We start from the raw sequence: 72,089 nt of genomic DNA on the forward strand, positions 1-72,089 counted from the left end.
CTTTATCGTTGTGCGATAGCAATAGTTGCAAGAGCAATAGTTGGCGAGACGACCATGTGACGACACATTGATATAGATCAAGATGATGGAGATCATGGTGTCATGCCGGTGACGATAGAGATCATGACGGTACTTTGGAGATGGAGATCAAAGGCGCAAGATGATTATGGCCATATCATGTCACATATATTGATTGCATGTGATGTTTATCTTTTATGCATCTTATCTTGCTTTGATTGACGGTAGCTTTATAAGATGATCTCTCACTAAATTATCAAGGTATAAGTGTTCTCCCTGAGTATGCACCGTTGTGAAAGTTCTTCGTGCTGAGACACCACGTGATGATCGGGTGTGATAGGCTCTACGTTCAAATACAACGGGTGCAAAACAGTTGCACACGCGGAATACTCAGGTTAAACTTGACGAGCCTAGCATATAACAGATATGGCCTCGGAACACAGAGACCGAAAGGTCGAGCGTGAATCATATAGTAGATATGATCAACATAGTGATGTTCACCATTGAAACTACTCCATCTCAGGTGATGATCGGACATGGTTTATTTGATTTGGATCACGTGATCACTTAGAGGATTAGAGGGATGTCTATCTAAGTGGGAGTTCTTAAGTAATATGATTAATTGAACTTTAATTTATCATGAACTTAGTCCTGGTAGTATTAGCATATCTATGTTGTAGATCAATAGCTCGCGTTGTTGCATTCATATGTTTATTTTGATATGTTCCTAGAGAAAATTGTGTTGAAAGATGTTAGTAGCAATGATGCGGATTGGATCCGTGATCTGAGGTTTATCCTCATTGCTGCACAGAAGAATTATGTTCTTGATGCACCGCTAGGTGACAGACCTATTGCAGGAGCAGATGCAGACGTTATGAACGTTTGGCTAGCTCAATATGATGACTACTTGATAGTTTAGTGCACCATGCTTAACGGCTTAGAATCGGGACTTCAAAGACGTTTTGAACGTCATGGACCATATGAGATGTTCCAGGAGTTGAAGTTAATATTTCAAGCAAATACCCGAGTTGAGAGATATGAAGTCTCCAACAAGTTCTATAGCTAAAAGATGGAGGAGAATCGCTCAACTAGGGAGCATGTGCTCAGATTGTCTGGGTACTACAATCGCTTGAATCAAGTGGGAGTTAATCTTCCAGATAAGATAGTGATTGACAGAATTCTCTAGTCACCATCACCAAGTTAGTAGAACTTCGTGATGAACTATAATATGCAAGGGATAATGGAAACAACTCCCAAGCTCTTCGTGATGCTGAAATCAAGAAAGGTAGAAATCAAGAAAAACATCAAGTGTTGATGGTTGACAAGACCACTAGTTTCAAGAAAAGGGCAAAGGGAAGAAGGGGAACTTCAAGAAGAACGGCAAGCAAGTTGCTACTCAAGTGAAGAAGCCCAAGTCTGATCCTAAGCCTGAGACTAAGTGCTTCTACTGCAAAGGGACTGGTCACTGGAAGTGGAACTGCCCCAAGTATTTGGCGGATAAGAAGGATGGCAAAGTAAACAAAGGTATATTGGATATACGTGTTATTGATGTGTACTTTACTAGTGTTTATAGCAACCCCTCGGCATTTGATACTGGTTCAGTTGCTAAGAGTAGTAACTCAAAACGGGAGTTGCAGAATAAACAGAAACTAGTAAAGGGTGAGGTGACGATGTGTGTTGGAAGTAGTTCCAAGATTGATATGATCATCATCGCACACTCCCTATACTTTCGGGATTAGTGTTGAAACTAAATAAGTGTTATTTGGTGTTTGCGTTGAGCATGAATATGATTTGATCATGTTTATTGCAATACGGTTATTCATTAAAGTCAGAGAATAATTGTTGTTCTGTTTACATGAGTAAAACCTTCGATGGTCATACACCCAGTGAAAATAGTTCGTTGGATCTCGATCGTAGTGTTACACATATTCATAGTATTGAAGCCAAAAGATGCAAAGTTAATAATGATAGTGAAACTTATTTGTGGCACTGCCGTTTAGGTCATATCGGTGTAAAGCGCATGAAGAAACTCCATACTGATGGACTTTTGGAACCACTTGATTATGAATCACTTGTTACTTGCGAGCCGTGCCTCATGGGCAAGATGACTAAAACGCCGTTCTCCGGTACTATGGAGAGAGCAACAGATTTGTTGGAGATCATACATATAGATGTATGTGGTCCAATGAATGTTCAAGCTCGCGGCGGGTATCGTTATTTTCTGACCTTCACAGATGATTTGAGAAGATATGGGTATATCTACTTGATGAAACATAAGTCTGAAACATTTGAAAAGTTCAAATAATTTCAGGGTGAAGTGGAAAATCATCGTGACAAGAAAATAAGGTTTCTACGATCTGATCGTGGAGACAAATATTTGAGTTATGAGTTTGGTCATCAATTAAAAAATGTGGAATAGTTTCACAAACTCATGCCACCTGGAACACCACAGCATAATGGTGTGTCCGATCGTCATAACCGTACTTTATTGGATATAGTGCAATCTATGATGTCTCTTACCGATCTACCACTATCGTTTTGGGGTTATGCATTAGAGACAGTTGCATTCACGTTAAAAAAGGCACCATCTAAATCCGTTGAGACGACACAATCTGAACTATGGTTTGGCAAGAAACCAAAGTTGTCGTTTCTTAAAGTTTTGGGTTGTGATGCTTATGTGAAAAAGTTTCATCCTGATAAGCTCAAACCCAAATCGGAGAAATATGTCTTCATAGGATACCCAAAGAAGACTGTTGGGTACACCTTCTATCACAGATCCGAAGGCAAGACATTCGTTGCTAAGAATGGATCCTTTCTAGAGAAGGAGTTTCTCTTGAAAGAAGTGAGTGGGAGGAAAGTAGAACTTGATGAGGTAACTGTACCTACTCCCTTATTGGAAAGTAGTTCATCACAGAAATCTGTTCCTGTGACTACTACACCAATTAGTGAGGAAGCTAATGATGATGATCATGTAACTTCAGATCAAGTTACTACCAAACCTCGTAGGTAAACCAGAGTGAGATCTACACCAGAGTGGTACAGTAATCCTGTTCTGGAGGTCATGTTACTTGACCATGACGAACCTACGAACTATGAGGAAGCGATGATGAGCCCAGATTCCGTGAAATGGTTTGAGGCCATGAAATCTGAGATGGGATCCATGTATGAGAACAAAGTGTGGACTTTGGTTGACTTGCCCGATGATCGGCAAGCAATTGAGAATAAATGGATCTTCAAGAGGAAGACAGACGCTGATAGTAGTGTTACTATCTATAAAGCTAGACTTGTCGAAAAAGGTTTTTGACAAAGTTCAAGGTGTTGACTACGATGAAATTTTCTCACTCGTAGCGATGTTTAAGTCTGTCCAAATCATGTTAGCAATTGCCGCATTTTTATGAAATCTGGCAAATGGATAAACAAAACTACATTCCTTAATGGATTTAAAGAAGAGTTGTATATGATGCAACCAGAAGGTTTTGTCAATCCTAAAGGTGCTAACAAAATATGTAAGCTCCAGCGATTCATCTATGGACTGGTGCAAGCATCTCGGAGTTGGAATATACGCTTTGATAAGTTGATCAAAGCATATAGTTTTATACAGACTTGCGGTGAAGCCTGTATTTACAAGAAAGTGAGTGGGAGCACTACAACATTTCTGATAAATATATGTGAATGACATATTGTTGATCAGAAATAATGTAGAATTATTCTGCAAAGCATAAAGGAGTGTTTGAAAGGAGTTTTTTAAAGAAAGACCTCAAAGAAGCTGCTTACATATTGAGCATCAAGATCTATAGAGATAGATCAAGACGCTTGATAAGTTTTTTTCAATGAGTACATACCTTGACAAGATTTTGAAGTAGTTCAAAATGGAACAGTCAAAGAAAGAGTTCTTGACTGTGTTAAAAGGTGTGAAATTGAGTAAGACTCAAAGCCCGAGCACGGCAGAAGATAGAAAAAGAATGAAAGTCATTCCCTATGCCTCAGCCATAGGTTCTATAAAGTATGCCATGCTATGTACCAGATCTATTGTATACCCTACACTGATTTTGGCAAGGGAGTACAATAGTGATCTAGGAGTAGATCACTGGACAGCGGTCAAAATTATCCTTAGTGGAATAAGGATATGTTTCTCGATTATGGAGGTGACAAAAAGGTTCATCGTAAAGGGTTATGTCGATGCAAGTTTTGACACTGATCGAGATGGCTCTAAGTCTCAATCTGGATATATATTGAAAGTCTGAGCAAATAGCTATAGTAGCTCCGTGCAGAGCATTGTTGACATAGAAATTCGCAAAATACTTACGGATCTGAATGTGACAGACCCATTGACTAAAATTATCTCACAAGCAAAACATGATCACACCTTAGTACTCTTTGGGTGTTAATCACATAGCAATGTGAACTAGATTACTGACTCTATTAAACCCTCTGGGTGTTGATCACATATCGATGTGAACTATGGGTGTTAATCACATGGTGATGTGAACTACTGCTGTTAAATCACATGGCGATGTGAACTAGATTATTGACTCTAGTGCAAGTGGGAGACTGAAGGAAATATGCCCTAGACGCAATAATAAAGTTATTATTTATTTCCTTATATCATGATAAATGTTTATTATTCATGCTAGAATTGTATTAACCGGAAACATAATACTTGTGTGAATACATAGACAAACAAAGTGTCACTAGTATGCCTCTACTTGACTAGCTCGTTAATCAAAGATGGTTATGTTTCCTAACCATAGACATGAGTTGTCATTTGATTAACGGGATCACATTATTAGGAGAATGATGTGATTGACATGACCCATTCCATTAGCTTAGCACCCGATCGTTTAGTATGTTGCTATTGCTTTCTTCATGACTTATACATGTTCCTATGACTATGAGATTATGCAACTCCCGTTTACCGGAGGAACACTTTGTGTGCTACCAAACGTCACAACGTAACTGGGTGATTATAAAGGAGCTCTACAGGTGTCTCCGAAGGTACATGTTGGGTTGGCATATTTCGAGATTAGGATTTGTCACTCGATTGTCGGAGAGGTATCTCTGGGCCCTCTCGGTAGTGCACATCACATAAGCCTTGCAAGCATTACAACTAATGAGTTAGTTGCAAGATGATGTATTACGGAACGAGTAAAGAGACTTGCCGGTAACGAGATTGAACTAGGTATTGAGATACCGACGATCGAATCTCGGGCAAGTAACATACCGATGACAAAGGGAACAACGTATGTTGTTATGCGGTCTGACCGATAAAGATCTTCGTAGAATATGTGGGAGCCAATATGAGCATCCAGGTTCCGCTATTGGTTATTGACCGGAGACATGTCTCGGTCATGTCTACATTGTTCTCGAACCCGTAGGGTCCGCACGCTTAAAGTTACGATGACAGTTATATTATGAGTTTATGTGATTTGATGTACCGAAGGAGTTCGGAGTCCCGGATGAGATCGGGGACATGACGAGGAGTCTCGAAATGGTTGAGACGTAAAGATCGATATATTGGACGACTATATTCGGACATCGGAAAGGTTCTGAGTGATTCGGGTATTTTTCGGAGTACCGGAGAGTTACAGGAATACGTATTGGGCCTTATTGGGCCATACGGGAAAGAAGGAAAAGGGCCTCAAGGCTGGCCGCACCCCTCCCCTTGGTCTGGTCTGAATTGGACTAGGGAAGGGGGACGCCCCCTTCCTTCCTTCTCCTTTTCCCTTCCTCTTTTCCTATTCCATATGGGAGGTGGAATCCTACTAGGACTCGGGAGTCCTAGTAGGACTCCACACTTGGCGCGCCCCCTCCTAGGGCCGGCCTCCTCCTCCCTTGATCCTTTATATACGGGGGCAGGGGGCACCCCAAAGACACAACAATTGATCCTTGAGATCTCTTAGCCGTGTGCGGTGCCCCTCCACCATAATCCTCAATAATATTGTAGCGGTGCTTAGGCGAAGCCCTGCGACGGTAGAACATCAAGATCGTCACCACGCCGCCGTGCTGATGGAACTCATCCCCGACACTTTGCTGGATCGGTGTCCGGGGATCGTCATCGAGCTTAACGTGTGCTAGAACTCGGAGGTGCCGTAGTTTCGGTGCTTGATCGGTCGGGCCGTGAAGATGTACGACTACATCAACCGCGTTGTTATAACGCTTCCGCTTTCGGTCTACGAGGGTACGTGGACAACACTCTCCCCTCTCGTTGCTATGCATCACCATGATCTTGCGTGTGCGTAGGAAATTTTTTGAAATTACTACGTTCCCCAACAGTGGCCCGGACCGACATTACGCGTACGCTTACGCGAGACTGGTTCTACCGACGTGCTTTGCACACAGGTGGCTGGCGGGTGTCAGTTTCTCCAACTTTAGTTGAACCGAGTGTGGCTACGCCCGGTCCTTGCGAAGGTTAAAACAGCACCAACTTGACAAACTATCGTTGTGGTTTTTGATGCGTAGGTAAGATTGGTTCTTGCTAAGCCTGTAGCAGCCATGTAAAACTTGCAACAAACAAAGTAGAGGACATCTAACTTGTTTTTGCAGGGCATGTTGTGATGTGATATGGTCAAGGCATGATGCTAAATTTTATTGTATGAGATGATCATGTTTTGTAACCAAGTTATCGGCAACTGGCAGGAGCCATATGGTTATCGCTTTATTGTATGAAATGCAATCGCCCTGTAATGCTTTACTTTATCACTAAGCGGTAGCGATAGTCGTAGAAGCATAAGATTGGCGAGACGACAATGATGCTACGATGGAGATCAAGGTGTCGCACCGGTGACGATGGTGATCATGACGATGCTTCGGAGATGGAGATCACAAGCACAAGATGATGATTGCCATATCATATCACTTATATTGATTGCATGTGATGTTTATCTTTTATGCATCTTATCTTGCTTTGATTGACGGTAGCATTATAAGATGATCTCTCACTAAATTTCAAGATAAAAGTGTTCTCCCTGAGTATGCACTGTTGCCAAAGTTCGTCGTGCCCAGACACCACGTGATGATCGGGTGTGATAAGCTCTACGTCCATCTACAACTGGTGCAAGCCAGTTTTGCACACGCAGAATACTCAGGTTAAACTTGACGAGCCTAGCATATGCATATCTGGCCTCGGAACACTGAGACCAAAAGGTCGAGCGTGAATCATATAGTAGATATGATCAACATAGTGATGTTCACCATTGAAAACTACTCCATTTCACGTGATGATCGGTTATGGTTTAGTTGATTTGGATCACGTGATCACTTAGAAGATTAGAGGGATGTCTTTCTAAGTGGGAGTTCTTAAGAAATATGATTAATTGAACTAATTTATCATGAACTTAGTACCTGATAGTATCTTGCTTGTTTATGTTTGATTGTAGATAGATGGCCCGTGCTGTTGTTCCGTTGAATTTTAATGCGTTCCTTGAGAAAGCAAAGTTGAAAGGTGATGGTAGCAATTATACGGACTGGGTCCGTAACTTGAGGATTATCCTCATTGCTGCACAGAAGAATTACATCCTGGAAGCACCGCTGGGTGCCAGGCCTGCTGCTGATGCAACTGACGACGTTAAGAACGTCTGGCAGAGCAAAGCTGATGACTACTCGATAGTTCAATGTGCCATGCTTTATGGCTTAGAACCGGGTCTTCAACGACGTTTTGAACGTCATGGAGCATATGAGATGTTCCAGGAGTTGAAGCTAATATTTCAAGCAAATGCCCGGATTGAGAGATATGAAGTCTCCAATAAGTTCTATAGCTGCAAGATGGAGGAGAACAGTTCTGTCAGTGAGCATATACTCAAGATGTCTGGGTATAATAATCACTTGATTCAACTGGGAGTTAATCTTCCGGATGATTGCGTCATTGACAGAATTCTCCAATCACTTCCACCTAGCTACAAGAGCTTCGTGATGAACTATAATATGCAAGGGATGGATAAGACAATTCCCGAGCTCTTCGCAATGCTAAAAGCTACGGAGGTAGAAATCAAGAAGGAGCATCAAGTGTTGATGGTCAACAAGACCACTAGTTTCAAGAAAAAGGGCAAGGGGAAGAAGAAGGGGAACTTCAAGGAGAACAGCAAGCAAGTTGCTGCTCAGGAGAAGAAACCCAAGTCTGGACCTAAGCCTGAAACTAAGTGCTTCTACTGCAAGCAGACTGGTCACTGGAAGCGGAACTGCCCCAAGTATTTGGCGGATAAGAAGGATGGCAAGGTGAACAAAGGTATATGTGATATACATGTTATTGATGTACCTTACTAGAGCTCGCAGTAGCACCTGGGTATTTGATACTGGTTCTGTTGCTAATATTTGCAACTCAAAACAGGGACTACAGATTAAGAGAACACTGGCGAAGGACGAGGTGACGATGCACGTGGGAAATGGTTCCAAAGTCGATGAGATCGCGGTCGGCACGCTACCTCTATATCTACCATCGGGATTAGTATTAGACCTAAATAATTGTTATTTGGTGCCAGCGTTGAGCATGAACATTATATCTGATCTTGTTTGATGCGAGACGGTTATTCATTTAAATCAGAGAATAATGGTTGTTCTATTTATATGAGTAATATCTTTTATGGTCATGCACCCTTGAAGAGTGGTCTATTTTTGTTGAATCTCGATAGTAGTGATACACATATTCATAATGTTGAAGCCAAAAGATGCAGAGTTGATAATGATAGTGCAACTTATTTGTGGCACTGCCGTTTAGGTCATATCGGTGTAAAGCGCATGAAGAAACTCCATACTGATGGACTTTTGGAACCACTTGATTATGAATCACTTGGTACTTGCGAACCGTGCCTCATGGGCAAGATGACTAAAACGCCATTCTCCGGTACTATGGAGAGAGCAACAGATTTGTTGGAAATCATACATACAGATATATGTGGTCCAATGAATGTTGAAGCTCGTGGCAGATATCGTTATTTTCTCACCTTCACAGATGATTTAAGCAGATATGGGTATATCTACTTAATGAAATATAAGTCTGAAACATTTGAAAAGTTCAAAGAATTTTAGAGTGAAGTTGAAAATCATCGTAACAAGAAAATAAAGTTTCTACGATCTGATCATGGAGGAGAATATTTGAGTTATGAGTTTGGTTTACATTTGAAACAATGCGGAATAGTTTCGCAACTCACGCCACCCGGAACACCACAGCGTAATGGTGTGTCCGAACGTCGTAATCGTACTTTACTTGATATGGTGTGATCTATGATGTCTCTTATAGATTTACCGCTATCGTTTTGGGGTTATGCTTTAGAGACGGCCGCATTCACGTTAAATAGGGCACCATCAAAATCCGTTGAGACGACGCCTTATGAACTATGGTTTGGCAAGAAACCAAAGTTTTCGTTTCTGAAAGTTTGGGGCTGCGATGCTTATGTGAAAAAGCTTCAACCTGATAAGCTCGAACCCAAATCGAAGAAATGTGTCTTCATAGGATACCCGAAGGAGACTGTTGGGTACACCTTCTATCACAGATCCGAAGGCAAGATATTTGTTGCTAAGAATGGATCCTTTCTAGAGAAGGAGTTTCTCTCGAAAGAAGTGAGTGGGAGGAAAGTAGAATTTGATGAGGTAACTGTACCTGCTCCCTTATTGGAAAGTAGTACATCACAGAAACCGGTTTCTGTGACACCTACACCAATTAGTGAGGAAGCTAATGATGATGATCATGAAACTTCAGAACAAGTTACTACTGAACCTCGTAGATCAACCAGAGTAAGATCCACACCAGAGTGGTACGGTAATCCTGTTCTGGAAGTCATGCTACTAGATCATGATGAACCTACGAACTATGAAGAAGCAATGGTAAGCCCAGATTCCGCAAAATGGCTTGAAGCCATGAAATCTGAGATGGGATCCATGTATGAGAACAAAGTGTGGACTTTGGTTGACTTGCCCAATGATCGGCAAGCAATTGAAAATAAATGGATCTTCAAGAAGAAGACTGACACTGACGGTAATGTTACTGTCTACAAAGCTCGACTTGTCGCAAAAAGGTTCTCGACAAGTTCAAGGAATTGACTACGATGAGACCTTCTCACCCGTAGCGATGCTTAAGTCTGTCCGAATCATGTTAGCAATTGCCGCATTTTATGATTATGAAATTTGGCAGATGGATGTCAAAACTGCATTCCTGAATGGATTTCTGGAAGAAGAGTTGTATATGATGCAGCCGGAAGGTGTTGTCGATCCAAAAGGAGCTAACAAAGTGTGCAAGCTCCAGCGATCCATTTATGGACTGGTGCAAGCATCTCGGAGTTGGAATAAACGCTTTGATAGTGTGATCAAAGCATTTGGTTTTGTACAGACTTTTGGAGAAGCCTGTATTTACAAGAAAGTGAGTGGGAGCTCTGTAGCATTTCCGATATTATATGTGGATGACATATTGCTAATCGGAAATGATATAGAATTTCTAGATAGCATAAAGGGATACTTGAATAAGAGTTTTTCAATAAAAGACCTCGGTGAAGCTGCTTACATATTGGGCATTAAGATCTATAGAGATAGATCAAGACGCTTAATTGGACTTTCACAAAGCACATACCTTGACAAAGTTTTGAAGAAGTTCAAAATGGATCAAGTAAAGAAAGGATTCTTGCCTGTGTTACAAGGTGTGAAGTTGAGTAAGACTCAATGCCCGACCACTGCAGAAGATAGAGAGAAAATGAAAGATGTTCCCTATGCTTCAGCCATAGGCTCTATCATGTATGCAATGATGTGTACCAGACCTGATGTGTGCCTTCCTATAAGTCTAGCAGGGAGGTACCAAAGTAATCCAGGAGTGGATCACTGGACAGCGGTCAAGAACATCCTGAAATACCTGAAAAGGACTAAGGATATGTTTCTCGTATATGGAGGTGACAAAGAGCTCATCGTAAATGGTTACGTTGATGCAAGCTTTGACACTGATCCGGACGATTCTAAATCGCAAACCGGATACGTATTTACATTAAACGGTGGAGCTGTCAGTTGGTGCAGTTCTAAACAAAGCGTCGTGGCGGGATCTACATGTGAAGCGGAGTACATAGCTGCTTCGGAAGCAGTAAACGAAGGATTCTGGATGAAGGAGTTCATATCCGATCTAGGTGTCATACCTAGTGCATCGGGTCCAATGAAAATCTTTTGTGACAATACTGGTGCAATTGCCTTGGCAAAGGAATCCAGATTTCACAAGAGAACCAAGCACATCAAGAGACGCTTCAATTCCATCCGGGATCTAGTCCAGGTGGGTGACATAGAGATTTGCAAGATACATACGGATCTGAATGTAGCAGACCCATTGACTAAGCCTCTTCCACAAGCAAAACATGATCAGCACCAAGGCTCCATGGGTGTTAGAATCATTACCGTGTAATCTAGATTATTGACTCTAGTGCAAGTGGGAGACTGAAGGAAATATGCCCTAGAGGCAATAATAAAGTTATTATTTATTTCCTTATATCATGATAAATGTTTATTATTCATGCTAGAATTGTATTAACCGGAAACGTAATACTTGTGTGAATACATAGACAAACAAAGTGTCACTAGTATGCCTCTACTTGACTAGCTCGTTAATCGAAGTTGGTTATGTTTCCTAACCATAGACATGAGTTGTCATTTGATTAACGGGATCACATCATTAGGAGAATGATGTGATTGACATGACCCATTCCATTAGCTTAGCACCCGGTCGTTTAGTATGTTGCTATTGCTTTCTTCATGACTTATACATGTTCCTATGACTATGAGATTATGCAACTCCTGTTTACCAGAGGAACACTTTGTGTGCTACCAAATGTCACAACGTAACTGGGTGATTATAAAGGTGCTCTACAGGTGTCTTCAAAGGTACATGTTGGGTTGGCATATTTCGAGATTAGGATTTGTCGCTCCGATTGTCGGAGAGGTATCTCTTGGCCCTCTCGGTAATACACATCACTTAAGCCTTGCAAGCAATGCAACTAATAAGTTAGTTGCAAGATGATGTATTACGGAACGAGTAAAGAGACTTGCCGGTAACGAGATTGAACTAGGTATTGAGATACCTACGATCGAATCTCGGGCAAGTAACATACCGATGACAAAGGGAACAACGTATGTTGTTATGCGGTCTGATCGATAAAGATCTTCGTAGAATATGTAGGAGCCAATATGAGCATCCAGGTTCCGCTATAGGTTATTGACCGGAGACGTGTCTCGGTCATGTCTACATTGTTCTCGAACCCGTAGGGTCCACACGCTTAACGTTACGATGACAGTTTCATTATGAGTTTCTATATTTTGATGTACCGAAGGTTGTTCGGAATCCCGGATGTGATCACGGACTTGACAAGGAGTCTCGAAATGGTCGAGACATAAAGATCAATATATTGGACGACTATATTTGGACACCGGAAAGATTCCGGGTAAGATTGGGACAATACCAGATCACCGGGAGGTTATCGGAACCCCCGGGAGGTATATGGGCCTTATTGGGCCTTAGTGGAAAGGAGGGGAAAGGAGCAAGGGAGGCGGCGCCCCCCCAAGCCCAATCCGAATTGGGAAGGGGGCCGGCCCCCCTTTCCTTCCTCCCTCCTTCCTCTTCCTTCCCTCTCCTACTCCTAATAGGAAAAAGGGGAGTCCTACTCCCGGTGGGAGTTGGACTCCCCCCCTTGGGCGCGCCACCCTCCTTGGCCGGCCCCCTCCTCCACTCCTTTATATACGGGGGCAGGGGGACCCCAGAGACACAACAATTGATCATTGATCTCTTAGCCGTGTGCGGTGCCCCCCTCCACCATAATCCTCGATAATATTGTAGCGGTGCTTAGGCGAAGCCCTGCAACGGTAGAACATCAAGATCGTCACCACGCCATCGTGCTGACGGAACTCATCCCCGACACTTTGCTGGATCGGGGTCCGGGGATCGTCATCGAGCTGAACGTGTGCAAAAACTCGGAGGTGTCGTAGTTTTGGTGCTTGATCAGTCGGGCCGTGAAGACGTACGACTACATCAACCGCGTTGTTATAACGCTTCCGCTTCCGGTCTATGAGGGTACGTAGACAACACTCTCCCCTCTCGTTGCTGTGCATCACCATGATCTTGCGTGTGCGTAGGAATTTTTTTGAAATTACTTCGTTCCCCAACAGCCAGCGCCCGGCGCACCACCCTCGAAGATGAGGTGTTGCATGTAGTCCTCGTCGACGGCCGACGGTATTTCCTCGAACAGGTTGCGGGCGTCCGAGAGACCGCCGGCCGGTGTCTGTCGCGTGCGTTTCCTCGCGCCGCCGGACGACGAGCCACCGACCACCGGGGTGGCGTTGAGGTCGATGGGCGCGGGTGAAAGATCGAGGATGTCGCCTAGAGGGGGGGTGAATAGGCGTTTTAAAATAATTACGGTTTAGGCTTGAACAAATGCAGAATAAACCTAGCGGTTAATTTGCCAAGCACAAAACCTAAAACAACTAGGCTCACCTATGTGCACCAACAACTTATGCTAAGAAAGATAAGCAACTATGTGATAGCAAGATATATGACAAGAAACAATATGGCTATCACAAAGTAAAGTGTATAAGTAAAGGGCTCGGGTAAGAGATAACCGAGGCACGAGGAGACGACGATGTATCCCGAAGTTCACACCCTTGCGGATGCTAATCTCCGTTTGGAGCGGTGTGGAGGCACAATGCTCCCCAAGAAGCCACTAGGGCCACCGTAATCTCCTCACGCCCTCGCACAATGCAAGATGTCGTGATTCCACTAAGGGACCCTTGAGGGCGGTCACCGAACCCGTACAAATGGCAACCCTTGGGGGCGGTCACCGAACCCATACACTTTGGCAACCCTTGGGGGCGGTCACCGGTACCCGTCAAATTGCTCGGGGCGATCTCCACAACCTAATTGGAGACCCCGACGCTTGCCCGGAGCTTTGCACCACAATGATTGAGCTCCGAACACCAACAACCGTCTAGGGAGCCCAGGCACCCAAGAGGACAAGCTCAAGGGTACCAAGCACCCAAGAGTAATAAGCGTCTCAACTTGTAACTTCCACGTATCACGTGGAGAACTCAAACCGATGCACCAAATGCAATGGCAAGGGCACACGGAGTGCCCAAGTCCTTCTCTCTCAAATCCCACCGAAGCAACTAATGCTAGGGAGGAAAATGAGAGGAAGAACAAGAAAGAGAACACCAAGAACTCCAAGATCTAGATCCAAGGGGTTCCCCTCACATAGAGGAGAAAGTGATTGGTGGAAATGTGGATCTAGATCTCCTCTCTCTTTTCCCTCAAAAACTAGCAAGAATCCATGGAGGGATTGAGAGTTTAGCAAGCTCGAAGAAGGTCAACAATGGGGGAAGAACACGAGCTCAAAGGATAAGGTTCAAAGGGGAAGAAGACCCCCTTTTATAGTAGGGGGAAAATCCAACCGTTATCCCCCACTCAGCCCCGCAGAGAGCGGTACTACCGCGGAGGCAGGGCGGTACTACCGCTCATAAGCGGTACTACCGCTCCCCTTCAACGGTACTGCCGCGCCAGAAGAAAAGGGGCTGGGGCTGGGACCCAAAGCGATACTACCGTGGAGGCAGGGCGGTACTACCGCCACTACTACCGCAGCAAGTGCCGCAAAACCCGACACGAGAAAAAGCGCACTCGAGTCGAGGCGGTAGGAGCACGGAGCCGCAACGGTACTACTGCTGAGACCATCAAGTGGTACTACCGCTGTGGCCCGTGGTACTATCGCTGCGGAGCGGTACTGCCGCTTGAGACTCCTCAGCGGTACTACCGCTGGGTACCATGGTACTACCGCTGGGACCCTGACAAAAGCCACACTCAAGAAAATCAGAACTGCCATAACTTCTGCATATGAGCTCCAAATTGAGCAAACTCAAGCTTGTTGAAAACAAGACGACGAGTAGCATCAAAACAGCGACTGGTTATAGTAAGAAGAGGCAGGGGAGGAATGCCAACAAATAGAGGAGTGAAACCTCCAACCGAGAAGAACCGGCAAAACCTCCAACATCGAAAACATCATAGAAGAAGCATGCGAACTCCGTTTTCGATGAACTCAAGCTTGTCATCAAGATGACCATAAGCTCTAAGACTCACAAAGAGAACCAAACAAGAACCAAGAAAGATGATGCAAGGATGCAATGGTTTGAGCTCTCTACGAACGATACGATCAAGCTACTCATCGAGAGCCCCCCTTGATAGTACGGCAATCGATCCTATAACCCGGTCTCCCAACTACCATCATGAGACCGGTAAAATAGAAAACCTATCAAGGGCAAACCTTTGCCTTGCGCATGGTCCACTTGAGCTAGATGATGACGATCTTGACTTCCTCAAGTTGGACCACCTTTCTTGATTGAGTTGGCACGATGAAGACTAGATGATTGCTCCCCCATAGACCACTATGGGTGAGCCACTCTTCGGCACATCTTCACAAGTCCATTGTCACCACAATGGCCGGCAAGCTTCAAGCACTTGATCTCTTCGCGATGATCCACTTGAACTTGCACACGGCAATCTTGATGACGATCACCACTTGATGTCATCCTCTCCATGGGTTGAGAGATATCTTCCTCTTGACACAAGCCCATGAACATGTACCTAACCCCACGTAGAACTCTCACATAGACCATGGGTTAGTACACAAAGCACAATGGACAATGCTTACCAAACCATGGGATCACTTGATCCCTCTCGGTACATCTTCTATGCTTTGTGAGTTGATCAACTTGATTCACTCTTGACTTAGTCTTGATCAACCTTGAATCTTTCCAACTCTCTTCGTTTGGATGATGTCTTGAAGGTAAACATGAATGATCACACAATCTTCTTCTTCAAGACATGCTTGCAATGAGCTCAACTCTCAAATGACCAATCTTTGGATAATTCCTTAAATAGCACCTTGGTCGACACAAACTTTTCTTGAAACCAACACATGTACTCCAAGAAAAGCCTATGGACAAAACCTTCAAACTCAAGGCAACCATTAGTCCATAGAGATTGCCATCAATTTCCAAAACCAAACATGGGGGCACCGCATGTTCTTTCAGCGGGCGCGGGTGTGGAAGGCGCGACCACGCTCACGTCGGGTGAGCACTCCCCGGAGAGGCGGGAGGCCTGCGGGTAGACGTGGAAGCCGGGGACCGGGTTGCAAGCCGATGCGCGGGGTGAGTCGGGCATCACCATCCGAGGAAATGCCGACGAGCCGGTGCTGGCCGGGGCGACGGCGGCTTGGATGAGGTAGTGCTGGCTAGGGTTTACCCCAAGCATGTAAAGCGCATCCCTCGTTACAGCGGCGACACGGGCGTTGGTGAACTCCTGCTGCGCGGCGGCGGCGGCGGCCTGCGCAGCGGCCTCATCCCTCGCGTCCGCGGCGTGCCTCCGGCCCTTCCTCTTGGCCGACTCCCTTACCCGCTGTTCGGGCGTTAGCGCCTTCTTCGGCTTGGTCGCCGCGGCGGTCTTGCGCGGGGCACGAGGCTTGCCTTTCTCGGAGGGGGCGACGGCGCCGGACGAGGCGAGGGAGGCGAGGCCAGCGGCGGCTTGACCTAGGCGAGGCCAGCGGCGACGTCGAGGTCGATGGTGTCCTCCATCGCTGGTTTTGGGGCGGGAGCGTTTTTGGAAAAATGGGGAGAAATGGTTGTGGCTGGCACCGACAGGCGGGCCCGGGGAGAGGAGTAGGCGCGCGTGCGTCCGTCTCTTGTCCGCGCCAACGCGGATCCGGTTTAAAAATGGGCCTGGAATGGGTTGCCCACGGACGACAAACGGACGCGGAGGACGAAATGGGTCGCTCCATTGGAGTTGCTCTTAAATTTGATAATTTGGGATGTGGCAGGCCGGTTGGGTGCACCGATGGCCGAACGACCGCATCTGAACACCTGTGTCCATTTGGTCGACTCAAACGAACAAAATCCGGACAAAATAAATGTCCGTTTGAGGTCGACGGTTGGAGTTGGCCTTACTGCCCGTTCGTGTAAAAGTTGATATATCAAATTTCCTTATTTGTAGTTGGTGTGCCAACGTGCAGGCGTGGACGTGGAACCAACCTGGTATTTCCATTTTTACGTTCTGAAATTTGGTATTTTCCCACTAAAAAATCCACTAAAAAAAGAAATTTGCTATTTCCTTTTCTTTGGGAGGCAACGACCCATGGTATTTCCAGTCGCGCATGTGTTGCGTCGCCCCTACGCCGTGATTCACATGTCCGTTAATCATGTGGGTCCCGTCCTATCTACAAAGCCCAATACACAACATATACACCCGACAGTACCTGGCACGGCCCACATATACACCCGACAGTACCTGGTACCGCTCCGATGGATTTTCGTGTCGATTCCCAGCTATTACTGAAATAGCCTGGCATCTTGGCCCGTCAACAACCCCCTACCCATTCCCTCAAAGAAAAAAAAACCCTACCCACACGAATTCAACGCTCGGATTTTGTTATACTGGTCGTCTCACCCCTAGCAGTATAGGATACCGTGAAAAAGCTCTGTCTTTTTTTCTTAAGCAAGAGGCTTTTATCATAGACTGTTATCTTTGACCCGCCATGGAAAAGGGACATCAACGTGTGACCTCTAATCTAATTTTGACGTACGTAGAGATAGAGCATCCCGGTACATACAAGATCGACCAGAGAAATTAATACAGCGAAATCACAAACCAGATTAATCCAACCATGAATCACTCTGCTCGATGCAGTATCAAGGCAGCGCTCAATCCTTCAAAATAACTGTGGCGTCGCGGGTCAATGCACGCGCGACGCAACAGGAAATCAATCAATTAGCTAGATCCTTGGAACGTCGTAGCAACGCGATCGGGGACGAGTCGGAAGAAAGAGTGGCGTCGCCGGTGTTGACCAAAGAAGAGCCGACGCGATCGGTGCCGTCGGGGGAGAACGCCCCGTGCCGGCCGGATGACGCAAGATCCGGCACGGTCCTGTACACATGCAGGGGGAGCGCCGGCAGCCTCGCCTCCTCGGACTGAAGGATACTCATGGCCTGCGCGACAGACGGCCGCTCGCTCCGCTCCGGGTGCGCGCACCAGAGCCCGACGACGAGCACCCGCTCCATCCACCACTCGTCGGCCTCGTCGCCCCTCAGCCGCTCATCCGCCGCGTCAAGGACCGCGTCCCTGCCGTACAGGCTCCAAACCCACCTGAGCAGCGTGAAGGATATCTCCGCGGTCTCAACCACGGGCCGCCGGCCGGAGACGATCTCCAGGAGGACGACGCCGAAGCTATACACGTCGGACTCGGTGCTGGGCCGGCGCGTGTTGACGAACTCCGGGTCGATGTACCCGGCGGTGCCGAGCACGGCCTTGGTGGTCTGCAGCAATCCCGCGCCGTGGTCCACGAGCCGGGCCAGGCCGAAGTCCCCAGCTTGGTGCAGTGCGAGGCGTCGAGCATGATGTTGCTCGGCTTGATGTCGCCGTGGACGACGCTCTGCTCCCACTCTCCGTGGAGGTAGCGCAGCGCCGATCCCAGGCCGAGGATGATCTTGTACCTCTGCGGCCATGTCAGGAACCTGTCTTTGCTGTAGAGATGCCTGTCAAGGCTGCCCTCGGCGACCAGCTCGTAGACGAGCAGCAGCCCCTTGCGGCTGTCGCACCAGCCCAGCAGCTGCACGAGGTTGCGATGCTTCAGCCTGCTGATGATCCTCACCTCTGCCTCGAACTCCTTCCTCCCCTGCGCCGACGACTCTGCCGACAGCACCTTTACCGCCACCGCGCGACGCTCTTGGTCACCGCCGGCGACGGCGAGCGTGAGGTTACCTCGGTACACGCTGCCGAAGCCGCCTCGCCCGAGCTTCTCCTCCTCCGCGAAGTTGCTCGTTGCAGCGACGAGCTCGTGGTACGTGTACCGTTTGGGGCCACCGGCGGCAACACCTCTCTCGAGGCCAGCTCTGTCCACACAATGTTCTTCGTCGTCGCTGTCACTGCTGCTGTCCCCGTTTGCTCTTTTTGATCTTCTTTTCTCGTGTCGCCGCCATAGCGTTACCATGGCCACGCATGCCAGCAGAAATAGCAGCGGAACTAGTACGGACAGCAGGGTTACTACTAACATTTTGTGCTTGTTGCTGGTCGGAGGAGGAAGTTGAGCCGGCGGAGGCGCTTCCGTGTTGGATTCCAATCGGGATTCCAGCTGCAGAGTGGAACTGAATGACCATGACAGTATCTGGTGCAGCTCGGCGGCCCAGCCAGTCGCCGCCGAGAAGCCGATGGCAACCTCCTCCGGCAGATACCTTCTCAGGTCAATGGTTGCATTGACCTGGTACATGGCGTCGTCGATCAGGAGATCAACTGCCAGCAACTTGGACCCATTGTGGTACTTGACAGTGGCGGTCATAACGTGCGAGGACGTGAGGTTCCTGCCCGGGATGGTCGTCGTGTCCGTGGACGCCGTGGAGTTGACGGAGTTGACGTCGATGCCGACGTGGTTCCCGTTCACGTCGGCGTTCTGCGGGTTGAGGAACGTGTCGAACTCGACGGCGACGATCCGGGTGTCGCCCGTCCCGTTGGTGAGGGCCGGGAGGAGGCCGAGGCTGCCGCCCTCGCTCTTGGCCGGGATCACCGAAGGGAAATGGCCGAGGAAGAAGGCCATCCCGTCGCCGGCGTCGGACGGGCTGTCCCTGTCCGGGGTGATCCGGAAGGAGAAGGTGGTGGTGAAGCTAGCCGTCTCGCCGGTGGCGCTGTTCCACAGCGGCACTTTGTGCACGTACGACGCCCGGCTGGTGCTGTACTGGATGTGTGCATCGCTTGTGTTGGTCGTCAGCTCGAGGGTGGAGGAGCTGAGGAACGCTTGGCCGGCGAAGTTGATGGACGCGCCGCGGTTGGGGACGCCGGGGTCCGAGAAGTTGAGGTTGAAGGAGAGCGACAGGGCCATGCGCGGCGCATGGTAGAGGCAGAGGAGCACCAGGACTAAGGTGGTGAGACTGCGACGACGGCGGGAGCCCATCGCTTGGTGTTTGCCAAGGAGAAAGCTTGAGCACTAGAAAACAAAGGGGAGATGTATATAGCCCATGGACATTTCACGCCTGCCGGGTATTCCATTTATTATTACTACTAGTTTACTACTACTACTCACCGAAAATACATAGGAGTTCTCGGGTGCTACGCCCCCCTATATTCAAAAATAATTTAGTAAGTCAAAAAATCCTCAAACTTTTTATGGAATCAAACATGACCAAGTATTGTACTCATATAAAAAGATTAAATAGGGAATGACTTTTATTGTATCCGGGATCAAAGATTTCCTAAAAAATGCTAGATGCAAGTACTATTCATGCTATATTATCGTTATAAATTTGTTTTTTTGCCTTGAAGTCAACAAGAATCATTCCTTGGCCAAACTTTTTATATGAGTACAATACCTAGTCATATTTGGTTCAAAAATATATCCAGAATTTTTTGACTTTTTTTTGAATTATTAAAAAAAATTTAATATAGGGGGTGGAGCACCTGAGTGCTCCTAATCCGCTTCCTACTACTCACTCGCAGAAAAAAGATAATACTACTATATTACCTCCGTCCTAAAAATGTTGAGACTTTTTATAGTATATCATACTACTGAAAATGATGGGTAGTATATAATTGATCCAATGGTCATTATTGATTCCTAATTTTTCTCTCTCTAGGATATGTTGGTAATTGGCTGTTAGGGTAGATTTGTCCTTTCTTGTGATGTTATAACTGTAATGATTCATAGCATCAATTTCAAGCCTCATATCAGAACTGTTCGTCATTGTTTGGACGCAGCCGCCCCAGCAGCCCGGCTGCCCTTCGCTAGGTCTCATTGTTCCTTGACGCAGCCGCACTAGCAGCCCCGCGGCCGTCAGCTCTATCTCATAGTTTCATGGACGCAGCCGCCCTAATTTATCTAGATATGGATATATTTAACATTAAAGCATGTTTAAATACATTTGTACCTAAACAAATTTAAAATAAGTTTTTGAGATGGAGAGAGTATTATTTTTGTCATACATGGGCTAGAGACTGCGTGTAGCTGAGCTCGTCTTTATATTGGGTCTCCAAAATCTTATTAGTGGATTAGTCAGTTGTCACGGTCAAATTTGAAGTGGTCACCACGGGAACGCACAAAGTTAAGTTAGTGCATGATATAGCACAAGAAAGAAATTACGAAATTACTTTATGAACAACATTTTCCAGCCGAACTTTGGACGATGGGAGGACTCGACGGTGATGTTCACTTTTGGACTAGGCATTGGATGTCCTGATGTGCTGCATCGTCTCAAAATCGTCCAAAATGCGTCGGCTGTGTAGCAGCGTTCAAGAAATTAGAGAGCTAAGTTGGTGCATGATGTGCACGGCTTTGACCGAGCCGTGCACCAAATGGTTGCACAAGACGAAGTCACCAGCGTATATACAGGTTTAATGGTCGTTCAACAAAGCGCTTGGACGCATTCAACCTTTTCTCATCACTCATCCATTATATTTCTTCTTCTTTTGACCTTGCCTCTCGGTGATTTTGTATGGTGTCCTTGATGCTTGACCTGATAGAACAACCTAACGGCACCTCCAAGGGGCTCCCTCATTCCATTCCTACTTGTTTAGACTGGACTATGTTAGAATTTGTGTGCTATTCGGTTTACCCTCTAATTCCTTTGCTCCGTGGTGCCGCTCATAATGCATATTGAGGCTAGAGGGTAGGTATCTATTTATAGACTCCACTTCCAGGTGTTTTATTATTCTACCTGTTTCCGAGATAGAGTCCAAATCAAATTACCAACCACGATCAAATTTGTCTATTAATGGATTCTACCCGTTGTGTCCCCGAAGCACACGTTTGTAAGCAACACGTCATAATAGAGTGTAAATTCCTCTAATTATGTAGATCAACATTAGTGCTGTTATCTAACTATATGATCTAGCTTCTTCCGATTATCACTGTATCCGGGTAGTCTTTCCAAAATAAATAGTATATTGTATTCCATTGATAATCGACCAGCTTCCTTAAGCATACAACTTAAGTACATTCCAACAAATGATAATTCCATAATAATCATGTAAAGTAATTCCATGCATTAACACATGTATAATTCCACAATGATGTGTTCCGAATATTAGTAATTTCTAGTAATTTGAATATAGTTGTAGGACACATAATTCCAACATCTCCCACTTGTCCCAAACAATCATTCAAATATTCGTAAACCCATAGCCTTAACATGCTTGCCAAATACCTCCTGACTAAGAGGCTTAGTCAAGGAAACAACAATCATATTAACACTACGTTGAAAACCCGCAAAAATATATATATATATATATGGTGATACTTTCCTTCAATATGTTTCCTTGTTGTGACACCTAAGATCACTGAAGACCTTTAGTTTCCGCCTAATTATTCCAGCATAGCTGTCCTCGGCGCCTCGAGTATTATTTTCTCGAGTGTAATTCCACCTTTGTAGGCACCTTGAGTATTTTGCTTCCTCAAGTGAATTTCCACATCAATTATTTTCCATCACATATATCAATAATATGATTAATTCCACATCGAGTCAAATAGATGATAACCTTGTTGAATAGAGTTTTCAAAACCACATAAATATTAAATCCTTTAAGTAAATGAAGTTCCATAAGTAACTTATGTTTTGAAATAAATTCCTGACTTGTGTCAGTGAACCTGCACCTTATTAGTATTACAAAATAAATTGCATATGTGTACCTGGACTTGTTTCTCATCTTGTAGATACAATAATGGCTTTCTCAATGTGTTTACCTTTAATATAAATTTCAGAACAAGCGACAGGTTGTGATGCAGTTTCCACAATCATATATGATGTGAGAGATTCCCTTAGCTGCTCGTCTTTCCTTCCACTGCTTGAATGCAGCATAAATTCCGGAAGCTAAGGTATGATTGTATAACGAAGATACAGTAAATTTCAACACCATTATTATCCCTTTGTCCTCAGGAGTTCAAACATATTTCCTCACTGAGTTTGGTCTAGGTACTTTAATGAGTTTGCAAATTTTCCATAGGAAACGTTTCAAAACATACCCTATGTAGTTCCACTCCTAAAACATCGGAAGCTTCAAACGTTCCTTTCATATGAAAGTTAAAACATGAACATGCACATATTCAATTAGCAAACAATGTCTTTAGTGCCTCTTTCCCAAAATTCCAGGAGAGAGAGTTCCACAAAGTATATTTCCCTTTGTGTGAAAAATCAAATAACAAGAGTGACATTATAATATTCCAATGAGCCAAATTTCCTTACAAAAAGAAAGTTCTCTTCCAGACAATAGGCTTGCGATTATTTGGTATGATATTATAAGTTCCCAAACTATGATCTTCCTCATTTGAGTTTATTCCTTCCCACAATTCTTCCACCCATAGTTGACACTGATGAAAAAAAACTTTCTTGAGAGAATCTAGTGATTCCTCTAAAATTTAGAGTGACATCCCCCAACAACACATAACAATTATCCAAACATAATATTCCAAGCTAATTCCTCCCACTTATCCTAAGCATGTTAGTATCGGAAGTTTCACTTGTAGTTTCCTTTGATGTCAAGATTATGTTCTAGTATAATTGCCAATAATTCCATCATTATTCATAATAATATAGGCTTCCACTTTCCACCAGTTTTCCTTTTCCATATCAAAAACATACCTTTGATCCACTAGAATAACAATTAATAAATTCCTGGTGTGTGCTAGATGAAAAATTATATAAACGCAATATGTAATATTTCTTCAAAAGAAATAACAAGGGAGTATCAAAGATATTCTATTCCTCCACTCAATTGTGAAATATATGGTATATCAGAATGGGGAATGTAGTTCCATGTTGTTTACATATTAAATTGATATATTCCTGAAGTGTACTTCCCCCTTCAATCAGTTGTTAAGACTTTGATATACTTTAATTAACTGATTTTCCACTTCAGTACAACATGTGAGCAACACAATAAAACCTTTTGTCTTGTATAATGAAAAGGTAAACATGTAACCATATGAAGTGCAATCATCGATGAGTGAAATGAAATAAACAATCTGACCTCTAGTGGGAGTGTCCAAATTTTTTTTTACCATAAGCATATAAAAAATCTGAAGTTTTTTTTATCTCTCTCCACCTTAAGAAAAGGCGTGCAAGTCAAATACCCATTATATAGGTACTTCAGAAAACCAAATTCCTCCCACTAAAGTTTTGAACTCCGGAATTAGTAAGTCACTCGATTCGATTCCATTATATGTGACCAAGTCGTCCATAACAAAAATAACAAATTCCAAGCATGTGTTCCCATTATCAACATTCCTCTCCATGGAGTTATCTTCCCCAAATAACAATTTGGGTTGCTAACTTCCAATGGACCATCAAGAAAGAATAGACCATCGTGTGAATTTCGGTAATGCACTAATTTTATCATTGACCAATATTTCCACTCTTGCTTTTCCAAATAGTATTTCCTTTTAAAGAATGGGTTCCAAGATAGAACCATAAATTAAATCTATTCACACTGAAGTTGCATATAGTTTTTCCTATAACAATAATACTCTTCCTCCACCATGGAGTTTCATGGTAAAATTTCCAATTCCAAAGTGTATAATATTTAGCGGCAATGACAAACCACACAATATATATAATTTCCTTTGGTATTGTTAGCGAGTCAATAAAATTGCTATTGTATTCCAGTAATATAATACATAGAAGCTTCAATCCACAATCCAACTATTTGAAAAGTAGTGATAGATTCATATTTAATGCAAATATTAACAATGTGCATACCGTTAAGTGAGAGTAAATTTCCTTAATTTCCCATGAAGTGGTACCCATCTTCCATCATAAATAAGTAATTGTCATAATAGACACGGTTTGAATTCCTTCTCATGCAAGATTAGTATACTAGTGTATCCATCAATAATAATTTTCCTCCACAGCGGAGTTTGAGGGCATACTTTCCAATTCCAAGTTTATTAACTTTATCATTTCCTTGGAATTGTTTGCATGGAAGTATATGATACATGAAAAATCCCGTGCATACAAATTATAGACATACCTTCCACTTTGCCTAATTGTATTTAAAAAAAATATCTTCCTCTTCGAGGTGTAACCAATAAAATTTGGCTAGATCCTTCCCTCAGAGAGTTTCTATCTTCCTCCATAGAGCAAATAATATCCAATATAGCATATATTGAATAACCAATCAAACTGACAAGTGTATATAAAATTATTCCAAACAATTTGGCGTAGAGTTTAGGACAGCAATGATTTGCACTTCCCAAAAATAGCCTGAGACATGTTCCACCAAGAATATATTCCAGATTGCACATAATTTTCCACAAAATCCGTACTCTTATATTCAGCAGTCACAGAACAATAAAATGATCATGGAAAGATTGTGCAAACCAGTTGGTATCCATATTCCAAGTGTCATATTGTCTAATTCCTTTTTTTCTTAACAGTGGCATTTTAATGTAACTTTTCCGGTCCGTGCAAGTCAATAGACCAATAAAAAAATCCACATGCTGATTTCACGCACGAAAATTAATTCCTCCTTGAGAGATTGATAGCTGCAACTTGATTAAATTCCCGTCCGTGCGTGCAAGGGATGTTGCGGAGAGATGGAAACATCAACTCGGTCGATGCATAAAACAAAATTAGCCTGCGGACATCAATCTGAGAAACACACGGATCAGGGCAGCACTTGTGGAGAACACACGAACGCTGGGTCATGTAGCTCTGCAGAAGACCACCATCTTGGTAGCATCTTTATCACATATAATCCAACCAAGAAATTGTACTGCCATGATCCAATCAAGAAATTGTCTACCTCCTGGAGTAATAGTTCATCCGTGGACCGTAGTTAGATCCATATGAGTCTCTTCCACATACTACGTGGCAAACTGAGTTAGTAAAAAATTGCTTTGCATGTGATCCTCCATGCATGCGCATTACTTTTCCTCCAGCGAGTTCGCTAGCCGAGTGTGCGCGCGTCTCGGTCAATGTGATTAGTAGCAGCGGAAGCTGATTTTCCCATAGATTGATGCGAAGATGAATCATGGAGGCGTGCAAACTTTACTGACATTCCTCGATCCATGCGGCCACAAACAACCTGTAAATCCAATTTTCCTTCCGGATCCATCAATTCCGTCTTCCGTGCAAGCCCGAGCAGACAATTATCACAACAATACAGGAGCACGTGAACATGGAGCCAGCAGCCAGCAGGGGTCGGTGGTCGTGGACGGATAGAGCGCCGCTGGCTGGCGTGGGGACGTGCGGCGCAACAGAAGCGCCGCCCTCAGCACCGATCAGTTTGGCGTACTAGAGATTCCCATGAAAATCAATCATACGCGATGGCAAGTGATTCGTACGGATAGGCCCCGATGCGGCGGAGTTCGTAGTTGCGGATTAGGGTTAGCAGCGACCGCCGATAGCCAAAACCTAGCCTCGATACCAATGTTAGAATTTGTGTGCTATTCGGTCTACCCTCTAATTCCTTTGTCTTTTTCGTGATGCCGCTCACAATGCCTATTGAGGCTAGAGGGTAGGGACCTATTTATAGACTCCACTTTCAGGTGTTTTATTATTCTACCTGTTTCCGGGATAGAGTCCAGATTAAATTATCAACCACGATCAAATTTATTTGTTAATGGATTCTACCCGTTGTGTCCCCGAAGCACACGTTTGTGAGCAACGTGTCATAATAGAGTGTAAATTTCTCTAATTATGTAGATCAATATTAATGCTGTTATCTAACTATATGATCTAGCTCCTTCCGATTATCACTGTATCCGGATAATCTTTCCAAAATAAATAGTATATTGTATTTCCTGATAATCGACCAGCTTCCTTAAGCATACAACTTAAGTACATTCCAACAAGTGATAATTTCATGATAATCATGTAAAGTAATTCTATGCATTAATACATGTATAATTCACAATAATGTATTTCGAATATTAGTAATTTCTAGTAATTTGAATATAATTGCAGGACACATAATTCCAACAGACTATACATACCAAATTTACTATCCAACGGGCTCCCCAGTTTCAGCCCCTATATACAAACTAAAATAAGCAAGCAAACACATTAAATTAAAACGTGTCTTTATACATCAAAATCAAAAAAAATGTCAGACCATCTTATAACTCGGGAAAGAGGGAGTATATCTGAAGCAATCAGTTACGAGGATAAGGAGTCTATTCGGTAATCCACCAGCTCCGTGAAATCCCACGATCCACGATCCGGCTCCTCCCAGCGAGTTCGCGCTCCTTGATCGATGGTTTTTTCTTTTTGAGAATTCTTGCCCAACTTTATATTGATTCAATAGAATGTCCATATAGAAACGCTAAAACGAACCGGTAAGCTTCACTTATTGGTGGCAGCCTTCCGTAAATTTGATGAACTCCTTCGTGCTTATCGTTGCTCACTCCGTTCCCGAGGATCTGCGATTTTCAACTGCTGCTCGCTCCATGCCACTCTCCAGGAGCGGAGGAACTCAGAACAGGGTAAATATAAGGCATTATCTCTTTTCAAATCACAGGTCATGATGAGTAATACAGATTACAGAATAGGTAACATGCTGAAACTGCGAATAAAAAGCACACGGCAGCAATAAACAAAAATTCTCATTCATATCCATCGACGATGGCGATTTAAAACAACAGTTATGGGTCATACACATCAACAGCGGAAGCTAAGACTAAAACTTTAAGACAGAAATCTGCCTTCAACATCGTTCTCAAGTCGGCCAGAAAGAAACGCCCCTCTGTGTAGGGTGGGTAAGCAAGCCAGTAAACCCATATATATGTGCCTGGTATCCTTCATCATCAACCTGCCAACCGGATCTGGTCTCATCGCCATGAAGTTGCCTGCCCAAACAAAAAGAAAACCATCTCCATCGTCATCATCACCACCAACATCATCTCCATATATGCCATGTCCCTTGCAGTAAACAGACAACACTAGCTACAGCCTCCACCTGGTTGTCAATCCCACCACCGATTCCACGTATCTACGTCACTTCCAGTAAGCACAACACTAAACTACAGCTTCCACCTGGATAATTCCACAGCTTCAGATCAAAGGGGCAAAACTAGGGTGGCATTACATTCAGCTCGATGCCTCGTTGCCTAGCGGCTTCTGTGATGCTATCCGTGTTGCTTCCACTGGCCTTGCAGGCAATCAAGTAAGCATGCCACAGCTTGAATGAGAAGGGGTACACTGATGTTGCCTGCTGGTGGAACCGCTTCACCGTCTCAGCAGCCTGCAGTTTCTCCAGGAGATTGGCACCTTCTATCCATACTGATTCTGGTGCGACGGGTACAGCACGGAAAATGGCATTGATCAGAACAGAACTTGCCCAGAACCTGGTACCCATCGAGGTAGGGTCAGCACCCTTGTAATGTTTAACCACAAATGTGCCAACTGCCAGAGCTAGGCGGTAGTTTGCAGGAAGAACCTCCATAACTGATTCAACAAAATCCACAAGGTATTTTACTCCGCCTATTTTTTCTGGAAGGAGGGACTGGCCATAGCACACCTCAAGGGTTGAGTTTATCACTGAAGAATCTGCAGAAGCTGGACCTATAGTGTCATCTATCAACTGCCTAAGCTTATGCTTCTTAACATTTTGGATAAACCTTCGAGACAGCAGTTCCTTCACAGGTAAGTTCCGAAGGTCTGCAAGATAACCACTGATCAGATTTAAGGTAGCTCGAGCTTGAGTGTCTGTACAAGATGGTCTCTCTAGCATGTTAATTGCAGCATGCTCCCTTAAACAGTGCTCATAGCTCTCCCCTCGGGCCAACTTCAATGCTTTGTTCACAGCAACTTGTGCTTCCTGTAGGTTGTTCTCTAGCATCCTGTACAGTGAGAGGTTTAACAACCAATAGACCTGATCTTCAGATGCAGATGGACCAGAACAAACTTCTTGTGTATAGGCTAGTGATGGTTGTTCGGACACTTCATTACCAACTTCCGCCATACAAACAGCAGCACTAGAATGGAGATCACCATCTTTTCCATATTCTTCAAACCAGCGAGCCAGAATCTTCTCAGCTAACTCACTATTATCTGCCAAAGCATGCTCAGCATGCTGATTCCACAGAAACTGAACTCCTTGCACCTCTTTAGGCCAATCCATGAGCAACTCATCAAACCCTTTCAGACCAGGACATGTACCATACTTTTGACATATCCGAGCTGCGAAAAGAAGAATATTGGGGCACATTGGGTACTCCTTCATATACTTCATCAGCATATCAACAGAAGATTGCAAGCCTTCAAGAGCAGCTAAACAACTAATGTGGTTAACAGCGAGGAATTGTGACAATTTCAGGTAAGACGGATCCCCATTTTTAACAGTCTCGTTAATATCTAGAGACATCTTATCAGCAACATGTTTCAATAGTTCTGTAACCTGACGTCTGTTATCTACCCTAAGTTCAATAGGATGCCATACTAACATGCGAGGTATATCTTTTGGAAATTCTAGCTGATCGCAAATTTCCTCTGGAAGCTTCCTATAAATTGAGATGTACAGGCATGAAATCCAAAATATGCATCTGTCAGACACGGTCAAGCAAGATATGGCATCCGAAAGTAACTTCTCGCCAGAGCAGTCAGCGGTTGCAGCAGGTAGAATCCCATATATCCTAGAAATAGCCTTATCTACATTTCCAGACATGCACAGGAAGTAAATCATCTGTAAGAAAATATCTAGGATGAAGGCACTCCTATCTTTCAATTCATTGTCAGTATCAGCTGGCATTTGGCAGAGCATACTCAGAGCATCGTTATAAGCATCCAATCGGTCATCAAAGCGCAACCTACTATTAATATACATGAGCCATAATTCGTAGGAGTAAACATTGTGTTGCACCTAAAAGGAAAAACACATAATATTAGGTACCGGATGATACGAAACTGAAGCAAACATGCACAGATTGGATGTAAATATGGACTCAATGCCTAATATACCATAACAAAGTTTTGATTTGGTCAACACAAGAACTTGTGTTTTTGTCACACGAGAGGGCCCAATGAACCTAGTATAAATGGCTTTAGTTACAGATAGAATAAAAAATTGTTCAAAAGAAACAACAAACTAGTTTTGCACCTCTAAGGTGAACCACCCGTGTAGATAAAATAGAAATGCAACCTAGCCAATACTAACAGGCACCTGTAGCTCATGGATCCTACTATGATAATTTTGTCTCATGTAACGAATTTAAATGGCAAAGGTTGAGAAACAGTGTACCGCATGGGAAAACATGTCATCTTTCCCAAGACCTTCATCCTTTTGATAGTAAATATGAAGATAAAACACCCACAGAATAACTGTGCTTGGATCAGCCTCAATGGAACGTGCTAGAAGTAAAAGAGCCTGTAGAATGCATGTTCGAGATTAGAGCTAAGCTGAATAACTGAAAGTCGATAAATCGAACCCATGTTAGAATGTGTAACATGTCCCTAAGCAGTAAGCAATACAAAGATCACCTTGAGCCTGTCAGGTTTGTTTACTTTCCCACAATATAAACCAAGTGCAGCCTCTAAGAAAAGCTCAACATCAACAGATCCCTGTACAATCTTATTCTACAGAACAAAAGGTTAAATAAAACTAATCAAAATATAAGCAGATTAGAAAGCAATGAACTAGTAAATGGAAGTGTGGAACTAAAAATGTTAAAACATTAAATATGAAAAGGAAATGCATGTGAATAGATTAAATATCGTCAATAACAAGTTGAATTATTATTTTTTGTCCACTAGGAGCATAAAAGCATTCCAACTGTAAACTTTTTGAGCTAATTCCAGATATTCTGTATGGAAATGAGAACAGGCAAAGCAGCACACTCGTAAGAATAAGAACAGTGTGGAGAACCAGATACTGATATATATGCCACTTCCGCTGATGTGATGATAATGGTGAACAACAGATTCTACTGGCACCCACCTTCCTACCATCCAGCATTCGCAAATTTGATAGCTGTCTGTTCCTATCAAAATCTGCAATCGAACCATCACCAGCTTGTAAGAATGGTGCATCTGATGGAAGAACTCTCTGAACTGACAAAGGTAAAGGAAAGGAAGCGCAAAACCCCCTTTGCCAATATTGCCATATACTGCTAGCCAGCACCGACTGCATTAAGTTCAGATCGGCTCTAATAAGATTTGAACCAACACGATATGTTGGCACTGGCAGAATATGCTGAAACAGATCATAAGGACTCCGACCTACATATATTAGTTCCAGGTATCAATGACAAACCTTCACCAAGCACAATGCATATGTAAGGCAAACAGATATACATTAAAATTAAGTAATTAACAGGATATACTGGTTGCACATAAAACAACCTGAAACAGAAGACATGGCATGTTTTGTGTGATTTGACTTTCTCCAAGCATGATTCTCAATATGCTGCCATTGACACTCTTCGTCATTGCACTTTCCTCGGAGCTCAAACATGCAGAAGGGCCAGAAGGGATCAATCCCACTGTGCACCATGTCCTTATCCTTTGTAGCTGTTGAGACCATCTTCAAGTTCTCTTCAACGCGGTCTTGTATCATATACTGTCCACTTACCATTGCATCAGATGCTACATTGCTGGTTATAGAATCATTTTTACAGAAGCCATGGACTACCCACTTGATGTGTTTAGCAGCATTTAGTGGCGCTGAAGAAGGAAAAATGAGAGAATTCACACTTAATGGCGCGCATAATTCTCCAAGAGAGGAAATATTGTCCTCAGGATCACAGTTGCCCATGGAAAGAGCATTACTAGAATTAGATAGTCCAGACATCTTTTCAACACAATCAGCGCCATCATTTGCAAGTTCCGCTGTGCCTACACAATAAAGTACCAAACATGAATTCAACAATCATTCATGAATACATGCAGTCCAGAGAAAGGCATGACATCTTTAGTGGGTGTACAAGAACATGCCCAGCGGTTAGTTCTTTCAATTCTCATGCATAAATGCTGCGCCAAAAGAACAAATCTTACTCAACAACACAACAAAGAAAATGGCAAAATCCTTTAGAGCTCATTCTTATTAAGAGTACTAAAGCATATTCATACCATGTGGGTACTTTAATAACCTGATTGCCTGACCATTATCTAGTTGATCGATTAACTTAACAACAAATGTCCGCAAGGTATATCTAGCAATTGACAACCTTTCACCGCATATGCAGGTCATCATTAAATGGAGAGCATATGGCAACCATAGATAATACGAATACAAATGACTTGGGTAAGTTAAGAAATGTGAACCTTCAGGATTTGTCATAATCTCATCAGCATCCTGTGACTGAAGTTCAACATTTGCAGGTTGTTTGCCTTGTTCCGTTACTTCTAAATGTTCTTCAGTGACTTCTCCAGAGTTATTCAGATGTGGATTCCTTGCAAATTTTTGCACCAATCTGGACCTCAAAGAAGCTTCTAAAAGTTCATAGTCCTGACCGTTATCACCAGAAGGCTCTCTGTTTTCCTCCAAATATGCATGTATAGTTTCCTCATTCTCCAGATTTGAAGTGCATTCTGATCTAGCCCGCTTAGAAGAGAACAGGAGATCCCCTTCCCTGTAATGTGAAGGTTCACTGTTATCATGGACAGTACTCGCAAATTTTGGATCAGCAATGCCAGCAGCAAGCTCATCACAATGGCGTGAGCGTGCCTCGTGCTTATCCACCGGCTGTTGAGGAGGTTCATCTTGGTATGGACTGCTAGACCTACCACCACAGATCTCAGGCATCTGAAGATCTGCATGGAACTGAGAGTTGAGTAGTGACGGCATTACAAAGCCACGTCCAGCATTCTGAATATTTGAACACTGCGCCAAAGAAGAATTCTCTGCAATCAAACCATGGACTTGTGCAGAGCAAACTTCTCTTTTTCCACGAAGAATGGTACATCTTTCATTGGCCTCAATTAAAGCTTTTTGTGCTTTGCGATATGCTCTGAGAGCTTCTCTTTCTTCAACTTCACATTTTCGCCTATGCTCCTGAGCAACCTCCAACTCCCTGTCTTGGAGTTCCTCCATCTCAAGGAGAGAGAGCAATGTTGTGTTCTGGCCTCTTATACCCACCTGGCCGCTCCGGTTTAAGAGATCAGCATTCTGACAAAATAAGAAGCCCACATTGACAAGTTACTCTTCTGTTTGGTTGCCATATATAGATTACAGTTGTCATCATAGGCATTATTATTAAACGAAAACAAACTTAAAGGCATTTCCAGACAATTGCAGAACAAATTATAGCATCTGAAACTGCAATGCATCAAATTTCAGTGACCGAAGCTTCTAGAGAAATTCAGAGAAGGTATTTTGATTTATATCTGCACCTTGCAGACATCAGGTTTAAGCAAGGGCGACAGAAAAACATTAGCTAACCCTTTTTAGAAAGCATTTACCACAAAGTTCATCAATTGACTAGATGTATGCCCAACAAAGCAACGAAAAACAACCAGTATTCATGAAGGAGCGACAAGTGAGCAAAAAGATGTACCATACAGATTAGCATTTTCCTCACTGAGAGATACAAATCTAGTCAAATTTTCTTATGAACGAAACCTTAATAAAAAGGATATAAATATCACCTAAAACTTAAGCTATCGCTACTAGGATAAGGAAAAAGGTGCCAACCAGCAAACTACAACGGGTTCCAAACTTCGTGGCAAGCAAAAGAATTAAGCTGGTGAGGGATCAGGGTTCCCTTGATTATTCGGAAGTGTAGTCTCAGTGTCAATGTATCTATTCTCATGTATCACATTATACAATGGTAGTATTTTGAAAATAGAGGAATCGTTAACTCCAGCTTTCCCACTTCCTAATGGAGGGCATGTGAAATACCTGATGACTGACTTTGGAACTAGTAGTAAATGGAACCAAACTCTTTTAGTATATTCGGAAGTACAACATAAACGAAATAGGAATAGAATAATTAGTAAGAGGATGGTAATGCTGAACCAACCTCCATTCCAGGCTGCAAGTGTAGCCTTTCATTTGACACAGTTGAAGTATCAACAGGCTTTACTTGTTGCCAATCCTGGGTAGAAAAAATATGGTCCTTGGCATGAATAGATGACCTGTCTACATTGGCCCCTGCTGGTACAGAAGTAACGGGAACCAAAGCACTGGTATCTTCAGCCATAGGTTGCTCGCTAGTAAATGGTGGCCCTGCAAGCTTGCTATGACATTCAACCATGGCATGGTTGCCACCATCTTGTAGAACCATGTGGTGACTTTTTGATGACAGAAGGTTCTTAGCAGTACCACCAATATGCATTTGATCTGAGGATTCTGTTGTGATGGCATGTTCTGTCTCATTACCTTTACAGTTCATGGTGATTCCATTTTCAATGTGATCCCTTCTTTCAGAAGATTGTACATTATCATTTCCCAATGAACTTCCAGGTGTTACCAGTGTTACCAAATCACCTCCTACTTGGTTATCAAAACACTGCTGATTGGGCTTCAGCCTTTTAACTGGTCTGCCATCATGTCCAAATGGACCGTCAAGGTGAGCATGCCGACCACTGTTGGAAGCTTCAAAGCCTATCTTCTCCAAAGGTGGCCTTGTCTGATCAGTGGAGCAGTCAGCTTCCTTCACAAAACCAGGTGATATCGGTCTTTTCTGAACTTTTAACTCATTTTCTCTAGCAGCAATTTTGTGGCGCAAACTTTCCAACTTGTCATCTGCTGACTTTACTCCCATACCAGTTCCATCCTTCTGGGAAGACTTCAGAGGTGTAACTTGACGAATAGGTGGCTCTCTTCTAGAAAAGGTAGCACCTGAGCCCCTACCTGCCGCCGAGTTTCTGAGTGTGTGTGCATTAGCAGACCATTTCGTGGATCCTATGTTTGCAGCATGGATCTTTTGTTGGGGTGCTTCCTCTCTCATAAGTCTAGTTTGCACACTCATCCCAGGTTTATGTGTAACTTGTGTGCTGGCTTTGCTACCTTTACCTCCAACTTGCTTTGACATTCCAGGGTCGGTCTCAATATCATCATCAGAGAAACTTATCACCAAGTTATCACTTGGCACAGGTTTCAACCAAGCAAGATTACGACTGGTGCCAAGTTTGAATTGCCCTTGATTCCCCCTCAAGGTCTTCTTATAACTTGGAGCAACTGTTTTCTGAGGAAGAACATTTGAGAGACTCAAACTACTACCTCCTGGTAAATCAAGGCAAACAGTGGGAAAAGTTTAAGAAAGCATCCTTTCAGCAAAGGAAATCACAGGACAATTGAAGAACGCAACAAAGGCGCTAGATGAGCGATACAAAGAAGATCAAATAACTGCAATAGATTTTACCTTTACCAGGGAAAGTTGCCAGCGTCACTTGAGCAGCAGCCTGCACATATTTCCCAGCATTGGATAGAGCTAACAGCTGAGATTGCAGAGCCTGCTCACAGCATTTGAACAAATCAGCTAAGCTATAAATGCCTGCCGCAAAGCTCCATGAGAAGGTGATAAATGCGCGAGCAGTACAAAGTATGTTACATAGAAAAGGCAATTAATACGCAAATACGTACATAGGTAGACCCGAGAAACTCATAAGACCCAAAGCATCGTCAATTTATAGTACCATCCGGCCCAAATCTAACTCAACCAGTTGGCAATAGCGACAGAGCATGCAACTCACACAGATTATTGCTCTTATACAGCTTCAATTATAGCAATATCCTGCCCAAATATAACTCACCCAGTTGGCAATAGCGACAGAACACACAACTCACACCGGTTATTGCTCTTACAGCTTCAATTATGTACCGGAACTTGCTAAACCGTAACGGCAGAGGCGGTGTTGTCGCTAGCGATGTGATGCATAACTGGTACCAATCATTTGTACATACAGCTTCAATTAAATAGCAGTAGATCTTAGGACGGCTACAACCATAACCCCAAAGGCGCATCACATCATGCTCGTGTCAATAATCATTAATCATTTGTACGTACAGCTTCACTTAAGTAGCAGTTGAACTTAGGACAGCTCCAACCATAACCCACAGAGGCGCATCACATCATGCTCGTGTCAAAACCCTACCCCTTGCTCCAACAGCCAAGTGATGAGGTCGTGGGCAGCATCTATCTCACCCCCGAAGCCCTACTGCTAGATCTCAGCGGGCTTGATTAACACGACCGCACGCGGCAGTCCGCGCATCCATCAATACAGACCGATCGTACAGAAGAGAACATCTCGGCTACTCAATCCACAAGTCAAACCCTACGGAAGGTTAGTCAAAGGCGCAGCTGCTGCTTATAGTGCTACGACTACTTTCCCGCGACTCCACCGAGCGCCGCGAGCAGCTAGATCCGAGGAAGGGAGGAAGACGGGCAGCGACGGGGACGCGGGTCTCACCTCGTCGTCGGAGGGGCCGGAGGAGACCTCGCCCTCCTCGCGCACCCTGGCCGCGACCCTGGCGACGGCGGCCGGCGGGGGAGGGGGCGGGGAGGGCGACGCGGAGCTAGGGTTCGGCGCGGCGGCGGGACGCGGGCCCGACATGGGAGGGGGCGGAGGGGCAGCGGGTGCGGGTTTTGGGAGGCGGTTTCCGCCGTCCTCGCCTCGTCTTTGTAGGGAGCCAGTCGAGCGCGAGAGAAAAGAGAGATAGAGAGCTGGGGTGGAGGCGGAGAGACTGCGCGGTGGGCCCCCGTTGGCGAGGGCAGGACAGCGAGACGCGGAATCTGCCAACGTGGAGAGCGTTTTGCTTTTTGGCTCTTTGCTTGGCTGTGAAGGCCGTCTGATTTGACACGGAACCTTCGTCCCCGCCTCTCTCGTGTACGAGTCTTCTGGTGAGACTGGAAGGATTCATGACCGTCGGATTTCCGGATGTGCGGCCTGATTTGATCGTCACGATCAAATAAATCATCTTTAGCAACATTTGAGGCTTGTTGCGTTTGATCATCACGGCAAGTAATGATCAAAACATGGTAATGACAAAACTGGTATATAATCTATATGTCATTCGAACCACAAATAGAAAGAACGAAATGACAAGTCTAGCCAAAGATTTTGCTTGCACGTGATTTAGTCCAGATTGGTAAAGAAATGCATTGCAAGTGAGGGAAGTGGCCATATATGCCAGGCCACCAAAAATAGAAAGGACAGCATGGCCAAAAAACCGGTACTGAAAGTTCAAAAAATTGTCAATGAATAATGCAATTTTCAGTCACAAACAAACAGAACAGTTACCGAAAAATACATTTTTTTCAGTCACAGACAGAACACATTCTATGGCACTCGGGATGATAAGTTTTGCAAACGCTCCAATGTGGATTTAAATGAATATAATATGGATGGATGCTTTAATGATGAAGTGATGATTCAGATATAAACTTGCACTAGATCAGGTCCTCGTGCTAACCACCTCAAAATATATAGGACAGGTGTCCGTGTCACAAAATTCTACAGTTACAGCATAAACAAGTTATGGCCAAGAAAAAGCTTTCCCCTCTTACACATGGGTGACACAAGAATAACTGGATGGATCCTCCTCTTGGGCAAAAGGTTACATGACAAGAAAGGAACAGAATTTGTTCATATCTTCAACTTCAAGTCTGCGTCTGAAGGCAGCGCCCTTCCACGGTGGTTGAAGATCATGAAATCCAGGTTTGCTGGGAGCGATACGATCCTGTGGCAATAGGTGGATTAGAGACAGGAAATGGGTAGCAGGGGTTCCTCCCTAGGCAGTGTGTATTCAAAACAGAAGGAAAGCTGCTATGTAGGCTCAACAGTTCATGATGATAACATAATATGAGTGCAACGGTGACCATGGAGTCTTCACAAAGCATTAAATAGGAAAGCCATATCAGGAAAATTCAAAGGAAATATTTTTATTTCCTCACAAACCATCCACATAATTGGGAGGTAAGGTGACTTTCGGGCATACTATGGCAAATTCAGCAACATGTGGTAGGCTCAACAGTTCATTGATAACATAACATGAGTGCAACTGTGACTACGGAGTCTTCACAAAGCATTAAATAGGAAAGCCGTGTCAGGAAAATTCAAAGGAAATGTTTTTATTTCCTGAAAAACACCACACATAATTGGGAGGTAAGGTGACTTTCGGGCATACTATGGCAAATTCAGCAACATGTGGCAACAAAAGCTCATCATAATGCCCCAAAGGAAAAGAGAGAATGTGCCAAATAAACGAACTATCATGGATTATTTGCTGCTACAAACATGCCTAAATAACACCATAAACATTTCAGGCATCGAAAAACATCAACAGAAAATAGGTTTTAAAACAGTTCCATAGTTTTTCTATTCCTTATTAGATTATATCTTTAACCTAGTACCAAACTCAAATATGAAAAATAACACTCTTATGCTCTATCCAAGCAAATGTAAGGTACTCATTTTCAAAGGTCTAACATAGCTCAGAAACGAGACTGCCATCTTCAACTCAAGCTAACAAGTGCCGTCACTGCATCGAATTCAGAGGTGCTTACACGGTCGAGAATCAAGAGTCTATGCATCATAGGATCCCATGTCTGACTAGTGAATGACTAACATTTATGTTTGCCTGAATATGTGCGGTTTCAAATATTAAGCATCATGCAGCCTTTATTAGTATTTCTACTGCGCACTAATGCATAAATGTGAACATGGTGTACTGTTGTGTGCGTGTAATTGTGTATCTCCTTTCAAGTATTACATCTCTCTTTCAGCCGTACTATATGCCCGTATGACAAAAGCATGTTACTGGGGATGTTTATAAAATACACATGATCATGTAACAGGTTGCCCTGGAAGGACATAACAGTTAACTTCATGCTATTTAACAAGGAAAACAACTCATCATGCAAAACTGTAAAGGTACGTGGTCACATTTCCCGTAAATCCATTTCGTCGGTTCTGGTTCCATAATTTGTCAATCGCGAACTATAGAAGAAAACTACAGCTGAGTTTCTAAGCTTACTTAACCTCTGTATCCAATCTACGACTATACGCCACGACCCCAGATAAAAATTCAAGATTAGTTAACAAGGAGCTCCAAATAGTGAAATAGGCTTTACCTATTCTCCTCGGAATGGGGGAGCACCGAAAGGAACTTTGCTGGAACAGAGACACCTGCCCACATGCATAAGGCAAGCCCCAGGAGCAGCTGCATCATCACCTGCACAACAGAAAGCACAGGTTATGCAACGTAAACAACAGGCTTAAGCTGAGGTATAAGCTTCTGCAATTTTCTGGGGATAACATGCCCGAATTATTAGTGCTAATAAATGGCCTTTTTACATAGAATTGTACTAAATCAGAAGCAGCCACCACAGAAAAAATTATCTATTGGGCATTTTGTTACTACTGTACAAATCATGGTTACACCTACATAATTACGAGCCCAACATATTGCGCGAAACTACGACTCCCAAGCTAGTCAAATATAGTACTTAGAAAGCAAGACTACGCAGCAGAATCTGAGTGTTACTTCCAGAAGGAGGAAGTGCACGTACATCCACTGGCGGCCGCGAGAACTCCTCTTCCGTGATCTTCAGCACCGCACGATCTGCAGCAACAACAACAAAACACAATCAGATCCTGGAACCTAGCGACCAACCCCAGCAGCAACCTTCATCGTAAACTTCGAGCTCTGTCATGATTCTGGAAAGCTCGGCTGTCCCAAATCTAAACGGGATCAGCACACAGGTCAATTCAAATCGCGACCTAGATCTAAACACTAGCAGTATAACCAACGACGGGGCAGCTCGAGAACCAGGGTCCGTCGGCCGAGGATCTGAGCGCGCGGCGCCGGGAATCGGAAACCCTCTACGGAGTTTTGCGCCACCCGCCAGTCACAAAGTCGAAAATCACGCGTAAGGAGTAGGAGCGCGGTGTTACATTGGATGGTGGCGTAGGCGGCGTGGGCGAGGAGGGCGCCGCCGAGGATGCCGATGACGTAGCCGATCCCCATGGCGAGGCGACGCAAGGCCAGGCGAGCTGCTTCTCCGGCCGCCCTCTCCTTCCTTTGCGCTTCCGCTGAGACTGCTGCTTCCCCGATCTCGATTCTCGAATCCGGCTGCTCGATCCGGTGCGGTGTTCTGTTGTGCTGTTCACGCTGACGATGCAAGCTGACAGACAGGTGGGGCAGGGGACGGCTATGGTTGTGCGGCGAGAAGCCAAGTCCTTGTGACCTCCTCGGAGCTGACACGACGGCCCCACATGTCGGTCGCTGTAATTTTTTTGTGGGATTTTTTCATGGATTTAAGTTAGGATTTGCTATCCGGAATTTGCTTGTGAGTGTAGTTTGTTGTTGGACATGGAAAAAGATCTGAAAAACAAGGCATTTGAATCTCGTTGTGGTTAAAGGTTAACGAGGAAGTTACGTCGGCGTGGTGCCAATTGGAGCCGCTAGGCAATCTGGATTGTGTGCATCCGCGTGGTGTGAGTGGTCATGTGTTCTGGTTATGCCTGGCGTGTTACTCCCTCTCCGGATCTGTGCAGGTGGCGTTGTTGGCCTCAGTGATGGCGCGATGATACGTCTCTGTCGTATATATAGTTTTTGATTATGTAACTTTCACATATTTTGGGCAATATTTTATATGATTTATTCCAGTGCCCATTGCCACTTCTTGTTTTTTGCATGTTTTTTGTTTCGCGGAATATCCATATCAAACGAAGTCCAAATGCAATAAAATTTTACGAGGAATTATTTTGGAATATATTTTTAGACTTGGAATCAACGCAAATGGAGGCCCATAGCCCCCACAAGACACCAGGGCACGCCCAACTGGGTTGTGCTCACCTCGTACGTCGGTTGGATCTCTACTTCGAGCGCAAGGAAGCTTATATCCAGAAAAAATCGTGTTAAAATCTCAGCGCAATCGGAGTTACGGATCTCCGGAAATATAAGAAACGGTTTTCGGCCAGAAAACAGGAACGTGAAACAGAAGAGAACAGGGAGACAGATCCAATCTCGGAGGGGCTCTCGCCCCTCCGCCGCCATGGAGGGCATGGACCAGAGGGGAAACCCTCCGCCCATCTAGGGAGGAGGTCAAAGAAGAAGAAGAAGGAAGGGGGCTCTCCCCCCTCTCTTCCGGTGGCGCCGGAGTGCCACCGGGGCAAGGATCGGGACGACGATATACATCAACAATCTTGCTACCGTCAACACCAACTTTCTCCCCCTCTATGCAGCAGTGTAACCTCTCTATTCCCGCTGTATTTCTCTACTTAAATAGGTGCTCAACACTATATATTATTATCCGATGATATGTGGTTATCCTATAATGTTTGAGTAGATCTGTTTTGTCCTATGAGTTGTTCGGTGAAATTGCTATGTTTGCTTTAAATTACTTGTGGTTATGTTGCTGTCCTTTGGTGCCCATCATATGAGCGCGTGTGTGGATCACACAATAGGTTTAGTTGTATGTTGATAGGACTATGTATTGGAGGGCCAGGGTGACAGCAGCTTCAGCCTAGCATAGAAATCGATGCATACGGGATTGGAGGGGGACCAATATATCTTAAGGCTATATATGGTTGGGTTTTACCTTAATGAACGATAGTAGTTGTAGATGCTTGCTGGAGTTCCAATCATAAGTGCATAGATTTTCAAGTAAGGGATGACATGCTAGCAGTGGCCTCTCCCACATAAAAAACTTGCTATCGGTCTAGTAACGTAGTCGATTGCCTAGGGACAAATCCTTCTCTTGTGTTACAAAAGGCTATCTACTTTCATTACCTTGCAATTTATTTCAAGTTATATTCTCGCAAAGTACTTCTAATTTTATTCTTGTTCTAGGTAAAGCAAACGCCAAGTGTGTGTAGAGTTGTATCGGTGGTCGATAGAACTTGAGGAAATATTTGTTCTACCTTTAGCTCCTCGTTGGGTTCAACACTCTTATTTATCGAAGAAGGCTACAAACGATCCCCTATACTTGTGGGTTATCACGCGGCTACGTGTCGCTGCTGGCGGTGTGGTGAGTTCACGCATGGTGGTGGTGGGGTGATGTGCGTCGGCGCGTGCACGCCTCCATGGTGTTGTTATGGCTCGATCAACATGCTCTCAGATCCGGCAGTCATGGTCTTCCTATGCTAGTGCAGCAGGCTTTTGCTCTCTATTGGCCATTGATAAGCTCCTTCCCCGAGGCTCTAGTAGGTGGAGGTGCTTAGGCTCTAGGCGAAAGCCTTGGTTCGACGGGGGTCGAAGAACACCGGCGACGATGCTTCTTGGAGCTGTCGCTGAAGAGTTCCTCCTTTTCACTACTGCGGCTTGTTGGTTCGAGGGTTGCCGTGGAGGTTGTTGGTGTGGCTGGCCTTATCCCAAGGCCCGGTGGGGGCTGGTGTGGATAGCTCTGGGTGGTTCGATGGGGATCGAAGGATACTATCGACGATGCTTCTTGAAGGCATCTGCGAAGAGCTCGCTCACACATCTCCGGGTTGTGGACATGTTGGTAATGGAGTTCGAGTTGGCTGTTGTTGGCTGGTGTGGGTGGCTCTGGGTGGTTCGATGGGGATCAAAGGATACCATCGAAGATGCTTCTTGAAGGCATCTGCGAAGAGCTCGCTCACACATCTCCGGGTTGTGGACATGTTGGTAGTGGAGTTCGAGTTGGCTGTTGTTGGCATGGTTGTTGGCACGGTTGTAGAGTTTTTTACGCGGTTGTCCCTTGATCAATCATGTGATGTGTGCGGCCTGATTTCCCTTATAAATGGGGCCACTCTGTTTTTGTTTTTTGTTTTTTTACGTGCAAGGTAGCAGCTTATAAATCACATGTTATTTTTATGCAACCAAACATCTTAAGGATTCGGCGATTCATAACATTATCTTTTTACATTCCTATGATTTTAGAACCATCGGACCAGGGAATCACCTAGGTGGAAAGAGCAATAGAAGAAGTTATGTATATGCTCTTTTATCCAAAACATTTGTTGATGACCATAGATCATATTCAACTTGGTTAGAAAAAAAAATCTTTGTTTAATTTTCACTTAGACAAACCATTATAAAAAACCACACAATTACCCAACACACTAACAGGGTGCCAAAATTTTCTTACGTCCCCACTTCCTTTCTTCTACCAACGTTTTATCGTTCTCTCTGCTCCCACACGTGAGTGTATTCATTGACCTTATTTTCCCCTCTTCTCTTCATATGCCACTCTCCCTTACTTCCACATGAAGGCCCCGGTCTCCTTGCCAAGCATCCCTAACACTTAGGTTGCATTTGGTGGCATTGTAGATTCTCATAATCCCGGTTTTTTCTCTATCATAATTTTGTTGGACTCACTTTTGCCCATTTTAATATTAATTTTTCCACAGTAGATTAGAAATAAGCACATCACAACACAACTTAGCAACCAGAAACTAAACCTTAACGAGGCTACAACCAAACAACCATGGTGCCTGCCTATGCCCCCTATGGGATACCGCAACGCCATCCTAGGCAGGAAACATGCATTCATCACTGCAAACCCCAAGAGTATCTCCGACATTTTGTATGCCAGTTTGTGGATAAGAGTGTCAATGTTACCAACCGATAACATAACTGTATTGCAAGGTGCGCTACTGCAGAGGATCCCAAACCGTCACAGTTAATGTAGCAGAGTGCATCTTAAGTTGTCTTTTAAGTTTGACCAAATTCATAGAAAAAATATGGATATTTACAATCTCGCGTACAATCAAACATTTTAAGGCATCTTCTTCTTTCTTGCTAAGGTAGAGCTGCATTTTTTTTTTCACAAATGGTGGGTACAAAGTCACACACCCTGAAAACCTGAAGCCACAGTCCGGAGAGACATCACACGCCACTCCATCAGGAAGTTACGGACACAACAGAACCAAAAACGCTGTAAATCTGGAGAAGCTGGGTCGATTTATCTTGATCTCATTGTGCCTTGGCCAAGATATATATTATTGCGTAGTTGCATTACAACTGTAGTTTCTTTCCCCCACAAAACCGATCTTTCTCCGTTCGCTTCACACGAATAGTTGTTCATACTAAATGTATATGGAACAAAATGGACACAACTGTAAACACTGGAACTATACAATGACGAATCATGCTTCAGCCATGACGTAATCAATGGCTTGCTTGCAGATTCCAGTCATTGTGGCCTCTGGTCCATAGACCTGCAGTGAATCGTTGAGCAAAATCAGCTCGTCTGTCATGAGGATGGGAATGGCCAAACAATTTCTTTTGGAATATACTAAATCCACAGCTAACAGACTCCCAGATCAAGTTTGAAATGGAACATATGAGTTCTGTGTTAGAGAAGCTGAGGTCTTCATTTCTCAATAAAAATAGGGGCTGTTTGCCCGTTTTCACCTAAAAGAGCTTACCTCAATTGGAAGACCAAGCTCTGCTCCTAGAGCACGCATTTTGGCGAGTCCAGTTTGGTAGTTTGGACCACCTCTCCGAACATAAATGTTCACCCTTGCAGCCTTTAATTTGGATTCCTGGCACCAGATTTGGAAGCAAAGTAATAAGATGGGTGAGGGTTTCAATGTAGGCAGCTGAGTGGTTGGGAAATAGAACATCAATCCAACCAAATGGTCCAACTTACCTTCTCTCTTAAAGCCCGAATGATGCCACTGAATGTAGCAGCGACATCAGTGAAGTTTGCGATACCCCCTCCAATGAGAAGAGCCCTCTTCCGGCCATCAGGATCAGCAGTGGCACACTACACAGTTTCAAAATGATATTCAGAACAGAAAAGATGAACATAATATGCAGAACAAAGCTATAAGATTCCAGGTTCCTTACATCCAAAACCACTCTAGCATAATGCAAAACCTCCTCCTCTTTGGGAGCTCCACTGTACTCGGCATAATTTCCTAGCTCTGAAGCATATCCCAAATCTCCAACCTGGCAATCAGATATGTCATCCATCCTGATTAACATTAAAACCTAGCTACAGAAATATCTGGAAGAAAGTTAAGTTTACCGTGTCAGCATATATGACACTAGCACCACCACCTGCAACCATTGTCCAAATGCGACCTTTCGGGTTAAGAACTGTGAATTTCAGTGATGCGCTTGTCTGAAAGAATAAAATAAATGTTACTTGCATGAATTTCCATTCAATACTAAATGAAGAATCCCATGTTAATCCAAATACAACTGTAGATGCTACTACCTCCATTTCAAAATACATTGGACATTAGTTTTGTCCCAAGCCAAACTTTTAAAGTTTAACCAAGTTCATAGAGAAAAATATCAACATCTACAATACCGAATGAATATCATTAGATCCATCATGAAATATATTTTAAAATTGTATTTATTTGGTATCGCAGATGTTAATATTTTAATCTACAAAAAAGTTTACAAAAATTAACTTGGAACAAAAATTATATGCAATGTATTTTGAAATGGAGGGGGTAATCATTTATATGAAGCGGACTTAAAAAATGTAATTAAAGAAATATGATACCTTCTCATCCAGTTCATGGATATAACTTTCTGATGGGCTCAGGACTCTTCCAAAAGGTAGAGGGAACTCAATGTCACCCCACCTGTAAAATAAAAAAAAATGGTCAGAATTATTAGTACAGAGATAAAATAAGTACTTGGGGCAAAAAGTCACTTTGGAACCCAGGTGCATTGGAGCCCTATTTTTTGAACTGTGCCAAAATGCTATTTTGAAGTTTTAAAAAATTCTGAAAACAAATCAATATGTTCATATGAATCTATATTACACATGTGCAAAGTTTGATGCTGAAATAAGTAACCATGCGAGTTACACAAAAACGACAAAATCGTGATTTTGGAAAGATGAACAGTGCATGCTTTATTCACTATTTGGAAATCACCATTTTGTCATTTTTGTGTAGGTTGCATATTTACTTATTTCATCACCAAACTTTACACATGTGTAATATACATCCATATGATCATGTAGAATTTTTCTCAGAATTTTTTGAAACCTTAAATGTGATTTTCAAAGTATTTAAAATAAGGTCCTCCAATACACCCGGGTTCCAAAAATCCACTCTCGTACTTGGGGTTACTAAACAAGACTTGAACCCTGAACCATACTTCTTAAAGTTCTTGAAAGCAGCTGTGTCATCCAGTTCACCTCTCATGTCCAGAGGGTATGGTTCACCCTTTACCAGGGTGAATGGGTTCATCTCCATAAATGAGAAATCTAAGTCTGCCAAAAGAATTAATAGTTATAACATGGTTTCAATGGCAAAGCAGCAACTTCAATTTCTACGCATATGCAAGTGCGAGCTACCTTGGAAAACAGAAAACGACCCTCTAATGAAATCGCCTATTTTCGTGCGGACCTGAAATTAAGACACATATTGCGAATGATGGTTAATGCAGAACTAGATAACTATCAGCAGCAGCCAAGAACTTCTTAAATATAAGGAATTAAAAACATTACAAATGGCATGATATAAGTAACAACATAGTAGAATGCAAAAGCTTACTTCCAAGGGAAGAGTGGCAATCAATGGAGCGCATGCATCAAGTGTCATTGGCTTCTCTGTTGGAAGGAAGATTGTCTTAACCTTGTCCCAGTTCTCCTCAATCTCAATACCCCCACACTCTGAGAAACTAATGGTGCAACCAAGCCTGTCTGACACAATTGAGAGATAATACTCTTGATCGTGTGGCACAAATGGCTCGACTATGAATGTTGTAATTGGAGCCTTACATCCACCCATCTCAACCTAGATATATAGGCATACTTAGAAGTATTAGAAAAATAGTTATCGTTATCAAGATTGATGGGAGAAGTATGCCATGATGTTAGATGTGTAACTACCTCAACTCCTAACCGCTCCTTGACAAATTGGCGGACTTGAGCAAGATCTAGGTTGAGGGCCACAAGGCCGCTCTTCCCACGCTTGCCAAACAGCATGTCAGGTTTAACAACCAACTTCATCGACGAGAGCCATGGCTCCTGGTTTGAAAGCTCCGTGAAATCCGTTGATTGGGTGACCTTACAAGGAGCAAGTTACAAATTTCAGAAACTGAACATATAATATCAAACATTAGGTTATTACAAAATAAACTAACATATAAGACCCAAACATTTCAATCATGAACTATGTAATTCAAGCCAGTTCTTTTCAACCGGTGAAATTGGCTAATGTGATGTTGAGAAAAGGCACTACCTATAGAAAGAAAGATCAGCACTGATTTTTTGCAACTCTCTGTTTCACTCAGAAATAAATAAACTGGCTGCTCACTGATGAAGAACTGATATTTTACAGGATGACAGGAATTCTATGATGGAAGCCATCAAAATAAATATAATGCTGAACTAAATATCAATATTGCTGGTTAGAAGTTAAATCCCACAAATGTTGACAGTACAAACTTCGCCGGCAGCACCTTGACATACATTCAGGTGAAGAAATGACCATATGGACCTATTACAATTTACAGGCAGAAAAATCCCAGCTAAAAACTAATTGATTCACCTATCTCAATTTGTATTTACTTGAATGATGCTACAAATCTCCATCAAAATGAGTCATTTCATAATTGAATAAAAATGAGGAGCCGAAGATTCTAGGGGGCTACAGCTGCGCTTTTGCAGCACTGAACATGGTTCCGAAGCCATTAAAACTTCGCTGAACAAACAACATACTTGATAAAAAGATAACCTACTAGACTCCAACAAACATCACAACAAAACAACAGATCTAATAAGGGGTGTTACTTTTCTCGGTCAATGAAACCCTGAGGGCGACATAGAAACACGGATTGTTAGGCAACACACCACCGGTGAAACCCCACATCCGGGATTTTCCCGTCAGCGCAGCAAAGTCCACAGCTCTGGTGAATGATTTTTGCAGTCAGCTCCTTCTCGCACGTACATGCTGCGAGCCAACTATCCAAATATACTGACAGGTCCAAGTTTCGGACGATCGCACATCGGAAAGCCTAATGCTCCGCGAATTCCACATTTTCAGTCTCTTCCAGTGTCAAATCCCCACCCAATTGGCAGTAGAAACGCGTCTTATCCGAAAATTCTAGCACGACGCCCACATGCTCCCAAGCTGAACCCCGCGCGCCGGCCCAGGGACGTCGAGATCCAGCGACCAGCCCGCGGGATCCACCCGATCACGAGCCGATTCGAGAAGAAGAAGCGCGCGCGCACCCACGGGCGGAGGAGACAGAGAGGGGGGGTCATCACCTGCGCGGAGAGGATCTGGAGGTCGATGCCAGCGAGGCGCTTGAGGTGCTCCTTGAGGAGGCGCTTGGAGTCGTACTCCCGGATCTTCTTCCGCGCCATGGCCTCGCCGACGCTTCTCGAGGCGGAGGACGGGTAGGTGGACGCTGTGGTAGCGGTGGTTTGTAGCACTGACGCGCCGGAGCTTGGGGCGCGGGTCGCACCCAGGACTGGGTATATATAGGCAGCTCTGGTTTTCACCGGCTGCTCCAGTTTGGTGCTGGGTAGATGGGATCTGGGTCGCTGGCGGGTGGTGGTTGTGTTGTGTCGTTGCTGTGTTTTTCAGCTACTCCAGCTTGGAGCTACTAACTTGCAATGACTGGTGGGTCTTGGGTGGACCCGGTGCGCATACAGTGCATTGGAGCTGGCACTATTATGCCGCTGCTTTCTTGGGACCGTTTTCACAAACTAGACTTTCACATCGCTTTATATATTAATATAATATATAAAACAACACGTCAAAATATATGGCCTAACGATACAATATGATGAGAATGCCGCATGAAGCATAGAACCAATCTAACATCTTATCGAGGCCCGACCGACAACGACAATCTAAGAGTAAACAATTGAGATTAGGCCAATATGCCACAATGGGGCGACCATTACGTTAACATAATATAGGGTACAAGCCTTGGAGATCAATGTGAACCCTAACCAAATCATAACAAGGATCGGCAGGTGATGACATTCATATACAAGTTAACTATACAAAAGATATACTTTAACACCCCCCCTCAACTTGTGCGCCCGTTGGTAGTAAGCATACGTTGGACCGAAACTGGGAGAAGAGTTACGACGGAAGTCCTTCTGTCATAATGGCAGCATACTGATGTGTTGATAGCACATGAAGAACCCGGATCTGACCAAGGGACACATTTTCTCGAACAAAATGAATGTCGATCTCAATGTGTTTCGTGCGGCGATGTTGAACCGGATTAGAGGCCATGTAAATTGTACTAAACATTGTCACAAAAAACAACTATAGTACCCACAAAAAAACTATAGCAACAGTCAGGGGATGATGTAGCTCAGTCAGAAGTTGTCGAACCCAAGAACACTCCATGACAGTATGAGGAACGACGCGATACCCTGCCTCATCACTGGAGCGGGACACCGCTGTTTGTCGTTTGGACGACCAAGAAACCATGTTATCACTGAGGTAGACACGGTACCCGGACATAGAACGTCGAGTGTCAGGGCAACCAACCCAATCGGCGTCAAAGTAAGTGGTGAGCGTCATCGTCGGTGAGCGAGAAAGGTGTAGACTGAGGTCGAGTGTTCCCTTGATACAACGAAGTATTTGATACGTCTCCAACGTATTTATAATTTTGTATTGTTCCATGCTATTATAGTATCAATCTTGAATATTTTATATGCAATTATATGCTATTTTATATCAATTTTTGGGACTAACCTATTAACATAGTGCCGAGTGCCGAGTGCTAGTTGTTGTCTTTTGCTTGTTTGCTTTTCAGAAAATCAATATCAAACAAAGTCCAAACGGAGAATAATCTTTGGATTATTTTTTCTAGACCGGAAGGGACCCACCAAGGTTCAAGAGAACACCAGAAGAGCCACGAGGGAGCAACAAGCTCGTAGGATGCGTCCCTTGAGCTTGTGGGCCCCTCATGGCACCTTTTGATCCAATTCCGCCTCTATAAATTCTCAAATATTCCCAATATACCAGAGAGCCACCCGAAACATTTTTTTCGCCGCCTCAAGCTTCTGTTCTTCCGCGATCCCATCTGGAGGCCTTTTCCGATACTCTGCCGGAGGGGAAATCAATCACAGAGGGCTTTTACATCATCCTTGTTGCCTTTCGATGATGTGTCAGTAGTTCACCACAGACCTACGGGTCCATAGCTAGTAGCTAGACGGCTTCTTCTCTCTCTTTGATCTTCAATACAATGTTCTCCTTGATGTTCTTGGAGTTCTATCCAATGTAATCTTCTTTTGCGATGTGTTTGTTGGAATCTGATGAATTGTGGGTTTATGATCTGAATATTTATGATAAGTAATGGAGTCTTTTCTAAACTATATTATGCATAATTGTTATAGCTTTATATTTCTCTCTGATCTATCCGGTTGGTTTGGCCGACTAGATTGATTTATCTTCAGTAGGGGAGGTGCTTTGTGATGGGTTCAATCTTGTAGTACTCTATCCCAATGACAGAAAGGGACAAGACACGTATTTGTATTGTTGCCATTAAGGGTAAGATGATGGGGTTTATTCATATTAGTTGAGTTTACTTTGTCTACATCATGTCATCTTGCTTAAGGTGTTACTCTGTTTTTATTAACTTAACACCCTAGATGCATGCTAGATAACAGTCGATGGATGGAGTAATAGTAGTAGATGCAGGCGGGAGTCGGTCTATTTGTCTCGGACGTTATGCCTCTATACATGATCATTGCCTTGAATATCGTCATAACTATGCACTTTTGTATCAATTGTTCAACAATAATTTGTTTATCCACCGTATGATATGTGTTCGAGAGAGAAGCCTCTAGTGAAACTGTGGCCCCCGGGTCTACTTTTATCATATATAAAAAAACCAAAATATTCTTGCTGCAATTTTATTATCTTTATTTTATTTTACAATTTATCTATCTACCAATATGAGATTTAATCCTTGCAAGTATGAGTTCAAGGGGATTTACAACCCTCTTGCTCGCATTGGGTGCAAGTATTTGCTTTTGTGTGTGTAGGTGTTGTTCACGAGGCTTTGCGTGATTCTCCTACTGGATTCATACCTTGGTTCTCACTGAGGGAAACACTTATCTCTATGATGTTGCATCTCCTATCCTCTTCGGGGAGAACCCGAACGCAGCTCACAAGTAGCAGGAAGAATTTCTGGCGCCGTTGCCGGGGAGACATCATCAAAACCTATCAAGTACCTTCACACAAACTATCATCTACTTGCTCTTATTTTGATTTTCCTTCGCCTCTCGTTTTCATCTCCCCCACTTCTATTTTTTTACAAAAAACACAAAGAAAGGTTTGCTTGCTTTGCTACCATGTCTGAATTTGTTATCGCCAAGGGCGAGAGTGAGGATAGTGAGACTCCTAAGATGGAAATCCCCATAAATTTGGATACTAAAAACTTTTGTGACGGGGAGTGGGAGTATCATAGGAAAAACACTACAAAAAACACTTCCGTGATGATACGTGTTTGTCACAGTAGGTCACGTTTTCTGTCATGCATGTACATCCATGGTAATTTTATGACAGAATCAAGATAGTCATACATGTGCTGTCGTAGAAGTGTTCCATGACAATACCAAAATTATCATCACGGAAGTGTCCACTTCCATGACGATAAATGACGCGTCATGGAAGTGCTTTCGTCAAGGGTAACCGACACGTGACATCCACCGTAACGGGTCGTCGTTAAGCTACCGGGTTTCGGTTTGGATCCGATAACCCGTTAACAGCCCAGACCAATGGGGATTTTCTACGTGTAAAATTCTCATTGGCCGTAGCAACCACGTGTCAGCTCCGCGTTGAGACAGATGTCAATCGCGCAATGGATAGGAGACACCTATGATACGTCGACACGTGGCAAGTCCCAACAGCGGCCCATTCAGGTCAAAAGGTCAGCCTGTTTGACTTGGTCAAAAGGAAGCGGGCCGACTCATGAAAAGCTTGTTAACGACCTCTTCGCATATAGCCCATTTACAGCCTGCTAACTCACGAGCCGTTATGGCCTATCCGAGTTAGGCCCAGTAGAGTCATCTAGGCCGTCCAATATGATTTCGGCCCATTGTAACTTTCAACCCATGTATGTCCCATGACGTCTTTCGGCCCATATGAGGCCCTTTGTAACTCTGGGCCCATTAAAGGCCCGTGGTGAAATTGGCCCATAATGAACAGTGTATCGCTTTATACCCATTATTCCATGGGATTTTTACATTTGTGCCCCTGGTTCCTTAGCTCTACTCATTCATCCCCACGCTCTTAACTTTTGCTCACTTTTCCCCACTCTCTTGTTCGAAACCCTTAGAAATGGTCACAAACGGTGGATGTCGTCGGGTCAGTGCTTTGACCATTAACTCTGACGAGTGGGGTTGCGCTGGACTGTGTCGCCCGTTGGACCTGACAATTGGGGCCGTTGTTCACCCGTTGGGCCGTGGTTAGATTGTTGGGCCCTGCGCGCGTCGCAATGATATGAGCCTCCTATGCATGCACGACATGTCTAGCTAGGTTGCTATGCATGCACGTAGCTCGCCTACCTACATGCGCCGATGTCCGCCACCATGATGCGCTGACCTCCCTCTTTCTGCACGCGAGCCGCCACTGATGCTGACCGGCCTCTTTCTGCACGCGAGCCGCCACGGACGCAGGGACGGTCGCTGCCGCTGGTTCGTCTCATCTCGCACGCTTGTCTCCTCGATGTAGAGCATTGTTTCAAACTTTTCATTCCACTCGCATCTATTCAACATGGCAATTAAAGTGGCATATCGACCGACACCGCTCGTTTGAACCTAGCAATCCAAAGCGCGGCCGGTGCCACTCCCCTTCCCTTCCCCTTTCTCTATTTAAACCACCCACGCCTCCACCTATTCTCCATACATCCATTTGCGTCGTCCCCTTCTCTTCTTCACCCAAACCCAGAGCACTCTCAAAGCCAGACGAGGATGCAGTACAACGGCCTCACCTTCCAGCTCCCATCGACCATGCCGGAGAGGCGGTATCCCGCTGGTGTCGTCATGGAGACGACGCTCCACGTGTGGGCGTTCTCACGCTGGAGGGGTGGAAAGGAGTTTGCCTAGTGGTTCCTCGGTGCGGGCTTCACTCACCTCTCCGCGGGCTCGCTAGTGATGTTTCGACTGGAGGAAGTGCGTCCAAACTCCACCACTCCGCCGATAGGGCTCATCGCCAACTTCACCAACAGATTCGATGCGTACTACCTCCTCGGCAAGGTGTTTTGGTGTGGGTGCGAGTTCATCGCATTCACCACCTACATGTTCATGGACTTCAACAACATCTTCCCCACCCGCAATGGTATGCACAACCTCCCCTACTACATCGGCGAGGACGGCATGGAGGAGGAGCAGTGAAGAGGAGGCGCAATGAAGATGGTGGTGAAGGCCCGGTCTCGTGAAGCTTATCTTGCACTAGGGTGTTAGGGCTTTTTATATGTTATATATTTCTATCTTAATTATGTCGTTGGTTGTACCGTGAACTTTTTATCTCTGTTAAGAACTATGTTATGCTTGCTACCCTTATTTGATATGTCGTTGGTTATCTGTGTTTTGCTTGCTATTTCTATCTTATTTGACGTGAGATATCGCTAGATGGATATGGTGCCGTAGACGAGCCCTTCTGCTAAATCAATCAATGAAGGTATCCTTCAATGAAAACCATCAAGTTTTGGGGTTAGCTTTGTAAAAATGGTTGGAGGGTAGCCCATTCGTCTTATTATATTCATGTTGTGTAGGTCAAGTTTAAATGGCCCATTTAGAGTAGGCCCTTATATTTTAGGGTCAAGTTTTCACACATGCGGATAATGGACTAGTTGAAGTGTCAAAAAGGAAACTAAAGCTAGAAAAATGAGCCATGTTGATGTTGAAAAGAAGAAGGAGAAAAACTATTTTTTTGAATTGTTGGTGGCCCTATTCCATATACTGTATGAACAAAAACAAGCTAATTTTTGAATAGTTTCTGGACATTTGGCATGATGAAATTAATGTTGGCCCTTATATTATAGGTTTTATTGGTTCCAAGTTTTGGCACAGGCGGCTAATGGACTAGTTGAGGTGTCAAAAAGAAAATTAAAGCTGGAAAGATGAGTCATGTTGATGTTGAAAAGAAGAAAAGGAAGCTATTTTTTGAATTGTTGGTGCTCATATATATTGTAAGATACCTATATTGTATGAACAAAAAGAAGCTATTTTTTTGAATAGTTTGTGGCCATTTGGCAGGATGAAAATAATTTTTGAAGGGTAGCCCATTGTTTACTTGTTGGTGGCTCTTGGTGGCAATATCTATTGTTGTGTAATTTCAAACGATGTAACCTATTCTTGTCATGTAACCAACGTGCACTCAATCTCTGTAGGTGCAATCAAAACAATCAAGCAAAAAAATAGAGGAAAAATAAAGCCATCACATGCACTATTTTTCCAGGCTTCTTTAATCTTTGTGGGCCTTCGATAGTCAACGCAATGCGACGGCCCAACCAGAGCTTGGTTTCATTTTGGGCCCAATAACCACGTTTTTTTCTCTTGCCCTCGGTGTTGTCTGGCGAAATTGAAAGTGTCAAAAACTAACACCTACAGAGATTCAGAGATGAAGATAGAGACATAGTTTAAGCAACACAAAGAGCACATGATCCACAAACCCTTAAGAAAATCGTAGAGCACATGATACAACACAAATAACATCTCTAACGAGTGATGACCAACAAGTAAGCAAATCCTAGAGCAACTATACAAAAATAAAATCCTAAAGCTATCAGATTTGCTTGCTTGTTCAACTGAATCATCTGCCTCAAGTTCTTATTCATCTTCTTTAATTCCCCCTTTAGATCATCATCCCCAACTGTCGGAGCAGCACTTTCAGAGACCAAATTCCGAGTGGCTGACGGCAGATTAACCTCCCGGGTTGCGGCTGTTGGGGAACGTAGTAATTTTAAAAAAAATTCCTACGCACACGCAAGATCATGGTGATGCATAGCAACGAGAGGGGAGAGTGTTGTCCATGTACCCTCGTAGACCGAAAGCGGAAGCGTTAGCACAACGCGGTTGATGTAGTCGTACGTCTTCACGATCTGACCGATCAAGTACCGAACGTACAACACCTCCGAGTTCAGCACACGTTCAGCCCGATGACATCCCTCGAACTCCGATCCAGCCGAGTGTTGAGGGAGAGTTTTGCCAGCACGACGGCGTGGTGACGATGTTGATGTTCTATCGACGCAGGGCTTCGCCTAAGCACAACCACAATATTATCGAGGTGGACTATGGCGGAGGGGGGCACCGCACACGACTAAAAGATCAACTTGATCAATTGTTGTGTCTATGGGGTGCCCCTGCCCCCATATATAAAGGAGCAAGGGGGGTGCGGCCGACCAGGGAGAGGGCGCGCCAGGAGGAGTCCTACTCCTACCGGGAGTAGGACTCCCCCCTTTCCTAGTTGGAATAGGATTCGGGAGGGGGAAAGAGGAGGGAGAGAAGGAAAGGGGGCGCCGCCCCCCTCTCCTTGTCCTATTAGGACTAGGGGGAGGGGCGTGCAGCACAGCCCTGGCCTCCTCTCCTCTTCTCCGTAAAGGCCCACTAAGGCCCATTTACCTCCCGGGGGTTCCGGTAACCTCCCGGTACTCCGGTAAAATCCTGATTTCACCCGGAACACTTCCGATATCCAAACATAGGCTTCCGATAATGGAATGGGTCATGTAAATCACATCATTCTCCTAATGATGTGACCCTGTTAATCAAATGACAACTCATGTCCATGGTTAGGAAACATTACCATCTTTGATCAACGAGCTAGTGAAGTAGAGGCATACTAGTGACAACCTGTTTGTCTATGTATTCACACATGTATTATGTTTACGGTTAATACAATTCTAGCATGAATAATAAACATTTATCATTAATAAACATTTATCATTGAATAATAAACACATATATCCCACTCACTTCTTTTGAGAGAAACTCCTTCTCTAGAAAGGATCCATTCTTAGCAACGAATGTCTTGCCTTCGGATCTGTGATAGAAGGTGTACCCAACAGTCTCCTTTGGGTATCCTATGAAGACACATTTCTCCGATTTGGGTTCGAGCTTATCAGGTTGAAGCTTTTTCACATAAGCATCGCAGCTCCAAACTTTCAGAAACGACAACTTTGGTTTCTTTCCACAGTTCATAAGGCGTTGTCTCAACGGATTTCGATGGTGCCCTATTTAACGTGAATGCGGCCGTCTCTAAAGCATATCCCCAAATGATAGCGGTAAATCTGTAAGAGACATCATAGATCGCACCATATCTAGTAAAGTACGATTACGACGTTCGGACACACCATTACGCTGTGGTGTTCCGGGTGGCGTGAGTTGCGAAACTATTCCGCATTGTTTCAAATGTAGACCAAACTCGTAACTCAAATATTCTCCTCCACGATCAGATCGTAGAAACTTTATTTTCTTGTTACGATGATTTTCAACTTCACTCTGAAATTCTTTGAACTTTTCAAATGTTTCAGACTTATGCTTCCTTAAGTAGATATACCCATATCTGCTTAAATCCTCTGTGAATGTGAGAAAATAACGATATCCGCCACGAGCCTCAACATTCATCGGACCACATACATCTGTATGTATGATTTCCAACAAATCTGTTGTTCTCTCCATAGTTCCGGAGAACGGCGTTTTAGTCATCTTGCCCATGAGGCACGGTTCACAAGTACCAAGTGATTCATAATCAAGTGGTTCTACAAGTCCATCACTATGGAGTTTCTTCATGCGCTTTACACCGATATGACCTAAACGGCAGCGCCACAAATAAGTTGCACTATCATTATCAACTCTACATCTTTTGGCTTCAACATTATGAATATGTGTATCACTACTATGATTCATCAAAAATAGACCACTCTTTAAGGGTGCATGACCATAAAAGATATTACTCATATAAATAGAACAACCATTATTCTCTGATTTAAATTAATAACCATCCCGCATCAAACAAGATCCAGATATAATGTTCATGCTCAACGCTGGCACCAAATAACAATTATTTAGGTCTAATACTAATCCCGAAGGTAGATGTAGAGGTAGCGTGCTGATCGCAATCACAACGACTTTGGAACCATTTCCCACGCGCATCGTCACCTCATCCTTAGCCAGTGTTCGCTTAATCCGTAGTCCCTGTTTCGAGTTGCATATATTAGCAACAAAACCAGTATCAAATATCCAGGTGCTACTGCGAGCTCTAGTAAGGTACACATCAATGACATGTATATCACATATACCTTTGTTCACCTTGCCATCCTTCTTATCTGCCAAATACTTGGGGCAGTTCCGCTTCTAGTGACCAGTCTGCTTGCAGTAGAAGCACTGAGTTTCAGGCTTAGGTCCAGACTTGGGTTTCTTCTCCTTAGCAGCAACTTGCTCGCTGTTCTTCTTGAAGTTCCCCTTCTTCTTCCCTTTACCCTTTTTCTTGAAACTGGTGGTCTTATTGACCATCAATACTTGATGCTCCTTCTTGATTTCTACCTCCGCTGCCTTTAGCATTGCGAAGAGCTCGGGAATTGTCTTATCCATCCCTTGCATGTTATAGTTCATCACGAAGCTCTTGTAGCTTGGTGGCAGTGATTGTAGAACTCTGTCAATGACACTATCAACCGGAAGATTAACTCCCAGTTGACTTAAGTGATTATGGTACCCAGAGATTCTGAGTATATGTTCACTGACAGAACTATTCTCCTCCAGCTTGCAGCTGTAGAACTTATTGGAGACTTCATATCTCTCAATCCGGGAATTTGCTTGAAATATTAACTTCAACTCCTGGAACATCTCATATGCTCCATGACGTTCAAAACGTCGTTGAAGTCCCGGTTCTAAGTCGTAAAGCATGGCACACTGAACTATCAAGTAGTCATCAGCTTTGCTCTGCCAGATGTTCTTAACATCGTCAGTTGCATCAGCAGCAGGCCTGGCACTCAGCGGTGTTTCCAGGACGTAATTCTTCTGAGCAGCAATGAGGATAATCCTCAAGTTACGGACCCAATCCGTGTAATTGCTACCATCATCTTTCAACTTTGCTTTCTCAAGGAACGCATTAAAATTCAACGGAACAACAACATGGGCCATCTATCTACAATCAAACATAGACAAGCAAGATACTATCAGGTACTAAGTTTATGATAAATCTAAGTTCAATTAATCATATTACTTAAGAACTCCCACTTAGAAAGACATACCTCTAATCTTCTAAGTGATCACGTGTTCCAAATCAACTAAACCATTACCGATCATCACGTGAAATGGAGTAGTTTTCAATGGTGAACATCACTATGTTGATCATATCTACTATATGATTCACGCTTGACCTTTCGGTCTCAGTGTTCCGAGGCCAGATCTGCATATGCTAGGCTCGTCAAGTTTAACCTGAGTATTCTGCGTGTGCAAAACTGGCTTGCACCTGTTGTAGATGGACGTAGAGCTTATCACACCCGATCATCACGTGGTGTCTGGGCACGATGAACTTTGGCAATGGTGCATACTCAAGGAGAACACTTTTTATCTTGAAATTTAGTGAGAGATCATCTTATAATGCTACCGTCAATCAAAGCAAGATAAGATGCATAAAAGATAAACATCACATGCAATCAATATAAGTGATATGATATGGCCATCATCATCTTGTGCTTGTGATCTCCATCTCCGAAGCATCGTCATGATCACCACCGTCACCGGCGCGACACCTTGATCTCCATCGTAGCATCGTTGTCGTCTCGCCAATCTTATGCTTCTACGACTATCGCTACCGCTTAGTGATAAAGTAAAGCATTACAGGGCGATTGCATTGCATACAATAAAGCGACAACCATATGGCTCCTGCCAGTTGCCGATAACTTGGTTACAAAACATGATCATCTCATACAATAAAATTTAGCATCATGTCTTGACCATATCACATCACAACATGCCCTGCAAAAACAAGTTAGACGTCCTCTACTTTGTTGTTGCAAGTTTTACGTGGCTGCTACGGGCTTAGCAAGAACCGTTCTTACCTACACATCAAAACCACAACGATAGTTTATCAAGTTGGTGTTGTTTTAACCTTCGCAAGGACCGGGCGTAGCCACACTTGGTTCAACTAAAGTTGGAGAAACTGACACCCGCCAGCCACCTGTGTGCAAAGCATGTCGGTAGAACCAGTATCGCGTAAGCGTACGCGTAATGTCGGTCCGGGTCGCTTCATCCAACAATACCGCCGAACCAAAGTATGACATGTTGGTAAGCAGTATGACTTATATCGCCCACAACTCACTTGTGTTCTACTCGTGCATATGACATCTACGCATAAAACCTGGCTCGGATGCCACTATTGGGGAACGTAGTAATTTCAAAAAAATTCCTACGCACACGCAAGATCATGGTGATGCATAGCAACGAGAGGGGAAAGTGTTGTCCACGTACCCTCGTAGACTGAAAGCGGAAGCGTTAGCACAACGCAGTTGATGTAGTCCTACGTCTTCACGATCCGACCGATCAAGTACCGAACGTACGACACCTCCGAGTTCAGCACACGTTCAGCCCGATGACGTCCCTCGAACTCCGATCCAGTCGAGTGTTGAGGGAGAGTTTTGTCAGCACGACAGCGTGGTGAAGATGTTGATGTTCTACCGATGCAGGGCTTCACCTAAGCACCGTTACAGTATTATCCAGGTGGACTATGGTGGAGGGGGGCACCGCACATGGCTAAAAGATCAACTTGATCAATTGTTGTGTCTATGGGGTGCCCCCTGCCCCCGTATATAAAGGAGCAAGGGGGGGTGCGGCCGGCCAGGGAGAGGGCGCGCCAGGAGGAGTCCTACTCCCACCGGGAGTAGGACTCCCCCCTTTCCTAGTTGGAATAGGATTCGGGAGGGGGAAAGAGGAGGGAGAGAAGGAAGGGGGGGGGAGCCGCCCCCTCTCCTTGTCCTATTCGGACTAGGGGGGAGGGGCACGCGACCCAGCCCTGGCCGCCTCTCCTCTTCTCCGTAAAGGCCCACTAAGGCCCATTTACCTCCCGGGGGTTCCGGTAACCTCCCGGTACTCCGGTAAAATCCCGATTTCACCCGGAACACTTCCGACATCCAAACATAGGCTTCCAATATATCAATCTTCATGTCTCGACCATTTCGAGACTCCTCGTAATGTCCGTGATCACATCCGGGACTCCGAACAACCTTCGGTGCATCAAAACATATAAACTCATAATATAACCGTCATCGAAACCTTAAGCGTGCGGACCCTACGAGTTCGAGAACTATGTAGACATGACCGAGACACGTCTCTGGTCAATAACCAATAGCGGAACCTGGATGCTCATATTGGCTCCCACATATTCTATGAAGATCTTTATCGGTCAAACTGCATAACAACATATGTTGTTCCCTTTGTCATCGGTATGTTACTTGCCCGAGATTCGATCGTCGGCATCTCAATACCTAGTTCAATCTCGTTACCGGCAAGTCTCTTTACTCGTTCCGTAATACATCATCCTGCAACTAACTTATTAGTTGCAATGCTTGCAAGGCTTAAGTGATGTGCATTACCGAGAGGGCCCAGAGATACCTCTCCGACAATCGGAGTGACAAATCCTAATCTCGAAATACGCCAACCCAACAAGTACCTTTGGAGACACCTGTAGAGCACCTTTATAATCACCCAGTTATGTTGTGACGTTTGGTAGCACACAAAGTGTTCCTCCGGTAAACGGGAGTTGCATAATCTCGTAGTAATAGGAACATGTATAAGTCATGAAGAAAGCAATAACAACATACTAAACGATCGGGTGCTAAGCTAACGGAATGGGTCATGTCAATCACATCATTCTCCTAATGATGTGACCCCGTTAATCAAATGACAACTCATGTCCATGGTTAGGAAACATAACCATCTTTGATCAACGAGCTAGTCAAGTAGAGGCATACTAGTGACAACCTGTTTGTCTATGTATTCACACATGTATTATGTTTCCGGTTAATACAATTCTAGCATGAATAATAAACATTTATCATGATATAAGGAAATAAATAATAACTTTATTATTGCCTCTAGGGCATATTCCCTTCAGCGGCCCCATTTAATTGAAGCAAGCCCTCCCCTTGAAGCCTCCGAACGTAGTCATCGGTCCATTCAAAATGTGTGCATTTTTCACAATCTGAAATGAAATCATGAACCCTAAATCTTAGATCCAACAAAAAAGAATTAGAAGCAAAGAGAAAAAGAAAGGGTCAAAGAAAAATCATGAGATCTAACCTGCCCCTCTGGCTTGCTCTCACATTTCACAAACTCGTTCCCAAAGTTGCCATTCTTGTCCTCCCTCGAAGTCAACCTTTTCAGTGACGCGGTGCATGGGCAGTCAGGGCATCGCTCCATGGGCACTGGACCATACGGGGGCCATGAGGGGTGGGAGGCTGAAGTGGAGCTCGACATATCTAGTCGCCAAAGAAGAAGAAGCAAACGAGTGGCTCCTCCGGTCACCACACAAGAAGAAGAAGACAGGGGAGGCAATGGTAGGCGAGCACAACCAACGTCTCGCGGATCGCCTCTCACGGATCGCCAAAGGATCCAACGATGTGGAGCCATCCTGGTGATCCAATGGCGCAGAGCCTGCACACAGCCTGGCCTCAGAATTCCTTCTAGAAGACCATATCTGAGGGCTGTCACTTGACGCTAGGGTATGATCGGGCGGCTGATGTTCGGAGCTAGGGTTAGGTGAAATCCTGCGGGATTTAGAGGGGTTTTGAGTTGGTCAACGGGGTTATCTAGTGTTTAACTGAGCATAACTAATTTTTAAGAAATCCAAAAAATATGAAACCTTCACGAATCGTCATTTTATAAGACACACTAACAAGGAAAAATACTAAACTTGGTCTACGGTCATTTAAAAAATCCTAGCTGGCACGATCGTGGTTAAATGAGCACCATTAATATTAAAAAAATTGAAAAAATATAAAACATGCGCACAATGTTGTCTTTTGTGACATGTTACCAACAAAAAAAATCATAAACTTGTTCTATGGACATTTTCATGAAAAAACCTTCACACATATGAGCTATCACGTACAACATTGCACAAAGTTCAAGGAAAGGAGGTAGGTTTTTTGAAAAATTAAAAAAAAATCACCAAAGCTTCATTTCAAAGTGAATAAGAAGGATCTGAACTTAGTTTTCTTTTTTCATATTTTAAACGTGTTTTTAATGGTTTTCTATTAAATCACATTATTTTCAAAAAATATGTAAAAAATTAAGATTAATTCAATAAATAGTGAGACTTCGAATCTGCACTATATAGATTGAATAGGTGTTAATAAAAAATATTTGGCTCATTTAGAGTAGGTCCAAAAAATACTTGATTACAAATGGGGTAGTTTACCCTAGCTTCGGAGCACATTTGGAGCACATTTCCCATGACTATATGTTTTACCACGCAAAAGAGATTGGATTGATCACCTAATGTTTATGATAGTTCAGCAAACATTGCAACATCACACCACAGATCGGAGTTCAAGTGTTAGTTCAAATTCAAATTTTTCCCAATATTTAAATTTATTTTACCTCAAATTTCACATCAAAGTACGAATAGCATTATTAAACCTTACAAGTTTTCACAACCTTAGTACAAATCCTTAAAGTTCAAAGTACAACTTGCATTCCACATCTTTGCCTTGCTCCTTATGTTCCGAGACAGCTTAACAGCCTTGCTCCTAGTTTCCCTAGGTGGGATATCCACCTTTTTCTTCTTCCTTTTGATCTTCACTTTGGGTGGTGGCTGTCGAGGTGCTGATGGAGAATTCGCAATGGCCGGTTGACGGGGTTCAAAACCTTCATAAGCCATGGCTTCATATTCTTCAAATTCTTTCTCTCTTGGCCTTTTCTCTCCTTTTCCTCTAATTTTCCTAGAGCTAGGCCAAACACAAAAAATATTATAAGCCATCGATAAAAAGAGAAGAAATGCATAAAAAAGGGAAGGTTGTTGCACACATACCAAGCTGCCGGCGGTGCTAATTCGGTCGCTTCATTCTCCTCTGAATTAGCTGTTATCTGCTTTGTTGCTTCATTCTCCTATGTATTAGCTTCAATCTGCTCTAATGCTGCATTATCCTCTGTATTAGTTTCAATTTGCTCTAATGTTGCATTCTCCTCTGCATTTTGTTGGGGATCGTAGTAATAATTCAAAAAATTCCTACGTGTCACCAAGATCAATCTAGGAGATGCTAGCAACGAGAGAGAGGGAGTGCATCTTCATACCCTTGAAGATCGCTAAGCGGAAGCATTACAAGAACGCGGTTGATGGAGTCGTACTCGCGGCGATTCAAATCGTGGAAGATTCGATCCAAATGCCGAATGGACGACGCTTCCGCGTTCAACACACATAAAGCCCGGGGACGTCTCCTCCTTCTTGATCCAGCAAGGGGAGAGGGGAAGTTGAGGGAGAGCTCTGGCAGCACAACGACATGGTGGTGGAGCTTGCGGTTCTCCGGCAGGGCTTCACCAAGCACTACAAAGGGAGGAGGAGGTGTTGGAGGAGGGAGGGGTTGCGCCATGGAAGGGGTGCGGCAGCCCTCCCACCCCCTCTATTTATAGGGTGAAGGGGAGAGGGGGCCTCCCCCTAGATGCATCTAGAGGGGGGGCGGCGGCCAAGGGGGGAGACTTGCCCCCCAAGCAAGGTGGGAGGCACCCTCCTCCCCTAGGGTTTCCAACCCTAGGCGCCTTGGGCCCTTGGGGGGCACACCAGCCCACTAGGGGCTGGTTCCCTCCCATATTCATCCCATTAAGTCCCCCGGGGCAGGTGGCCCCACCCGGTGGACCCACGGACACCTTTCGGTGGTCCCGGTACAATACCGATAACCCCCGAAACCATTCCAGCCATTGAAACTGGACTGCCCATATATAAATATTCACCTACGGACCATTCCGGAACTCCTTGTGATATCCGGGATCTCATTCAGGACTCCAAACAACCTTCGGTAACCACATACTATTTCCCATGACAAATCTAGCGTCACCGAACCTTAAGTGTGTAGACCCTACGGGTTCGGGAACCATGTAGACATGACCGAGACATTGATACGTCTCCAATGTATCTAATTTTTGATTGTTCCATGCTATTATATTATCTGTTTTGGACGTTTAATGGTCTTTAATATGCTCTTTTATATTATTTTTGGGACTAACCTATTAACCAGAGGCCCAGTGCCAGTTTCTGTTTTTTTTGCCTATTTTAGAGTTTCACAGAAAAGGAATACCAAATGGAATCCAAATGGAATGAAACCTTCCCGATAATCTTTCTTGGACCGAAAGCAAACCAGAAGACTTGGATTTGAAGTCTGGAACGCCACGAGGCGGCCACGAGGCAGGAGGGCGCGCCCGGTGTGGGGTAGGCGCACCCCCACCCTCGCGGGCCCCTCGTAACTCCACCGACGTACTTCTTCCGCCTATATATACTCTTATACCCTAGATCAATCGCAGAGGGCCACGAAACCACTTTTCCACCGCTGCAACCTTCGGTACTCGTGAGATCCCATCTTGGGGCCTCTTTCGGCGATCTGCCGGAGGGGGAATCGATCATAGAGGGCTTCTACATCAACACCATAGCCTCTCTGATGAAGCGTGAGTAGTTTACCACAGACCTTCGGATCCATAGTTATTAGCTAGATGGCTTCTTCTCTCTCTTTGATTCTCAATACAAAGTTCTCCTCGATGTTCTTGGAGATCTATTCGATGTAATACTCTTTTGTAGTGTGTTTGCCGAGATCTGATGAATTGTGGGTTTATGGACAAGATTATCTATGAATATTATTTGGTTCTTCTCTGAATGCTTATATGAATGATTTGATATCTTTGCAAGTCTCTTCGAATTATTAGTTTAGTTTGGCCTACTAGATTGATCTTCCTTGCAATGGGAGAAGTGCTTAGCTTTGGGTTCAATCTTGCAGTGTCCTTTCCCAGTGACAGTAGGGGTAGCAAGGCACATATTGTATTGTTGCCATCGAGGATAAAAATATGGGGTTTATATCATATTGTTTGAGTTTATCCCTCTACATCATGTCATCTTGCTTAATGTGTTACTCTATTCTTATGAACTTAATACTCTAGATGCATGCTGGATAGCAGTCGATGTGTGGAGTAATAGTTGTAGATTCAGAATCGTTTCGATCTACTTGACACGGACGTGATACCTATATTCATGATCATTGCTTTAGATATTCTCATAACTATGCACTTTTCTATCAATTGCTCGGCAGTAATTTGTTCACCCACCGTAATACATGCTATCTTGAGAGAAGCCACTAGTGAAACCTATGGCCCCCGGGTCTCTTTCTTATTATATCGCATCTCTTTTACTATTTTTCAATCTTTACTTTCCAATCTATACAACAAAAATACCAAAAATATTTATCTTACTATCTTTATCAGATCTCACTTTTGCGAGTGACCGTGAAGGGATTGACAACCCCTTTATCGCGTTGGTTGCAAGGTTCTTGATTGTTTGTGCAGGTACTAGGCGACTTGTGTGTTGTCTCCTACTGGATTGATACCTTGGTTCTCAAAAACTGAGGGAAATACTTACGCTACTTTGCTGCATCACCCTTTCCTCTTCAAGGGAAAACCAACGCATGCTCAAGAGGTAGCAAGAAGGATTTCTGGTGCCGTTGCCGGGGAGATCTACGCCAAGTCAAGACATACCAAGTACCCATCATAAACTCTTCTCCCTCGCATTACATTATTTGCCATTCACCTCTCGTTTTCCTCTCCCCCACTTCTAAAATGATTTTCAAAAACATTTCCCTTTTCTTTGCCCCTCTTCCGTTCGTCTCTTTTCGCTTGCTTCTTGTGTGCTTGTGTGTTGGATTGATTGTTTGTAATGATGGCTCAAGATAATACTAAATTGTGTGACTTTTCCAATACCAACAACAATCATTTTATTAGCACTCCGATTGCTCCTACTACCGATGTTGAATCTTGTGAAATTAATACCGCTTTGTTGAATCTTGTTATGAAAGATCAATTTTCTGGCCTTCCTAGTGAAGATGCCGCTACCCATCTAAACTGATTTGTGTGATATGCAAAAGAAGAAAGATGTGGATACTGATATTGTTAAATTGAAGCTATTTTCGTTTTCGCTTAGAGATCGTGCTAAAACTTGGTTCTCTTCTTTGCCTAAAAATAGTATTGATTCATGGAATAAGTGGAAAGATGCTTTTATCTCTAAGTATTTTCCTCCCGCTAAGATCATCTCTCTTAGGAACGATATTATGAATTTTAAGCAACTTGATCATGAGCATGTTACACAAGCTTGGGAGAGGATGAAATTAATGATACGTAATTGCCCTACTCATGGTTTGAACTTGTGGATGATTATACAAATTTTTTATGCCGGACTGAATTTTGCTTCTAGAAATCTTTTAGATTTGGCCGCGGGAGGCACTTCTATGGAAATCACTTTAGGACAAGCTACTAAAATCCTAGACAATATTATGGTTAATTATTCTCAATGACACACCGAAAGATCCACTAGTAAAAAATTTCATGTGATTGAAGAGCTTAATGTTTTGAGTGGAAAGATCGATGAACTTATGAAATTGTTTACTAATAAAAGTGTTTCTTCCGATCCTAATGATATGCCTTTGTCCACTTTGATTGAGAATAATAACGAATCTATGGATGTGAATTTTGTTGGTAGGAACAATTTTGGTAACAACGCGTATAAAGGAAACTTTAATTCTAGGCCGTTTCCTAGTAATTCCTCTAATAATTATGGTGATTACTACAACAACTCTTATGGAAATTTTAATAAGATACCCTCTGTTGGGGAACATAGTAATTTCAAAAAAAAATCCTACGCACACGCAAGATCATGGTGATGCATAGCAACGAGAGGGGAGAGTGTTGTCCACGTACCCTCGTAGAACGAAAGCGGAAGCGTTAGCACAACGCGGTTGATGTAGTCGTATGTCTTCACGATCCGACCGATCAAGTACCGAATGTACGGCACCTCCGAGTTCAACACACGTTCAGCCCGATGACGTCCCTCGAACTCCGATCCAGCCGAGTGTTGAGGGAGAGTTTCGTTAGCACGACGGCGTGGTGATGATGTTGATGTTCTACCGATGCAGGGCTTCGCCTAAGCACCACTACAGTAATATCGAGGTGGACTGTGGTGGAGGGGGGCACCGCACATGGCTAAAAGATCAAACGATCAATTGTTGTGTCTATGGGGTGCTCCCTTGCCCCTATATATAAAGGAGCAAGGGGGGTGCGGCCGGCCAGGGAGGAGGCGCGCCAGGAGGAGTCCTACTCCCACCGGGAGTAGGACCCCCCTTTCCTAGTTGGATTAGGACTTGGGAGGGGGAAAGAGTGGAGGAGAAGAAGGAAGGCGGGCGCCGCCCCCCTCTCCTTGTCCTATTCGGACTGGGGGGAGGGGTGCGCGGCCCAGCCCTAGCCGCCTCTCCTCTCTTCCACCTAGGCCCATTAAGTCCCCCCCCTGGGGGGGGGGGTTCCGGTAACCTCCCGGTACTCCGGTAAAATCCCGATTTCACCCGGAACACTTCCGATATCCAAACATAGGCTTCCAATATATCAATCTTCATGTCTCGACCATTTCGAGACTCCTTGTCATGTCCGTGATCACATCCGGAACTCTGAACAACCTTCGGTACATCAAAACATATAAACTCATAATATAACTATCATCGAAACATTAAGCGTGCGCACCCTACGGGTTCGAGAACTATGTAGACATGACCGAGACACGTCTCCGGTCAATAACCAATAGCGGAACCTGGATGCTCATATTGGCTCCCACATATTCGACGAAGATCTTTTATCGGTCAAACCGCATAACAACATATGTTGTTCCCTTTGTCATCGATATGTTACTTGCCCGAGATTCGATCGTCGGCATCTCAATACCTAGTTCAATCTCGTTACTGGCAAGTCTCTTTACTCGTTCTGTAATACATCATCCCGCAACTAACTCATTAGTTGCAATGCTTGCAAGGCTTAAGTGATGTGCATTACCGAGAGGGCCCAGAGATACCTCTCCGACAATCGGAGTGACAAATCCTAATCTCGAAATACGCCAACCCAACAAGTACCTTTGGAGACACTTGTAGAGCACCTTTATGATCACCCAGTTACGTTGTGACATTTGGTAGCACACAAAGTGTTCCTCCGGTAAACGGGAGTTGCATAATCTCATAGTCATAGGAACATGTATAATTCATGAGAAAACAATAGCAACATACTAAACGATCGGGTGCAAAGCTAACGGAATGGGTCATGTCAATCACATCATTCTCCTAATGATGTGACCCCGTTAATCAAATGACAACTCATGTCCATGGTTAGGAAACATAACCATCTTTGATCAATGAGCTAGTCAAGTAGAGGCATACTAGTGACAACCTGTTTGTCTATGTATTCACACATGTATTATGTTTCCGGTTAATACAATTCTAGCATGAATAATAAACATTTATCATGATATAAGGAAATAAATAATAACTTTATTATTGCCTCTAGGGCATATTTCCTTCAGTCTCCCACTTGCACTAGAGTCAATAATCTAGATTACACAGTAATGATTCTAACACCCATGGAGCCTTGGTGCTGATCATGTTTTGCCCGTGGAAGAGGCTTAGTCAACGGGTCTGCAACATTTAGATCCGTATGTATCTTGCAAATTTCTATGTCTCCCACCTGGACTAGATCCCGGATGGAATTGAAGTGTCTCTTGATGTGCTTGGTTCTCTTGTGAAATCTGGATTCCTTCGCCAAGGCAATTGCACCAGTATTGTCACAAAAGATTTTCATTGGACCCGATGCACTAGGTATGACACCTAGATCGGATATGAACTCCTTCATCCAGACTCCTTCATTTGCTGCTTCCGAAGCAGCTATGCATTCCGCTTCACATGTAGATCCCGCCACAACGCTTTGTTTAGAACTGCACCAACTGACAACTCCACCATTCAATGTAAACACATATCCGGTTTGCGATTTAGAATCGTCCGGATCAGTGTCAAAGCTTGCATCAACGTAACCGTTTACGATGAGCTCTTTGTCACCTCCATAAACGAGAAACATATCCTTAGTCCTTTTCAGGTATTTCAGGATGTTCTTGACCGCTGTCCAGTGATCCACTCCTGGATTACTTTGGTACCTCCCTGCTAGACTTATAGCAAGGCACACATCAGGTCTGGTACACAACATTGTATACATGATAGAGCCTATGGCTGAAGCATAGGGAACATCTTTCATTTTCTCTCTATCTTCTGTAGTGGTCGGGCATTGAGTCTTACTCAACTTCACACCTTGTAACACAGGAAAGAACCCTTTCTTTGCTTGATCCATTTTGAACTTCTTCAAAACTTTGTCAAGGTATGTGCTTTGTGAAAGTCCAATTAAGCGTCTTGATCTATCTCTATAGATCTTGATGCACAATATGTAAGAAGCTTCACCGAGGTCTTTCATTGAAAAACTCTTATTCAAGTATCCCTTTATGCTATCCAGAAATTCTATATCATTTCCAATCAGTAATATGTCATCCACATATAATATCAGAAATGCTACAGAGCTCCCACTCACTTTCTTGTAAATACAGGCTTCTCCAAAAGTCTGTATAAAACCAAATGCTTTGATCACACTATCAAAGCGTTTATTCCAACTCCGAGAGGCTTGCACCAGTCCATAAATGGATCGCTGGAGCTTGCATACTTTGTTAGCTCCCTTTGGATCGACAAAACCTTCTGGTTGCATCATATACAACTCTTCTTCCAGAAATCCATTCAGGAATGCAGTTTTGACACCCATTTGCCAAATTTCATAATCATAAAATGCGGTAATTGCTAACATGATTCGGACAGACTTAAGCATTGCTACGGGTGAGAAAGTCTCATCGTAGTCAATCCTTGAACTTGTCGAAAACCTTTCGCAACAAGTCAAGCTTTGTAGACAGTAACATTACCATCAGCGTCAGTCTTCCTCTTGAAGATCCATTTATTCTCAATTGCTTGGCGATCATCGGGCAAGTCAACCAAAGTCCATACTTTGTTCTCATACATGGATCCCATCTCAGATTTCATGGCCTCAACCCATTTTGCAGAATCTGGGCTCACCATCGCTTCTTCATAGTTCGTAGGTTCATCATGATCTAGTAGCATGACTTCCAGAACAGGATTACCGTACCACTCTGGTGCAGATCTTACTCTGGTTAATCTATGAGGTTCAATAGTAATTTGATCTAAATTTCCATGATCATCATCATTAACTTCCTCACTAATTGGTGTAGGCGTCACAGAAACCGATTTTTGTGATGAACTACTTTCCAATAGAGGAGCAGGTATAGTTACCTCATCAAGTTCCACTTTCCTCCCACTCACTTCTTTCGAGAGAAACTCCTTCTCTAGAAAGGATCCATTCTTAGCAACGAATGTCTTGTCTTCGGATCTGTGATAGAAGGTGTACCCAACAGTCTCCTTTGGGTATCCTATGAAGACACATTTCTCCGATTTGGGTTCGAGCTTAGCAGGTTGAAGCTTTTTCACATAAGCATCGCAGCCCCAAACTTTCAGAAACGACAACTTTGGTTTCTTGCCAAACCACAGTTCATAAGGCGTCGTCTCAACGGATTTCGATGGTGCTCTATTTAATGTGAATGCGGCCGTCTCTAAAGCATAACCCCAAAATGATAGCGGTAAATCCGTAAGAGACATCATAGATCGCACCATATCTAGTAAAGTACGATTACGATGTTCGGACACACCATTACGCTGTGGTGTTCTGGGTGGCGTGAGTTGCGAAACTATTCCACATTGTTTCAAATGTAGACCAAACTCGTAACTCAAATATTCTCCTCCACGATCAGATCGTAGAAACTTTATTTTTCTTGTTACGATGATTTTCAACTTCACTCTGAAATTCTTTGAACTTTTCAAATGTTTCTGACTTATGCTTCATTAAGTAGATATACCCATATCTGCTTAAATCATCTGTGAAGGTGAGAAAATAACGATATCCGCCACGAGCCTCAACATTCATCGGACCACATACATCTGTATGAATGATTTCCAACAAATCTGTTGCTCTCTCCATAGTTCCGGAGAACGGCGTTTTAGTCATCTTGCCCATGAGGCATGGTTCGCAAGTACCAAGTGATTCATAATCAAGTGGTTCCAAAAGTCCATCAGTATGGAGTTTCTTCATGCGCTTTACACCGATATGACCTAAACGGCAGTGCCACAAATAAGTTGCACTATCATTATCAACTCTGCATCTTTTGGCTTCAACATTATGAATATGTGTATCACTACTATCGAGATTCATCAAAAATAGACCACTCTTCAAGGGTGCATGACCATAAAAGATATTACTCATATAAATAGAACAACCATTATTCTCCGATTTAAATGAATAACCGTCTCGCATCAAACAAGATCCAGATATAATGTTCATGCTCAACGCTGCCACCAAATAACAATTATTTAGGTCTAATACTAATCCCGAAGGTAGATGTAGAGGTAGCATGCCGACCGCGATCACATCGACTTTGGAACCATTTCCCACGCGCATCGTCACCTCGTCCTTAGCCAGTGTTCGCTTAATCCGTAGTCCCTATTTCGATTTGAAAATATTAGCAACAGAACCAGTATCAAATATCCAGGTGCTACTGTGAGCTCTAGTAAGGTACACATCATTGACATGTATATCACATATACCTTTGTTCACCTTGCCATCCTTCTTATCTGCCAAATACTTGGGGCAGTTTCGCTTCCAGTGACCAGTCTGCTTGAAGTAGAAGCACTGAGTTTCAGGCTTAGGTCCAGACTTGGGTTTCTTCTCCTTAGCAGCAACTTGCTCGCTGTTCTTCTTGAAGTTCCCCTTCTTCTTCCCTTTATCCTTTTTCTTGAAACTGGTGGTCTTATTGACCATCAATACTTGATGCTCCTTCTTGATTTCTACCTCCGCTGCCTTTAGCATTGCGAAGAGCTCGGGAATTGTCTTATCCATCCCTTGCATATTATAGTTCATCACGAAGCTCTTGTAGCCTGGTGGCAGTGATTGTAGAACTCTGTCAATGACACTATCAACCGGAAGATTAACTCCCAGCTGACTTAAGTGATTATGGTACCCAGAGATTCTGAGTATATGTTCACTGACAGAACTATTCTCCTCCATCTTGCAGCTGTAGAACTTATTGGAGACTTCATATCTCTCAATCCGGGAATTTGCTTGAAATATTAACTTCAACTCCTGGAACATCTCATA

General features: G+C 43.8%; 3 protein-coding genes and 1 pseudogene across 3 annotated transcripts; all 4 read right to left on the minus strand.

Moving 5' to 3' along the window:
• Positions 1-17,534: 17,534 nt before the first annotated feature.
• On the minus strand, positions 17,535-20,055 carry LOC125508104 (annotated as a pseudogene).
• A 7,516-nt stretch (positions 20,056-27,571) lies between these two features.
• On the minus strand, positions 27,572-36,558 carry LOC125508106. Its single transcript, XM_048672693.1, has 9 exons — positions 36,328-36,558; positions 35,280-35,370; positions 33,936-35,140; positions 32,239-33,082; positions 31,318-31,809; positions 30,914-31,194; positions 30,457-30,552; positions 30,218-30,343; positions 27,572-29,839 (listed from the first exon to the last, which is right to left on the minus strand). The coding sequence occupies exons 1-9, from the start codon at positions 36,469-36,471 to the stop codon at positions 28,052-28,054; spliced, it is 5,067 nt and encodes a 1,688-aa protein (XP_048528650.1). The 5' UTR covers positions 36,472-36,558; the 3' UTR covers positions 27,572-28,051.
• Positions 36,559-37,297: 739 nt separating this feature from the next.
• On the minus strand, positions 37,298-40,069 carry LOC125508107 (membrane magnesium transporter). The gene is made up of 4 exons (XM_048672694.1): positions 39,814-40,069; positions 39,429-39,481; positions 38,991-39,091; positions 37,298-37,597 (listed from the first exon to the last, which is right to left on the minus strand). The coding sequence occupies exons 1-4, from the start codon at positions 39,884-39,886 to the stop codon at positions 37,504-37,506; spliced, it is 321 nt and encodes a 106-aa protein (XP_048528651.1). The 5' UTR covers positions 39,887-40,069; the 3' UTR covers positions 37,298-37,503.
• A 3,700-nt stretch (positions 40,070-43,769) lies between these two features.
• Positions 43,770-48,361, minus strand: LOC125508108 (ATP-citrate synthase alpha chain protein 3). Its single transcript, XM_048672695.1, has 11 exons — positions 48,069-48,361; positions 46,689-46,865; positions 46,351-46,593; positions 46,152-46,203; positions 45,953-46,067; positions 45,348-45,429; positions 44,859-44,954; positions 44,678-44,779; positions 44,478-44,594; positions 44,254-44,370; positions 43,770-44,043 (listed from the first exon to the last, which is right to left on the minus strand). The coding sequence occupies exons 1-11, from the start codon at positions 48,165-48,167 to the stop codon at positions 43,972-43,974; spliced, it is 1,272 nt and encodes a 423-aa protein (XP_048528652.1). The 5' UTR covers positions 48,168-48,361; the 3' UTR covers positions 43,770-43,971.
• Positions 48,362-72,089: the final 23,728 nt, after the last annotated feature.

Source organism: Triticum urartu, chromosome 5 (assembly GCF_003073215.2).
Source record: "Triticum urartu cultivar G1812 chromosome 5, Tu2.1, whole genome shotgun sequence".
NCBI classification, from domain to species: domain Eukaryota; kingdom Viridiplantae; phylum Streptophyta; class Magnoliopsida; order Poales; family Poaceae; genus Triticum; species Triticum urartu.

Coding starts and splice junctions, on each gene's coding strand:
- LOC125508106 (XM_048672693.1), bottom strand. CDS start 36,471: ATGTCGGGCCCGCGTCCCGCCGCCGCGCCGAACCCTAGCTCCGCGTCG. Junction 31,195..31,317: donor TGCCATGTCTTCTGTTTCAG/GTTGTTTTATGT, acceptor TAATATATGTAG/GTCGGAGTCCTTATGATCTG. Junction 29,840..30,217: donor ATGACATGTTTTCCCATGCG/GTACACTGTTTC, acceptor TTTTCCTTTTAG/GTGCAACACAATGTTTACTC.
- LOC125508108 (XM_048672695.1), bottom strand. CDS start 48,167: ATGGCGCGGAAGAAGATCCGGGAGTACGACTCCAAGCGCCTCCTCAAG. Junction 46,866..48,068: donor TCCAGATCCTCTCCGCGCAG/GTGATGACCCCC, acceptor GCTCCTTGTAAG/GTCACCCAATCAACGGATTT. Junction 46,068..46,151: donor GTCGTTTTCTGTTTTCCAAG/GTAGCTCGCACT, acceptor TTCTTTTGGCAG/ACTTAGATTTCTCATTTATG.
- LOC125508107 (XM_048672694.1), bottom strand. CDS start 39,886: ATGGGGATCGGCTACGTCATCGGCATCCTCGGCGGCGCCCTCCTCGCC. Junction 39,092..39,428: donor TCTCGCGGCCGCCAGTGGAT/GTACGTGCACTT, acceptor TCTGTTGTGCAG/GTGATGATGCAGCTGCTCCT. Junction 37,598..38,990: donor CCCCATTCCGAGGAGAATAG/GTAAAGCCTATT, acceptor CTATTGCCACAG/GATCGTATCGCTCCCAGCAA.